We start from the raw sequence: 70985 nt of genomic DNA, 5'->3' as shown, positions 1-70985 counted from the left end.
GGAACAGACAGGATTCAAATACCCCTCCGCTTCCTCCGAAGCTCACCTGGGTGGGTTTCCCACTGAGAACAAGAAGAATCAAGACCAAACCTCAGATGTAGCTGCAGCCTCTGAGCTTAAAAGGGCTGCCGCTGGGGTGGGGAAGGTTCAACATGTCCCCGGTCTTGGCAGACCAGCGTGCATGGCAGCCCAGGAGATGCAGGCATGGAGCTGTGCACGGCACACACCGGGCCGCTCAGATGCTGGAACGAGGCTAGAACCAGCCGGCTCTCTGGATTTCAGGGGGCAGACGGCTGGATACTCAGGAAGTATCAGCAGGGTGGGGGCAGCGGTGTAAATGGACACTCTCAGGAGGCGGCAGACAACAAGCCTGGTGGCCCCACCCATAAGACCAACACGCTTGGGTCTGCGGGATCTTTCAGTGTCGGGGTGCGGGTCGGGGAATGGACACTCTCAGGGTCCTCCCTGCCTGACCTGGCTCCCCCAAGAAGAGTCCTGTTTCCGATTAGCCAGGCTCTGTGTTGGCCTCCATGCCTCAGGAGGGCACCATAGGCCAGCGTCCCCCACAGCTGGACACCGAGACCCAGGTCTGAGCTGCAGCAGCAGGAAAATGAGCAGACAGCCTCGTGGCCACTTTGTATGTCCTGGTGATGAATTCTTCAGGTCCTGTGTGTCTGCTAGTATTTTGCTTGAAATTGTGAGAATGTTTGGCTGGACAGGGTTCTAGGTGGCCGGTATTTCTCTTCAATATTTTAATGTTGCTCCATTGTCTCCTGGCCAGCATTGTTTCTGAGGACAAGTCAGTTGTCATTTTTATCTGTGTTCGTCTGCCTGCCTTTGAGATTTTCTCAGTAGCGTTCCTTTTATTTTATTATTTTTTTAAGATTTTATTTATTTAGGGACGCCTGGGTGGCTCAGTTGGTTAAGATTTTATTTATTTATTTGACAGAGACAGCGAGAGAGAGAACACAAGCAGGGGGAGTGGGACATGGAGAAGCAGGCTTCCCGCGGAGCAGGGAGCCCAACACGGGGCTCAATCCCAGGACCCTGGGATCATGACCTGAGCCGAAGGCAGACGCTTAACAACTGAGCCACCCAGGCGCCCCTCGGTAACGTTCCTTTTAGGCAATGCACCTTGATGTAATTTTCTTCATGTGCTTTGTGTTTATTGAGATTTCTAGATGCGTGGTTTTCTGGTTTTCATCAAATTGGGGGAATTTTTCACCATTATCTCTTCAAAAAATTGAAAATATCAAGTGCTGACAAGGAAGTGAAGCTGCTAGAAATTTCCTCCATTGCTAGTGGGAATGTAAAATGAAGCAGCCACTTTGGAAAACAGATTGGCAGCTTCTCATAAAGTTAAACACACACTTAACATGTCATCCACCAATCCCACTCCTGGGTGTTGACCCAAGAGAAATGAAAACACGTGCCCTCTACAATGATCTGAACATGCATATGGCAGGTACTGGAAACAACCTGAAACTAATGAATGGATAAAATAATTTTAGTATATCCATACAATAGAATACTACTCAGCAATAAAAGAGGATGAACTTCTGGTGCATACAGCAGGATGGATGATTTCCAAATGCACTGTGCTCAATGAAAGAAACTGGACTCAAAAGGCAACATGCTGTATGACTCCTTTTATACGATGTTCTGGAAAAAGCAAAACTGCAGAATGGGTATGAGATCAGTGATTGCCAGGACCTGAGGCTGGGTAAGGGATTAACTGAAAGAGGGTGAAGACATTTGCCAGTCTGTTGAGTTGTGCATTTAAAAGAGGTGGGTATTGCTATAAGTCACACCTCCATCCACCTGACTTCAGATCAGATGTGCACTCACTCAAACCCCCTCTGTTGGTCACTGATCTGTGCTGAGAGTCCTGGAAGATACAGACTCAGGAAGCTCACAGTTTACCAGGGAGAAAGCCCACTCTTCCCACTTACTGTTTCTTTGTTGTTTCCTTTTCACTGTAAACTTCCTGCAATAACCAACAAACCTGAGGCTCCATCCTCCAATGATATTTATGTGACCCTGTTTCCCATCCGTTACTCAAGCTCGTTGAATATGATTTAAATTCCTAGAACATGAACTCCTTGAAAGCTAAACCTGTTTGTCCTCTGCATCCCAGATCTCAATCCCTCACAGGCATTTGATGGATGTTTGAGAAACAAAGGAAGGAAGGAAAAAAGGAAAGGAAGATGGAAGGATGGAGGGAGGAGGAAGGGCTGAATAAATATTCCTATACTGGTATTTTGTGTGTGAGAATTATCTCCTATCTAGATTTCAAGCATTCTGAAATGCCCTGGCCCCCAGAAATCATCCTACAATGTCCAATCAAAGGATGTGTCTATGGATGGATTGAAGAAGGGAAGGAAGTAGTGGTGAAAGGGTGTATGAATACATGGAGGGGTGGATGGATGGATGATGGGTGAATGAATGATGGGTGATGGATGGATGGAGGATGGATGGATGGATTGATGGATGGATGGATGATGGGTGAATGAATGATGGGTGATGGATGGATGGATGGATGGATGGATGATGGGTGAATGGATAATGGGTGAATGATGGGTGATGGATGGATGGATGGATGGATGATGGATGGATGGATGGGTGGATGGATGGATGATGGGTGATTGGATGATGGATGGATGGATGATGGGTGATGGATGGATAGAAGGAAGGATGGATGTATGGTGGATGGAGGATGGATGGAAGGAAGGTTGGATGGATAGATGGTAGATGGATGGAAGGATGGATGGATAGATGGTGGATGGATGGGTGGAGGGATGGATAGATGGATGGATGGGTGGATGATGGATGATAGATGGATTGATGGATGGATGGTTGAAGTAATGAATGGGGAGAGGCAGAGTGGATAGATGTGTGGGCAGACAGATAGAGGGAGGGACAGATGAATGACACACTCATCAACACTAGGAACTGCCCAAGTTCTTTATGACCCTGTTGAGCACCAAGCTTCCTCTTATCTGGCAGGTGTGCCATAAACACTCCCAGGCAACTGCTCATTCACCTCTGATAACACATTCCTTGGGTTGATTACCAACTCCCTGAGATGTTTCCCCACCCACCCACCCATCATACACAGTTGTCCACACAGTGGAGGAAACAGCCACTAGGGACTGGCGGACTGTCACTGGCCTGGATTCTGCCCATACCTCAGCAGCATCCCTCCCAACCACCCACCTGACACCAGTCAATGAACATCTGAACTTTGCCCCTCACCCAGATTTGGCTCCTCTCTCCAAAAACCCCTTGAGTAATGCTCTGCCCTTACAGAACTGACCTCATTCCTCTTGTGTTGTTTCACCCCTCCTTCGGCACACATTTCCCACACATGGCCGCCTGCCAGACTCAGGGACAGTGAGCCTACCCTCAAAGAGCTCACAGCCCAGAGCAGCAACAGACACACAAATAACAAGTCACAATTACACCAGGAGCCATAGACACCACAGAGGAGGCCCCTCACTCAACAGTGAGAATGAGAGGAAATCCAGAAGCCTTCCTGGAGAAGATGCCTCTGCACTGAATCTTCAAACACGAGTGGGAAAGCATCTATTTTCTCACCATCAAGTACAACGCTCCCTGTGGGTTTTTTGTAGGTGCCCAAGTTGAGGAGGATCCCCTCTGTTCCTATATTGTGTAAAGCTGTTATCATGAGTGGGTGTTGGATTCTGTCAGATGCTTTTTCTGCATCTCTACATATGATCATATGATCTTTCTTCTCTAGTCTGTTGATGTGATGGAGTACATTAATCGATTGTCAAATGTTGATCCAGCCTTGCATGTCTGGGATAAATCCCACTTGTTCATGACCCCTGTATATTCTTTTCATACAGAGTTGGGTTTGATTTGCTAATATTTTGTTGAGGATTTTTGCAACTATGTTGATAGGAAATAGAGTTTTCTTTTCTTGTAATGCCTTTGTCATGGCAGTAGGAAAATGTGGCCTCACAGAATAAGTTATGAGGTGTTCTCTCTGCTTCTATTTTCCGGAACAGATTGTAGAGAATCGGTACCATTTCTTCCTTAAATGTTTGCTAGAATCCACCAGTGAAGTCATCTGGGCCTGATGCTCTCTGTTTTGGAAGGTTATAGATTTTTGATTTAATTTCTTTAATACTTACAGACCTATTCAGATTGTCTATTTCTCCTGTGTGCCTTTTGGTAAAATCTGTCTTTCAAGGAATTGGCCTATTTCATCTAAGTTATCAAATTTGTGGCATGGGGTTCTTCATAAAATTCCTTTATTATCCTTTTAATGTGTATAGGATCTGTAGTGATGAACCACCTTTCTGATATTAGTAACTTGTGTATTCTCTCTCTCTTTTTCTTAGTTGGCCTGGCTAAAGGCTTATCAATTCTATTAATCTTTTCCAAGAACCCACTTTTAGTTTCATTGGTTTTCTCTATTATTTTTCTATTTCCAGTTTCATTAACTTCTCTGTTTGTTTGTTTGTTTTTTCTGTAAAGATTTTATTTTTTAAGCAATCTCTACACCCAACATGGGGCTCAAACTCATGACCCCAAGATCAAGAGTTGCATACTCCAGCAACTGAGCCAGCCAGCAGGAACCCTTCTGCTCTGGCTTTTGTTTGTTTTCTTCTGCTTACTTTGGATTTAATTTGCTCTTCTTTTTCTAATTTCCCAAGGTGAGAGCTTAATTATTGATTTTAGATCTTCTTTCTTTTCTAGAATGTGCATTCTTCTATAAATTTCCCTCTAAATACTGCTTTTGCTATATCCTATCAATTCTGATCATTTGTATTTCCACTTTCATTTAGTTCAAAATATTTTTAAATTTCTCTTGAAACTTCTCTTTGACCTATGGTGTTATTTATTCCACAAATATCTGGGGACTTCCCAGTTATCTTTCTCTTACTGATTTCTAGTTTAATTCCTAGCATTAAGAAGTTACTAAGTGCATTATGTTGGATTGATTTCTAAGTTTAAATCTTGTGTTCTAAGAGCAAACTTTGTGTGATTCTAGGCTTTTGTTAAGGTGCTTTCCATGGCCCAGACTGTGGTCCATCTTGGTGAATGTTCCATGTAAGCTTGAGAAGAATGTGTGTTCTGTTATTGTGGGATGAAGTGGTCTACAGATGTCACTTATATCCAGTTGATTGGTGGTGGTGTTGAGCTCAATTATACATTTACAACTTTCTGCCTGCTGGTTCTGTCCACTTCTGGTGGAGGCTGTGGCTGTCTCCAACTATAACAGTGGACTGGTCTGTTTCTCCTTTCAGTGCTGTCAGGTTTTGCCTTATATATTTTCACCCTCTGTTGTTAGGCACATACATGTCTACGTTTGCTGGCACGTCAGGCAGCCAAGGAAGGGAAGGCATTCTAGGGAGAGGCAACAGGAAGAGCAAAGGTCCAAAAGTGTGGCAGGGCAGGCACAAGGGGTGGGCAGTAAGGGAAGTGAGGTTCAGACCAGTTGGGCAAACCCAGCAAGGGGTGTCTTGGCCTTTCCATCCCCAGGAGGCACATGGAGCTGTGCAGGGGGCTCAGACCACTGGGTGGTAAGACTCACCTGAAGGGGCTTGGCAGATGGGTACTAGACCCCACATCCTGGTGTCCACACCTTTGTGTGGCCTCCTCCCCTTGAGTGTGGGTGAGACCTGCGACATGCTTCTAACCCAGAAAATATGGTAAGAGTGATGGGTATACATGGCTTTGTGCACATGGTTGCATTATGTTGGGCTGTCTTCCCATCTTCCTAGGTTGCTCTCTCCTTGGCTGAGGGAAGCAGCCACATTGGGGAGCACCGCATGCTGGGACCAAGGGGCAGCCTCTGGCCAACAGCCAGCAAGAAGCTGGAGCCACAGTCCTACAACAGAAAGGAACAGAATGGTGCCAGCAACTTGAGTGAGCATGGAGCCAGTCCTCCCCAGCCCAGCTCCCGACAAGACCGTGGCCACGTGAGACCTGCGCAGAGGACCCAGCCAGTGTGCCTGGACCCCCACCCACAGAAACCCCGAGATAGTAAGTGTGCGTTGCCTGAGCTGCTGCCTTTGAGGCGGTTTGGTTTTACAGGAAAGGACCGCGAGCACACCCCTCATGCAGCTGGTGTCTACGCCCAGCGCTCTAACACCATGGCCTTCGAGACATTTCAGGGGAGTCGAGGACAAGGTGGCCAAGGCCAAGGGGCACATTGCCAGGGGCTTGACACACACAGCACCAAGAGCCATCACAGACTGCAGCCGGGCTGGCTTCTGAGACCTTGCGGGAAGGAAGTGGGCTGGGTAGAGGGTCAGGGCCATCCCTGTGAGCAGAATGACAGGCGTGGGGTCAGCAGGGATGATGGGGGTTCCCCAAGGCTGCGGTACAGGGCTCCCCAGCCCCAGCTCGCAGCTCCCAGAACCACTTCCTGGGACAGTCAGTATAAGCATGACAGCAAACGCCAACAACAACACGATTTAATTAAAAGATAATGACAGTGAAATCAAGAAGTGTATTGTGTGGGGGTGATGGTCTCTGGCGGCCAACGGCAGCAACATAGCTCAAAGTTTGCGATAGGAATGAATCGCGACGCACATTGTTTGGGGAGAATTGCCATGGTTTTCAAATGCCTTCAAACATATCCTCCTTCCTCATCTCCGAATTTGCTCTGGCCCCGCTGCTGATCAGTTCCAGTTAAATCTGCCTTTTCTCATCAAAAGAAAATATCATGTATTTTATTTTCAATTAACTTGTGGCAATCTACTGGGAGGACTTTACCCCAATTTCTCACACTGCCTGGAGCCGAGAAGAGTGGCCCCACCAGGCCTGGCCTTCACCTGCTGGGGCGCACACCTGACTCTGGGCTGGGGAAGCTGTGTGCATGGGCGGGGGCGGGGGGCATCATCACCTTGTATTGTATGGATGGAAGTTTCTGGGATTTGTCTCGCATAACCGACCACCCCGACCCGCACGAGTGCAGACTAAGGAATGTTGTGCGTGAGACTCGTGCTGCATGAGCGACCTCGGGAGCCTGGTTAGCGGACGTTACCTGGCCTCCAGGTCAGAACGGGCCCTTCTGGTCTGGATGCCAAGAGCCTTGCACCCCCTGCTGCTCCAGGCGGGGCTGGCCCCCCGGAACGGAGTGTGGGAGGGAGGCGAGCACGCCTAGCCCAGGCGCCTGGAAGAGGCAAAGACATGATAACACGGAAATGCAGCTCGCTCCAAAGCGCACGTAGGTGGACAAATGTTTAACTTCAGAGCGCATCATGTGCCCTATAAACACGGCCCTAATGGGGACCGTCAGTGGGAAGTCTCAGCTGAGGGGAGGACGCGCCGCCCCTGCCCGTCCACGGGGCCTCCCCAGCTGGTGAGGTTGGATGCTGCAAGCGCTCGAGTCCGCGTAACTTCGTCCCACCCCCCTTTACGCTTACTCTTGCCCTCACCTATGTGCAGATCCCCCTTTTCTTCTTTTGTTTCTGTTAGATTTTTGTAAGATCAATAAAGTGGTTTCCCCCTTCAAACTGAGGGTGCAGCTGCTGTGAATCCTCTCTTCTGAACACACCTGCAACCCCGACCCCGCTCCGCCCTCCAAGCCGTCCTGCAGCGCCCGCGAGGCACAGGGCGGCCCCCACAACCTGCGCGGCCTCCTGGAGCCCCGCCCTTGCCACACCTGCCCCCAACCTGCCCCACGGGCGCCCACCGCCTCCACCCCACGGGCAGCAGCCCCCCGGGGCGCCCGCCCCCCTGCCCCCTGGAGCCGGCTCCTCACAGCCACGCCGCCCAGAACTCGGGTGGTGTCGCCCTGCTCGGACCCCAGCGGTGAAGGCCCAGCCCCCCAGCATGAGCGGCACGCCCGGCGCTCCGAGACCCCCGCCTGGGGCCTCCGCGCCTGCCTGCCGCCGGCCCAGGACCAGCCACGGAACGCGCAGAGCCCGCGCCCGGCGAGCAGGACCCCGCCCGAAGTCGCAGAGGCTCGCGGCGCCGGCTCCTCGGCCCCGCCCCTCGCCGCCGGCCCCGCCCCCACGCCGCTCCCGCCTGCGGCGTCGGCGCCCCTGCGCGCCGGGGCCCGGCCCCGTGGCCCCGCCCCTCGCCGCCGGCCCCGCCCCCACGCCGCTCCCGCCTGCGGCGTCGGCGCCCCTGCGCGCCGGGGCCCGGCTCCTCGGCCCCGCCCCTCGCCGCCGGCCCCGCCCCCACGCCGCTCCCGCCTGCGGCGTCGGCGCCCCTGCGCGCCGGGGCCCGGCTCCTCGGCCCCGCCCCTCGCCGCCGGCCCCGCCCCCACGCCGCTCCCGCCTGCGGCGTCGGCGCCCCTGCGCGCCTCGGCCCCGCCCCTCGTGCCGCCTCGCAGCGACCGCCCCGCCCCCGCCAGCGCGGGGCCCCACGGCCCTGTCCCGGGCCCGCCGGCCTTCCCGGAGGGGCTCCCGCCGCCCAGCCCGCCTCCGTCCCCTTCCGGCCGTCCGCGCGGGAGCTTCCCGGTCCTGCGCGCGCTGTGGACACTTCCTCCGGGCAGCCTGCCCCGCACGCTTGCGACTCCGTCATTGCCGATGCGGGCAGGAAAGCAGTGTGTGCCCACCGGAGACCCAGGTTCTCTCTCTCCTCCGGCTCTGCCATTCATGACCCGAAACAACTGCCGCAGCTCCATCCACCACGTCCACATCCCAGCCAATAGAAAAGCAAACACAGCAGGAAAGAGCACTCCTCCTCCTTCAGAGGGCATTTCCCTGAAGTGACACTTCCCGTTACTCCCCATTGGTCCAGTCTCCGGGCCTCACCCAGCTACAAGGGGGCCTAGGGGGTCGCAGTCACAGTTCCAAGAGGCTTCCTGAAAGATAAAAAGAGAGTGGGGGGCGGGGAGGATCAGTGGGAGTCTCGGCCACAAGCACTACTGTGTGTCGTGGGGAGGAGTGCATGCTCCCGCCAAGGTGGAGACCCCGGAGCTCGTGAATCTGGGGGCGGGAGGCCCTGGAGAGGGCATGAGCCGGGAGGGGACACAGGGTCTCCCGTCTGCCATGGGGAGACGCTGAGCTCTGCCCACCGAGAACAGGATCGAGAAGGCCTGGCCAGGGCGGCGGCAGGGGCGCAGGGGCCCTGACCTGGGCCACGTGGTCAGCACCGCCTACCCTCTCCGACACCGGTTAGAGGAGCCGGGCTGTGGTTCTGCTCCTTCGCGCTCGGAGCAGAGCCTCAGCGCCTGGCGCCGAGACGCTGAGTGGGTCCAGGCCTGAGTCCCCAGGCCCCGGTGTCACCCCAGTGTCCACCGGGCAATCCAGAGACCACAGGATCCTGGCTCCAGACTATCTGCAGATGTAGCAGCAGAAGGCCAGCTGGGCTCACTGGGAGCACGCGGTCGGCGCCTGCAACTGCCCCAGGCTGCCCAGCTCCCGCCTTCCAAGGGTCCCAATGCCGGTGCTGGGCCCTTGCATGCCCACCCCCCAGCCGCCCTCTCCCCGGGACTCCCCTGCACTCCAAAGCTGCCCCTTCGGCCCGCTCACCCAGAGGTCCTCGGGGACCTGCCCAGGCGGGGCCTGTCTCCACCAGGCAAGAGTGCAGGGCAGGCCCAGGACCCCGGGAGCAGAGTGAGGGCCCAGCAGGGGCTGAGTGCCTGGACAGCCCCCTTAGACCTAGAGCCAAAGGAGCCCTGAACACGGTGTCCTTGCCTTCACCTCCCTGCATTCCAATCCATGAGACGCCCCAAATCACCCTGAAAAGCCACAGGCTTGTGGGTAAGAGAAGGTGCCGCCCCACTGGGGACGTCTGCAGAGGGCAGAGCAGCCTGACACCCCACACGGGGCACCCCTCTCACGTCACCTTAGTAACAAGGAAACGAACAGCTGATCCCAGGAGCAGGACAGGCCCGGGGCTGACTCTCTGACACATTTTTTTCTATGTCGTAGAACACCTCAAGAAAGAAAGAAGCCACAGCCCACATGTGCCCAGGACCCCTTGGTGCTCGACCGAAGCGGGCAGTGGGGTCTACGAGGTCCCACAGGGGGCCCCCCCGCCGTGCGCAGCTGGGTCACCACCCGCCCCGCCCAACCCCAGGTTTGGGCCAAAGCACAGCCACGTCCGGTGCGGGGCCAGCAGTGAGCTCGGCGCTGAATGCGCTTCCCAGGAGCGGCCCCCCGGAGATCAAGGGGGCCCGGTCCTCCGCCTGACCAACCACCCCGCCCACCTGGGATCAAGGAGGCTCCCCTCCCAGGAGGCTGAAATCCTAGGCAAACAGGGACGAGCTGGTCCCCCTTCTGGTGGATGCAGAGTGGGCTGCCCCCAGGTGACTCAGCAGAGCCCCAAGGGAACAGCATGTACCAGCCCCAGCGGGGGCCGGCAGGTGCCCCCCCGCCTGCATCTCCCTCTCACCTCCCTCAGACGCACCCCTGACCCCAGCCCTGAGCCCTGAGCCCTTGGGGGGCCAGGCTAGCTTCTAAAGAACCCCGAGACCAGCCCCTGGGGGGGTCCGGTGCGGGTGGGGATCTGGGGCAGGGCCGTGTGGGAACTCTGCACCCCTGCAACCTGTCCCAGGTGACCGGTAATGCGCTAGGAAGCTCACGCTCCGGTGGCCGCCGCTAACGGAAAGCTCACTCTGCTCGGCCTCCAGCAGCACCTCCTTCCAACCTTCCGTGTGACCGTGACCGGGTGGGAGGGGCCGCCAGCAGCCACCCGGCGCCAGGAGGAGGGCTGCCGGGTCGCTGCCCCAGCCGGAGGCCCACGGGCAAACCCAGCTCCTTGCCGGACCGAGCCTGCGCCCGGCCCACAGCGGCAGCCCCAGCAGCAGGCCCCCCGCAAGGGCGGGCGCTCCTGGCAGAAGCACGGCACATACAAAGCGTCCGTCAGACACAGGACAAGCTATCAAAGGAAGACGTTTTATTTTCAAGTTTCTATGGAGATGTTACAAACAATGGAGACTGAAGGGAGGAAAAAAACATTTAAAAAATTTTAAAACTACCAGTTTAAAATAAAAATATGATTAGGTAAAATAATAAATAATGCCATCCCATGACAACTTTAAGATGAAGGCATGTCGAGTGCCTCGATGAGCTGGCGGGGACAGGCTGCCGCGAGCCCGCCCAGCGCCCCAGTGAGGGAGGAATGAAGTGGCCACACCGTCCAAATCTTGACTTTATTTTTTAATATAAAAACCGCATTTTTGGAAACCCACCCTACCTTTTCCCCTAACATAATGCTTTACCTCTTAAAAATAAAAATAAAGTACTAATTCTATATACATCACATGTACCATACAAAAATGTATCCAAAGTTTCTATTGCTACCAAAGTGTTCTAAATTAAAACAAGTTACAGAAAGCCCCTCATTGTAAACAGAAGATTACAAGTTACAAAATCAAAGAACACACAGCCAGAGTCATTTACACAACAACCAACACATCCGGCTCCCAAAGCAAGTTGAATTTTTATGTGCCTGTATAAAAATGCATATCAATATACTTCTGCAAATTTATTTTTCATTATAAAGCAAATGAATACACTTTCTACAATAAATAATCCGCTGGGAGGCACACCCGTGGAAGGCTAGGGCAGGCGGGCGGAGGCTGGAGGCGGACGAGGACGGTGAGGACAGCGACACCCAGAGGAAGCGCCTGCCCCGGCCCTCACGGGGGGCGGCGGAGTGTTTTTGGTGATCTGCAAGTGATGTACACAGCATAAATTTATTCTCCACCTCTTTCCACAAAGTACCATCAAAATAATGTCATTTTCTTTCTTAAAATACACATTTGTCATCGTAAATTTACATCCCGTCTTATTAAATAGTGGTACTCCATGTAAAGAGTATGATTTACAAAATTATTAAACATTCAAAAGTCTTTAAAAAAAAGCTACAGATCAATGAAAGTGACGCGAGCAGCACCCTCCGGCCTGATCTGCGGCGGGCACAGACGAGTTCGGAAGAGCACCCACGCCGTTCACAGAGCGCCCAGACGTGGATGGTTTCACAGAGAACTTGGAAATAAAACCTGCCCTCCCCAGAGGAGGAAGAACGAAAGAACCAGGCCTAGAAATCAGAATAAGTTAAGTCTGGAACAATATACACGCATGTACAGCTTATCCACACTATGGACAAGGCCACGGGAAGGCGGGCAGGTCAGTCGATGTCACTGAGGTCGCTGGTGGGCTCCCCGTGCACGCGGCTCAGGTGGCTCATGGCACGGTCGAAGGCGACCCTCACGGCCTTCCTGATGCTGGAGTTCCGCCCCTCCATCATCTTCAGTTTGTCTATGGTCTCGTCCATGCCCAGGGGGACCATTTTGGACTTGGGGAGCCATTGCCTTTTTAAGAGAGAAAAGAGGGGAACAGTAAGAACTGGCCACACGGCCACCTGCAAGCACTTCGCACGACCACCTAGTGGCTCCCAGACCCCTGGCCGGCAGGGCCACGCGGCAGCCACCAGCGCTCAGCTCCAGGGCCGGCCCCATCAGCCAGCCCCGACCAGCCTCGGGGCTAAGGACCGGGGGCACGGCCCGACCGTCCCACCGACCCTGGGAGGACCCTGGGGGCTCAGGGAAGGTGTGAAAATCAAGTCGTCACCACGTCTCCTCCACAACACTTCCCAAGGGGCCACCGCATCCCGGAGGCTGGCGGGAGACAGGCACAACCCACCAGCCTTCCACACCTTTCCTGAGTGGCCAGGGGCACACATGCACATTCCCAGGCATACAGCCTCACACAGCGAGCGGGGGAGGACAGGGCCACGCCAGGAGGGGAGGGCAGGCGGACCCAGCTGTGGGGCGGCCGACCAGCTCTCGGACTGGACAAGGTGGGCACGAGCCTCCACCAGGTCTGCCCGGGACCAGGTCACGGCAAGGAGAGAGGATGAGGAGTGGTCAGGGCCGCCACACAGCACGGCACACGAACCCAGGCCAGCTGCATCCCCGCGGCCGGGCCCGCAGAGCCACTCTGTGCCAAGGAGCACCTCACTGGCACAGGGAGCTTTCGGTACGGACACTGCCAAAATGCACCTCGTGAGCGCTCAGGGAGAGAGCACGGGAACCGAGCAACGTCAGGGGGGTCTGGGAGCCCAGGGCCCAGAGCACCAGGTGGACCCACAGGGCCTGGTCGGCTGGCCACGCACCCCCAGCAGGACCCAGGAGCACAGTGCCAGCCCGACAGCAAGCCCAAGGCCAGTCCCTGCACAGCCTGGGCACCTGCACTCACCAGCTTCTCTTGTTGTCAAAGAAGAGAACGAGGAACAGCTTCTCATCAGCCTTGGTCTGCATGTGCTCGCCTATCTTCAGCACGTCCAGCGGCGGGGCCGGGATGGTGACCCCATTGTGGTGGCCAGGCACACGTGGCATCTTGGGGTCGATGATCTGTCAAGGGAGGACATGTGCAGGTCACGTCTGAGGGCCCATCCGCCACGCCCCCGGAACTCTCTCCTCGGGCTCCGACTTGAGGTGGCTTTCGAAGGAACTCTCCCAACACCCTGACACCCTGCACACACGTCCCTCGGCAGGCGCTCACAGAACACCCGTCCCTACAAAGGCAGCGGATGGCCCCCGGACTCGGGGCACAGGGCCACACTGCTCAGTACCCTGGCTCCCCAAGGGGCAGCCCCACGGACCCCACAATGCACAGACCAGGGTCATGGCCCCACAGCCCGCTACCCCGAGGCTCACCAGGGCCGGATAGGAGGGGTAGCCGCTGCACTTGGCCCACACGACTTTCAGAGGCTCGAGAACGGAGGCCGCAGCGTCCGTTGAAATCCACATGCTGTTCTGACCAACCTCTGGGCAGAGAAAGGAAGGACGCAGTGAGTCATCAGGAGGGCAGGGTGCCGAGCACGTCTGAGGAGACCCCTGCAGGAGTCCCGCGAGAGCTAGTCCCACCTGACCCCAAGCCCGGCCCGGCCAGCACCGGCCCGGCGGGCTCCTCACGCGCCGCTAGATGCTGAAATGTGGGGACCTGGCAGGCCTGCAGTCCCACATTTGGCTGCAAATGACAGACGAGCGGGCAGCCTCCAGAGTCTCATGAACAGCAAACATTTGGAACCGAGTATTCCACACAAAAATGATAAAGCGCAGGACAAAGCCAGCCCTGTTGTCCCCACAGCCCCCCTTGCCGTCGAGTGGCAGCCGTCCGGTCTGCGGGGAGCTCCCACAGACACCCTGGGATGGAGGCCAGCTCGGCCCCGCCCAGCAGAGCGGGCAGCCACATCACGGCCCGCGGAGGACGGGGCTCGACTCACCTGCGGCGATCCTGGCCGCCTTGGCATAGTTCCCGTTCTCGATGCAGGAGATCAGCTCGCTGCGGTCCTCCAGCGTGTGCCTGCGCACCAGGGCGGGCTTGCCCCGGCCACACTTGGGCGCGCTAAAACTTCAGGAGGAAAAGCAAAGCTGTGTCAGAAAGCGCTCCTTCCCCTCCGCTCCGTCTGCAGCCCGAGCCGGGCCCCGCAGAGGCCACACGAGGCAGACCGCACCTGACAAGCCAGGGCATGCAGGGCCCTGTTATAAAGGGGTCTCCGTAGGGCAGACGGGCAGGAGGCCTGCACTAGCCACCCTTCCCATCAGGGCATGACTTTGGGGGGAAAAGATGAACAGTTACGTTTCCCATTTCTGGTTAAGCTCTACGAGGCAGATAAAGAGAACCCAGGAAAGGGCCCCTGAAGAGCAGGACACACGCACCCCCGGTGGGCAGGGCGGCGGGGACAGGACAGGTGGGCGCAGGTCGGCAAGCAAGCAGGGCTGTGCCCACCTTGAGTCGCAGAGCGGGCTGCTGCTGGAAGAGATGCTGGACTCCGAGGCGCAGCGTCGTCGGGGTGCGGCTCTCCTCCCCGGGGCGCCACCCAGCTCCTGCTCGCTCCGTGCGCCCCCAAAGCCATTGGTGAGACCTACAACACAGGCACACAGGTGCCTCAGGCCCACGTGCCGGGGGCCCCGCTGCACAAGAGCACTCCCCGTCCGAGGCCGCATGGCGTCGGGTCCGTCCCATGCCCCCCGCCTCCACAGCGCAGACAACGCAGGACAGACAGGGCGCCTTCCGAGGCCAGAGCGCACTGGTCAGAACAAGGTGCTCTTCTCGGAAAAGCAAGAATGTCTGCGTGGGCTCCACAAAGGCAAAGCCAAGAGCATCCAGCTCCTCCCTCCCAGATCAAAGGACTCTCTCTGCACACGGGACGAGTCCCCGCCATGGGGGACGAACCATGTCGGAGGAGGCCCCTCGCCACCACCACGAACAGGTTCACGCACAGGAACCTCAATGGGAACGGCAAGTCGAAGGAAACACACGCACCTCGAAAACACTCGAGACGTGAAAGCAGAAAATGCGCTCTCCTGAACCCCGACCACCCCGCGCCCCACAGCACCAGACCCACCGGGGACGCCACCCCTCCCTGGTTCTCAAACAATCTATGTAACTGAACAAAACACAACTCATCCAGAATCATGGCAACTCTAAAAAGCCAAACCACTGCCCCCCCCACCCCACCCCGAGAGCCCGACACCAGAACAGGATGGGGGGCAGGGGAGGGTGACCAGGGGTGCAACAGCTGGAGGGTCGCGCACTTTTTTTCCCAAAAAGAATCACATTCCCACGCTTAAAAAAATGTTAAACCCAGTTCTTTAAAAGTTTTTTGGAGACGGCCAGATTACAGGGTTTTCTCATCTGCTTTACACACTTTGTACGTTCTCAGCGGCAAAGACACGCGTGAAGTGAGCGCAGTGAATTGACCGTGCTGGCGGCTACGAAATAAACGAACACGCAGCGGGTGAGCTTTGCTGCTTCTGGGACGGACCACAGCAACTCGTTTTCCTGAAGTAAATTCATTAGACATCCTGCTCCATTTCCGTGGGACTCCGCACCACAGGCTCTCAAGAGAAACGCGGTATTTTTCACTGTGGACCTAACCCACGTGCACCGGCAGTAAGCGCAGCTGGCTGGGGATGCTGTACTCGTTGACGGCATTTGGGCACTTGTGGCCCATGAAGTACAGCAGCCGAGCAGAGGCCACGGGGCCGGGAGCCAGCTCCAGCCACGCTCACCAGCGGGTCAGGGGAACCGGGAAGAGTAAAGCGACGCCCAGGGTCCCCCCAGGAACTGCAGAAGGCAACAGAGAGACCCCCACTCAGAGACAGCCCGCCCCACCCAGGCACATGGACAGAGGAGGGGGCTGCAGTCCCACAGGCGCACGTCCAGCACCCGACAGCAGCGAGGCCACGGAGCCACCCCGGCACCCTCGGAAGCAGCCCCAGCACATCACCCGACTGGCCCTGCGGCAACAGTCCAAGCAACAAGGACATGCAGCCACAAAGCCGCTCTGCACGGGGTCAACTTGGAGCTGGGGCCTGCTGACCCCGGATGGCCTCACTGGGCACCTGACCACCTGACCTCCAGGCGCTGTCATCACTTCTGCCCGTGCCCTTCCCTGCAGAGCTGGAGCGGGCCGACCCGGGCAGGCGCGCGAGGCTCCTGGGAAGAGCTCGGCCAGGGCCCCTCCCTGTCCGCAACACGCTGGGATCGCTCCGAGAAGCAAGAGAAGGCGCCCGTTCCAAGCGCCCCAGCCAAGGTCAGACTGAGGCCCGGCGTCTGTGCGGAGGCATCCGGGGAGGAAGGAGACCCGGCACCCATGTTCCCAAAACATGGCACAAGGCTTCACTTGCGACCAGGAAGGCGGCACCGAGGCCATCTGCACCTGGTGCTCGGCAAGAACCACCCGAAGACGTGCTCCCCCAGGAGACGCTGGGGGGAAAGGTGAGGCTCTGTCTGAGAAAGAGCGCGAGCACAGCTTCCTCCATCTCCCGGAGAACTGAGAGGACATGCGTGTCCACAATGACGGGTTACGCACACCGTTCATCTGTTACCCAAGAAGCGTCACCAAACAGCTACTAACTAGCAGGCACCCCAGATGAGCCCAGCAAGAGGAGGCTGCTGGGGCCAGAGCAGGGCCCCCCAGGCCACCCAGCCCTCCCCAAAGTCCTCAAGGTGGCCGGTGGCCAGGGCGCCAGCCTGCGCGTGCTCACCGCATCTCTGCCCCCTCCCCGGCCCACAGGCTCCCTGTGCAGACAGATGCTTCCTGCCAGCCAGCTGCAGCTCGGGGAGCCCACAGCCCCGCCCTGGACAGCCCTCAAGGAAACCCAGGTTCTGGGGGTCTGTGCAGAGATGGGCCCGCAAGCCATTCGCACAGGATATCCATACGGCACCTGAGCCCCTAGCCGAAACCATGTCCACACACCAACTTTTAGCAAACTACTTCAGGAAAAAATAATTTTTTCAACGCTGAACATTAAGTCAGTGAACTACAAGACACGAAAGACACGGTGGCCACATGGAAAAGGCCGGTGCCCTCCAGCACGAGAGCCGCGCTTTCCCCCAGAGCACGCGGGACTCTGTGCCGAGGCCCTGTCCCACCTCACGAGGACCTCCTTCTCTGCCCCCACAGGCACGACACCTCGAGCCAAGAGGCGCCTGGCCCAGCCACTCCCCACCCCATCGAGGCCTTCCTGGGGCACACCTGGGCCACGTGGGGAGGGGTGTCCCAAGGGGCCTCCTGAGACGGCCGGTCAACAGTGTCAGAGCAAAGCCCTCGAGAAAGCTTCCTGAAGCTGCGAGCTCCACGGGAACAGCTCACAGCTACCAGGCAGCGAGAAGACCCTGATTCCCCACCCCCACCCCCGGGGGGCAAGGCCCACACCTGCCACACCCTCGCTGCTCCTTAAGGAACCTCCTGACTGGTGCCCGACAAGAGGCAGAGAAGCAGGGTGGGCCGCGCTCACCGCCGTCCACCATGGGCCACATGGGGTGGACACCAGGGCTCGGCCTGCCACCACCCAGGCTGCTGCCCGGCTCCCCAAACATGACGATCCAGGGTGTGACGCGGGGCTAGCCTCAGAGGCCAGTGGGCACAGAGACTGCACTCAGCCTCTTGAAGTGCTGGGACCACCCGTTCCTTCGTTTATACGTTTTTATTTGTACTAGGCGATAGAACTGCATTTTTTGTGTGCGTTTTCCAACCTTTTCATAAAAACACAGCAAGTAAAATCCCAACCACCCTGCTTTTGCCTAGACCAGCTCCTCGAAGCAGTGGCAGCAGGCAGGGAAGGCCCCCACGGGGTGCATCCAGGCCCCACCGGCAGGACCCCGCGCATGCAGCAGGCATTCGGCACAGTGCGCAGAGACAGAGCCGCCCAGCTCGCTCAGGACTCCCCGGGGCCGGCCGGCAGGAAGGGACACACCAGGGGAGAAGCGAGACCAGGTAGAAACCCAGGAAAGAAAGATGCTGACAAGCGAGGGGACGTATCAGTGTTCACGTGTCTTCCGGCTGTGCCGCACCCCGCGCCCGACCCGGAACAGTTCTGCGCCTGCTAAAAGCAGTCCGCGTAAGTCATCGGTGGGGGCCGCAGGCTCTCTGCGCCACCTGGCTCTATAGCTGCCCTCGGCATCGTTCACACCTACCCACGGGGTCGGGACGGGCTGAGGAGGCGTCCTGCCAGCGGCAGCCAGCTCAAGGAGGGGCATCGGGCAGCTCTCCAGCACCTGCACCGTTCCTCCCATGGGCATCTGGCTCGGACTTACAGAAGGGGGTGGGCGGGGTGGGGCCCGTGTCCTCCACGTGCCGTTTGTGTTTTTGTTTGGAAGACGGCTGAACGGATGCTCCCAGCGTCCTCCACAACAATTACATGAAACACAAGGATGCTGTGATCCTTCTGCGCTCCAGAACCACCGCTTAGCAGAGCTCCCGTCCAAGTTGAGTAAGAGAAAACAATTAGGATCCAAAGAGTGCGCTACCCAGCATGTTAGTAGTTAAACTGAGAACCTGGAAAACAGCGAAAAAGCCATTTAGTCTGACTAGGGGCGCCGCCAGACCAGCCTCCGCCCTGAGCAGCCTGAGGACGAACACGACTCCCTCTCTGTGTCTCTGTCTCTGTGTCTGTGTCTCTGTGTCTGTCTCTGTGTCTGTCTCTCTGTTTCTGCGTGTGTCTCTGTCTCTCACACACACGCACGCGCGCGCACAGCAGGAGTCTCAAGAGCAGAGACCAGGAGCACAGAGGTTCCGGCCCAGCTGTTCGTTATGGCAAACAGACGAGCATCGCGGAAGGAGGAAGCGAGACAGAGCGCGGGCTCCAGGTGGCGTGGCACCGGGAAGAGCAGGGTCAGGGACTCTAACCCTGGCCCACTGGCACTTCCCACAGCTCACGAGCAGGGAGGGCCCCCAGGGGCCGAGCGTCTCCAAATAAACGATCTGTTTTCACTCTAACTTGGAAATCTTGCAGCGTGCGGTGGGACGCCAGAAAACCCCCTACAAGGCAGAGCACACGGATGAATCTTTGGAAAAAGTGGAAGGCTCAGAATAGTTCAAGTCGTCAGATGGCGAAGACCGCCCCTCGGAGCGAGCGATCCAGGGCGTGCAGAGAGCACCAGGAGGCTGAGGTGAGGTGGAGCCAGAAATGGGAGCCGGGACGGGCAGCAGGAGGCGCCGCGGCCCTCCGCCTGAGTGCTGAGCAGATCCTAGTGCTACTCAGACTCCCGGGCCGCTCAGGACAGCGTTAGGACTCATCATGCATCCACTGAATCTACTGCCACTCTGGAACAAGAAAGCAAACACCCCCATGTCAGTCAGGCTCCTCCAGACGCACACCGCGGCCCGCTCACGGAAGCTCCTGCAGGACTCCGTCAGCACCAGAAACCTGCAAGACCCTCCACTCGGCTGCACACAAGTGGGAGGAGGGGGACGTCGTTTCCTACAAGGGCAAGGGCGCCCGAGGCCCCTAAAAGCGTGGCCACCAGGCTGCTGGTGGAGCCTGCCCGACGGTGGGAGGCCCAGGGGCGGCATCGGCTACGGCAGGACCCACCTGGCAGGGTGAGGGCCACCGTCGGGCCCCAGGGACCCCTCCTCCGACACCAGCTCTGCAGTGCACCCGCACCTCGGTTGGAGGCTCTGGCCCGGGGCCTGGAGCCTTGAACAACGTCCACGCAGCTACGCCCACGGCACGACACGCTCTGCTCGCTCCTCGTGCGGTGACCGGGCCTCGGCGCGCACACGCGACACGCACAGTCCTTCCCCGAGCCTGGCTAAGACAGACCGCAGCGCGGTCTCGGGAGGCTCGCAAGCACTGAAGCGAGCTCCGTCTGCAGCCTATGAACCCCCCGCGCAGCTTCACGTTACTCGGAAACAAGAAAAAGGCTTTAACCCACCAAAACAGAAGCACGAGAACAGAGAATTTCTGTAAAATTAAGTGAACGTACAAAAAAGTTTTCCACACGTTAAAACAAAATCCAGAAGAGATTATCGGGGCAACAAAAGGAATCGCGCGTTAGCTGCCGTGCAGGGAGCGCACCCCCGCGAGAAGGCCGCCCCGGCGGAACGCGCTCCCGTGTGTCGCCGTGACAGGTGGACCCGCGGCGAGAACCCAGAGGACGCACACGTTCGGCCGCAACCGGGAACGACGAGCACTCGCGCTGCCTGGCGGCTCTCGCCCGGAGCTGAGGAACAGGCGGCCTCCCGCGAGCCCCGCTCGGCGCGCGTGTTCGGGAGCCTCGAGGACAGTATTGCTTCAGCGGCCCCCGGACAGGACGTCCCCTCAGCCCCGCAGCCGGGGCCACACAGGACAGCGAAGGGCCGTCACGCCCCCCTCCGAGCCCCGGGCCGCGCCACCGGGCGGGCTCCCAGAGCCGGACGCGGCCACTCACGCGCCACCCGCGGAGCGGGACGCAGCGCATGCGCGACATGAGCCCGCCAGGCCACCCCGGCCCCCGGCCCCCCGCGATGGCGCCCCCTCCAAAGGGACGCCGCAGCGGCCCCTGGCCCGTCCACTGCCAACCGCAGCGGGGCCCGCGCCCGGCGGCCGACGGCCCCGGAGGAGAGAGATCGCGGCGCTGCGTGGCATTTACCTGTGTCCAGGCGCTTTCCCGGGGACCCCTCCTCCACCTCAGAGTCGCCGCAGGTGCTCCGCGACCTTTTTCTTGGCTGCAGAAGAGTCTCCAACCTCGGAAGGACTACAGACAAAAAGGTTTTGGTCCCTAGCTGAGGAGAAGTTGGCTGGGTTTCAGTGTTCTTGGCAGACTTTGGGGGGCTTACACTTTTCGATTTGCAGAAGAGAACAGAGGTGCGTCTGTTTACATCGCTTGCTGGCTCCGCCACCGCGGAGGCCGCCGCCGCCGGCGCATCGCCAGTACTGGCGAGGGTGGGCTCTGGAGGGTGTCCGATTACCAGTGCGCTCTGAGTGCAAGTGCTATGTGATTCATTATCAAATGTGACTCTTTTGAATAGTTTACTCTGCTCTGGGTTGAGTTCTACTGGTTTGAGGGTTGGTGGTTCTGAATTAGTCTCCGAGTTTGAAGGAAGAGGTAATGCATCTGATGGTTCAAGTTTAGGGGGAGATTTATCTCCTGAAAAAATTATAAATAAAGTGATTTTTGAAAACTGATAATTATAAAATCTATTATAAAACTTACTATAACTGTGAAGTCCACCAAAATACTAATTCAGTTAAGGAAACAAAGCATCACACATACTGTCTGCAAGCAGTGAGGGGCCGCAGCAGCCCGGGCCCGGGGCCGTCGGGGACACTGCGCACTTCCCTAACACCAAAGACTGAGGTGGCCTGGCGCCCGGGCTCCAGGTGCGCAGGGGTATCGAGTTACTCTCCGACGACGACTGTCGAGGATTTCCTCCACATTCGCCAGTATTAACACATCATTCCAGTTCATGACAACGTCTGCAATCAACCATTCACTTACCTTGAGGAAGAAAAATATTTCACATAACTAGGGGGCTAACCGGGCATTCCCACACAGTCCTGACCTGGGCCACATGGTCAGCAAGCAGGACACGAGCATGTAAATCTGACTTCTGACCAGGGTGTTCTAGGTTGATGGTAAGGCCCATCTGATGAGTGGCGGGTGGCTGTGAATGTCTCACGGGAGCAGGAAAGCCTCCCACTCGGTTCTCCACCACCCTCTATGCCACGCTCTGAAATGTTATAACGTAGATTCTTTTTCTCGAATCTGACTTTAAAAATAAAAAGTCTTTGGAAGCAGACTATCTTTGCCTCATTTAAAAGGCTTCTTAAAACTATTAACGTAAAAACAAGACGTCTGAAGACCCGCGGAGCAGAGCTCTATCCCAGTGCCCAGAGAGGAGGTCCTCCAGGGACCAAGCGGGCTGGCTGTGCGAGGGTGCAGCCCTCGGGGACAAGCCACTGCTTTGGGCTCCAAAACATATGATGTAAAACCAAGAATAACAACTGAAATGACCCTAAGTGGTATATAGATCCCAAGTACAGTTCTTGTTTTACTAAATCTGCAAACTGCCCCAAAACTGCGTAAAAATACCTAAGAAGGTAGTATTTTAAATCCGGTCGTTTTGAAAGTGGAAAGCTGCACAGCTCCTGGGTCCCACCTACATCTCAGAGCAAATAAATGTCCTGAGAATCCTCCCTAAGGAACACGAGAAGGAGCCAAGCAAGGCTCAAGCCGCCGGACCGGCGGTGGCTCTGCTCGTCCCAGACACAGCCCTGTTTGGCAATGCCCCTCGGTGCTGGACACAACACGTCACAGGGGACCCAAACCCCGAGGGAGGGTTTCCTCAGCAGAAGGCCGCGTGAGAGTCTGCGGCAGATGGGACCCAAGTCCTCCCGCGCCCACGCCCCCCGCACGGCTGCACCGCTGCCTCAGTGGACCGTCCAGCATCCGTGACGCGGGAACACCGAACCGCGAGCCACACTGACTGACACGGGGCAGACTTCTTCCTGCCCGTCCCTTCAAGTCCCTAACGGGTTTAGGAAAATAACATTCACAAACCACCCAGGGAGACTGAGCACATGAAAACTGGAGAGCACGAGAGATGCTGCTGCTGGGAAGCTTTTCCAAGAACCCCGAGGCCGAGCAGGCACTCGCATCCGCAGCCCGCGTGTAAGGAACCACCGCTGCCCCTTCCCCGAGCACGGGCCTCAGTTCGCCCCCTGCCTCTTGCCCTCGCCTCTGGCCTCCCCCTCGGGCCCCCAAGCCGGGCTCCCATCCTGACCACTGCACCAGGAGTCCTGCCGCAATCCCTGCGGCCAGCGTGGGGTCGCGGCCATGGCCAGCAGTCCGCCTCCCTCTTAGCCAGGTGGGCCTCAGCAACAGCAGGCAGCGGCTGCTAGAGCCCGAGGGAGTCCCTCCCTCCGAGGCTCTCCCGAGCCCCCTCCTCACATGCCCCGTCCACGCTGCCACCTCAGACTCCTGCCCTGGCTCAGCCCCCCAAGCCTGCCCATCCCTGTCTGGGCAGCCGGCTGCCAAGGCGCCCACATCCCCGGCCAGGTACACAAGGCCCTGGACCACCAAGGCCCAGGCACACCTTCTCCTACGTTTCATGCTCAGCCCACAGAGCGCTTTCTCCTGCCCTCACGTCCTTCGCCAGGCACGAAGATGAAGACGTCATCAGAGGGGCCTCCCAACCCCTCCTTCTACCCAAAGGTGGCCTACGGCACAGCCACAACCACTCTGCCTGTCCAACGTCCCCACTCTGCGGTCGGCCTGGGCAGCTCACTGGAAGCATTTCTGAGGCATGAAGGGGCGGGAGGATGCGGGCTACTCAGGTGACCAGGTGCAAACCACGGCCACCACCAGCTGCCACACCACAGGGGCTGCTGGAGCCCTGGGCCTCGCTCTCCTCATCCATGAGAAGAGAAAAGAGCGGGGCGCCTGGGTGGCGCAGTCGTTAAGCGTCTGCCTTCCGCTCAGGTCATGGTCCTGGGATCGAGCCCCGCGTCGGGCTCCCTGCTCAGCAGGGAGCCTGCTTCTCCCTCTCCCACTCCCTCTGCTTGTGTTCCCTCTCTTGCTCTCTCTCTCTGTCAAATAAAATCTTTTAAAAAAAAGAGAGAGAGAGAAAAGAGCGCCTGTGCCTGGTGAACCCTGTGGCTGCGCCACTGGGCCCGTCAGCCGGCAGCCCCCTGCTGCCCGGCCCTTCAGGGCAGACGTGCCCGGTCAGGACCCTGAGCTGAGACCACACTAGAAGTTAATACGCAAATGTGAACGTTCTCGTGAGAAGTCACTGGCTGCTAAGAATCGTGTCATTTAAGTGCATATGAGAAATGCTCTATTACATCAAAGCCCAAAATTCCACTTCCTCACAAGAGCGACACGGTTCCCCATAAAGAATCTGAAACTAGCTCCTCTGGAAAATCCAAGAGGCAGTTCCATCTGCACATCAGCCGCTCGCCAACTACACCGACCGCATGCGTCCACAGCAAAGCCACAGAGAACCTGGGCAGGCTCCAGCATGCGGCACCGGCCTCCCGTGACCGACTGCGCGCTGTCTTACCACCCCCGCCTCAGCTTCCTCCTCGCAATCCTCGAAGGAGAAAACAACACCTACGCGCACTGCAGACTAGGCTACCTTCTGTAAACAAGAAGCATGACAGGTCCTCTCCCGCTCCAACGGGACCAGCCAAACCACAGCTCTCGGCTGCACCGGACTAGAGCAGGCCTAAGGGGGCCTGGGGGGGGCCTGAGGGAGCCTGGGGGGGTGCGGCGTGAGGTAGCCTGAGGGGGCCTGAGGGAGCCTGAGGGGGCGGGGGGGCGCCTGCGGGAGCCTGAGGGAGGCCCTGAGGGAAAGACAAAGGCATGGTCCTGAAACCTGAGAACAGAGCTCCAAGCACGACCTAAATCCCAGTGACTGGACGGGCAAGGCCTGGCCAGTGACTCGGTGACGGCGCTCTGCGCCCTGCCGGCCCACAGCTCACTCTTCTCCCAAAGCCACCTGTCTTCATGACTGCCCCCAGTCAGTCAACTGGGACCAAACTCTGAGTAGAAGCAGAGACTACGCTCTCTGAGCGCGCCAGCAGACAGGGACGGACGCACCAGGCACCTGCAGCCGTGACTGGGCCACCCAGCCCCGCACGTCAGCCCGGAGAACCACTGGAGCACTGCAGACAGAGCAAAGGCAGGAGCACCGGCCCCAACCACGGGGGTGCAAGGAAGGGCCACCGTCAGAGCAACACCCCGGGGTCTCCCTTCAGAGGAGGCGCCTAGCGGGCCCAACCCAAACGTAACCCCTGTTCGGTTACAAAAGAGACAGCGTGCTGAGGGGTAAGGATCACCCAGCGGTCAGGCGTCCTCAGCTTTCATCAGAAGATTCTTGGCCCTTGTCCCGCAAGAAGGATCACGAGTTCCCCTTTCTACACTAGCTCCTGGCTGTCTTCGCCAACCTTCATGAGACGACACCCCACCCCCCATCTGGAGGACCCGCTGCTGCCTCAGGGCCTCCCTGAAGGCTGCCTTCTCCCCTACACCGCTTCCACCAGCCGCCAGTGAAAGGCCCTCTCCATGTGGATTCCAGTCCATCTTTTGTCAGATCTCCCTGCTGTCTTCCTTCCAAATGACCCCAGCACCTCAGAACAGCAAATGTGGGCTGGAGTGGGGGGTGTCCGCCTGGCGGGGAACCTAAGCTGCAAGATGGCTGGGATGACTGGGGAAGACACTGCGTCCAGACAAGCGCCCCCGGCCCAGCCCCCATCGATGACGGTGAACGAATGGTTCACAAGCTTTCCCCAAACTCCCTCTTTTTGGAGCAAATAACATACGAAGAGTGGTTTCCCACAAAGAGAAAAGGATCAGCTCAGCCAGAGTGACAGCTCAGGCAGCGGGAGGGGACTGGACGGGACAAAGGTGTGCCTCCCACTCCAGGCCTAACAGCTGGGGCCACCCTGGACCCCAAGAACCGTGAGGGTGCAAAGAGGGGGAAGCCAGCATCAAAGCCTGGAAGAGCAGGTGCTCTTCAGAACAGAACTGTCCAGGGGCGCCCGGGTGGCTCAGTCAGTTGAGCGTCCAGCTCTTGATTTTGGCTCAGGTCATGACCTCAGGGTCGTGAAATCGAGCCCCATGTTGGGCTCTGTGTTGGGCATGGAGCCTGCTTGAGATTCTCTCCCTCCCTCACTCAGAAAAAAGAAAAAAAGAAAGAAACCACCAGAACTGTCCTTCCTTTCCCAATGAAGCCTCTCCTCTCTTCCTATCACCCAAAAGGAAGGTTGTTCTAGAGTCTGCATCTCACCCTAGGGAAGCCTAGTCAGAGACACCGTGAAATGAACGAGGGAAAGCTGCATGAACAATTCTGAGTTGTATGCACAAGAGGCCACTTCCCAGAAGAAAGAGGCTCGAGGGCTGTAGCTCTTGTCTCCGGCAGCAGGACCCACAGGAGCAGTGACACGGGAGGACTGGACCGGCTGCACCGCCGAGCACCCACGCGGGGAACACAGCGGGGCTGCCGCGCTGATACGGATGCCCACAATGAGGTTACCGCTCTTGCTGCTCTAATGTGGACGTGCCAAGAAAAAACGCAGACTACGAGGCAGACTGCCAGCGTTCTCTTCCGTGAAACTAAAACGTGTGGACTCTTCTCTACCAAAACCGAGAGCATCTTCTACCAGGTTCTCTGGGCTCCAACAACTGGGCTACAGTGCCCCCCCGACAGGCCGTGTCCCGAGCACAAGGCCCGCCACCCGCGGCCACCGGCAGTTTCCGTTAGCACTGGGCTTCCCCGGGGCTCCCTCGGGGCGGGTGGGTTTCCTCTCCTCATTGACTTCCTATGCACAGAAACGTGCTCGATGCCCAGCTCCTCTCCCAGACACGCGCCCCAGGAAAGGCCACCAGCTCTCGCCGCTGTGCATGTGACGTGCCGGGACGCCCAGGAGGCAGCTCCAGATCAGATCCCTGCTCCCTGGTGACAGCTGTGCGTCACCTGCCACCCTTCAGACATCAGAGAGGAGCATGCACCTGACGGGGGCATCCCAGCCCTTTCGAAAGCTGACATGACCAGCAAAAACCATCCCTCTTGTCCCGTAAGCCACGTCTACTAGACGGTGGACGAGGCCTAAACCACGCTTTTTAAATAGCGTTTCAAAAACAGCTTGAGAAATAGAGCCTTATTCTGTGTCTACAGCTTTGTGACTGTGTAAGTGCCACGATGCAGCAGGGACGGCACCCCACTGTGACAGGAAACCAAAGCCCGGCGGGGGCTCCAGGGGGTCAGTGAGGACCAACACTCAGCACGTGCTTACCTTCCTCCCCCGTCTCCTGCCCCAGCTGAGCACCTTCCTCTTCAAAGCTTCCAATACCTGATTCCGCAGGCGGGGGCTGGCTGTGCTGCTGGCTCAGTTTGTTTCGAAGGACAGCAATCTCCTTTCTCAGGAGCTTGGCCCGCTTGCTCCGAGACCCGCTGGACTTCATGGCGCACGTGAGGTCCAGCTTGTCCAGCAGCTCTCGCAGCTGCTCCTCCAGGACCATGTGGGCCCTGTTGGCCGGGTTCAGCAACCTGTCCACTGGAGTCAAAGGACACTTCGTCAGTCATCTACCACGCTGCCCCCGAGACCACCTCACTGGCATCGGCCCCGCCCGCGGGAGCCCCAAATGCCCTCCACGCTCCCTGCAAACCCACGACGGGCCGCTGCCACAGGGAGACACACTTTCACCCAGTGGGCGTCAGGACGCGCCTGCAGGCAAGTTTCTACGTCCACGGCGGGGCGGCCAGGCGCACGGGGACACAGTGCACTGAGGCAGGGCTAGCGCCTCTCCTCGTGTGCACCCGAACCAAGGCCCTAAGTGAGGACCAGCGGCCGGGCCAGAAGAAGGCACAACAGGATGACCCCCAAGGGAGGCACGCTCCACTGACCACATGCACGGGGCCACCCACACAGACAGGGCCTCAGGTCTGAGCCGGTCTACAGACGCAGGCCGCCGTGTGGCTTTACTACAACTGGGCCACACAACGCACAGACCATTCTCAACTCCAGGCATATTTACTACAAAAAACCCTAGCAACTTTAACTTAAGCAAAACAACAAAATCTATGAAACACAAGTTACCTGAAATTAGTGAAAGGTGGCTAAGAAAAAAACAGCTCTTTCAAACTAAGACAAAACCAGGAGTGAGAGAGATGGGAAGGAAGGTGGAAAGAGACCGAAACCACAGCACATCCACCAGGAGCGAGTGACACCTTCCTTCAGAAACAAGCGTTTACTAAAAGCATCTGCGCTTTTCACAAAGGAATGAGACATTAATATCGCAAAAGAAATAAGAATGCTTAAAACCTAACAGCCTGGCTTGCATCCATACGGTCTCTAACAAAATTTCACAAATAACGGCCTCAAAAACGTGCAAATAAACAAAATTGTGTCATTTGAAGACCCTCAGATCTTTACCCTTTAAGCAGATGAGGGACAGCTGTGTGTGCACCGCCCACCAAGAGGCAGCCCACGGGCCTCGGCACAGCGTGGACGGATGAAGGCGGCCAGGGCCCGTGCGGACTGCGTGGGGAGGGCGGGGGGAGCACCCGCTGCCCGGAACACGTGTTCCGCCAGCTCCACCATCTCCCCGCACAAATGCGGAAAAAATTAACACTTCTCATCCTTGAGTTTATCCCTAGTGAAAACGTGGGTGCTGGACTTTCCTGAGGAGGCCCCACGGTGACCCATTTGCCCATGTCCTCAAGCCCACAAGCCCCTTCCTGTTCCAGGGAGGCTGCACGGCGGCCGGAGCGTCGTGGCCAGGGCAAGGCACCGGGAAGGCAGCCCCCACCCATCTCCAAGGACAGGAACAAGCGAACGGACCGCCGTGCCCCATCTGAGAGGCACGCGGCGGCGCTCGGACGGCTGCAAGGCCAGAGTCCGGGGGGCTGGGCACACGCCCACTCCTGGGGCCTTCTCAGCCACAAGACGTCATTGGAATTGGATTAAAACCCACCCAGAGTGTAGCCGCCAACTAAACTGCTTCCTGGTCTGTATCATTCAGACCCAGGCAGTCCCCTACGGGGCCACTGCCCACGTGTGTCTCTCTAATGGGTCCCTAAAACACACCTGGTCTGAACAGAAACGTGCTAGGGGTATAAAATACACGCTGCGTGGCAAAGAAAAATTAAAAAACAATGGAAAACGTAATCAGTAATTTTTACGGTGGACTATGTGTTAAAAGCACAATATGTTAGGAGCGCTAAGTTAAAGATAACATCTTTAAAGTAAATTCCTTCTCTTTCTTCATGAGACTACCGGAAAACGTACGGTCACATATGCGGCTCGTGTTCTAGTCCCACTGGGCCGTGCGGACGAGGTCTGCGGGCAAGAGCGTGCTCCCACCTGGGCCTGTGCTCGGGGCTGGTGCTTACCGTCGTCCCAGGAGAAAGGCCGCCGGGGGGCCGCAGCAGGCCGCTCAGGCAGGTGCATCCCCGAGGCCTCCTCGAAGCCGATGCTGTCCGCCTGGCGCCTGGCCTGCCTCAGAACGACACCGCCCTGATCGCGCAGCCTCACGGCGGCTCTATAAAACACCGTGTCCTTGGCGTTGTACTTCATGCAGTTATCTACAATGAGATTAAAATCCTCCTCAAACTCAGTGAGGTGTCTATACCCTTGAGCTTCTAACCGTTTCCTCATTGTGGCAAAGTCCATGGGATGTTTAATGTGATCCAAATAATCTGGTACCTAATTTCAGGGAGGAAAAATAAGCATTTACAAACAGAGAAGGACTCTTATTCGTTCTATATAACCCCATACACCCACTACTTAAGGTATGAGACGCACCACACGCACACCCCACATCCTGCCGGGGACCCCTCTGACTCAAGCTCCTCAAACCGAACACACAGCAACTGGTGCAGTCGTCTGGGCAGAGCCGCCGTCCACGGACAGCTTCTCTCTAAGGGGGAACTCTGGCCTCTCATTTCCCCTACTTTACAGTGAAACCTACCACTTTTACAACTTAAAAGGAAACGTGTTAAATAAAAATGAAACACTAGGAGACAAGTAATCGCACCCCTGTACCTAGTGAACGGTTACTACTTAAGTAGCAGAGTGCGCCCCGTCCCGAGCGAGCCGAGCGTGTGAACACTCACCTCCTTCAGGCTCACCGGCTGGGCAAATATCCGAGCCGGGTCCTTCTCCTGCAGCTGGTCGAGGACGGAGCGCAGCAGCACCGTGAGCGGGGTCAGCCGCAGCTCCAGGGCCATCTGCTCCACCTTCACCTGCAGGACACGGCACCTGGCTGTAATGCTCACCAGCGACCGTCTTGGAAAGGCTGCACTCCTGCCCACCCCCCCACCCCCCCACAGCCCCTCCAAGGGCCCACGTCAAATGCTCTGGCACACTCCGTCTCAGCGGCCACCCCACCACTGCCCAGCACCTCTCTCCACGCACCACACACCTGGCACCCCCCCAAACACCCACCACGTGCCGGCCACGCTCCCCCGCATGGCACCCCCAGCCTCCTTCAAGACAGAGGTCAACGTCCCCCCTCGTCCTGCTGCCCGCGACCCTGGCCCTGGGGAGGAGGATGGGTGGAAAGGCGGGGGCAAGGTCTGCAGGTGCAGCCGGCTGCAGGCGCCCACGGGGGAAGCCCACGCGGGGTACCACCCCGCCCTGGGGAAGCCCCAAGGGGCGCGGAACCTCACCTGCTCTCGCTTGAGCTTTTCCCGCTTGCGCAGGAGCTCGATCAGCAGGCGCGCGCGCTCCAGGTCGTGCCGTAGTCGCTGCCAGTACTTCAGCTTCTCTTTGGCAGCTTGAATCTCCTCGTCGTTTTCTCTCTGAGAAGAGGAATCCAGAGTCAGACGAAGAGCCACTCGAACCCGGAGCCGCCCACGGAAGCCCAGCCAGGGCGCCAACCAGCAGGGCCGAGGAGGCCCAGAGCAGACGTCCCCGTGCACGGACTCGCCCCGCGGGCTCCCTATGAGGCCGGCATGCTCCGGACCCAAAGTGCGGGACGGCCGTGCGCCACGCACAAGTTCAGGGACTGGCGTCTTGACCCCGGCACAGGAGGAGCTCAGGTGAGCAGGGCACTGTCGCCTCCCCTCCTGGACACCGGGAATGGACGGAGCGGCCCGGGGAGCAAACACCAGGGACACGCCCACACCCAGGGGGAATGAAACTGGCACGCTTGGGGTCACCACTTGAGCGCCGTCTCCTTCCTTGGCAAAACACACGTGCCGCTGACCTCAACACAGCCCTTGACTGACCCACTTCCATTCTAGCGCTTTCAAAAATAAACATGCCATATGCAGAGAGCAAGCAGATGGCAGCCCCCTCCCGATGCACCTCGGACCGCGACGCAGGAAGAGCTGTTCTGTCCATGACGGGGACGTCCCCACACGACGGCCAGAGAGACCCTCCCAGCACGGGGCAACACGCAAACTCCAGGAAATCACAACCCAAGGTCCCCCATGCTGGCACAGCATCTGGACAGCCCCACAAAGGCCAGAGCCGGGAGCTGAGCACCCCCTGGGTCTGCGCAGCGGCTGAAGGCCCCTTCTGCCCAACCACAGCTCCTGGGGCAGGCCCAGCGCAGACGGTGGAGGATGCAGCAGTCGGGGCGCTCTTCCCCCTGCCCCTGAACCCCAGCTCCGCTGAGATGCTCCCATCTGTCCCCGTGCAGTCTTCCAACACGTGCCCGGGCCTCCTGATCACAGCAGCCCAGGATGCCTCCTGCAAGTGCACGCGCACGTGACCCCAGGCGGAGAGAACGTCCCCACCCCCGGTGGCTTTACCTCACCGTTCTGCAGACACACACTACAGCCTCGGGCAAGGCGCTCACCGTCCAATTCCGGGACATACACCACACGCGTCAGATCCCCCCCTCTCTCTGGACGGCCCTGCCCCTAAGGTTCCCAGCCCACCACATCCAGACAGAGCTGAAAAAGCACACCCACCAGGCAGGGCCCCACCCCCGGCACCCCTCACTCCCCGTCTCAATGCTGAGCACCCGGCAGGTGACAACTGCCGAGATTTGACCCTGTGGCCGCACACACATGGGGCTGTGACACGGTGCCCTCACTTCAAGGTCTGTGGGCAGAGTCACTGGTGAGGCTACCAGGATCCCCCCCACCCGCTACCAAAGGGATGGGAAGGCTGGGCCAGGCCCCCGCTCCAGGTTCTCCCGCCCCACCAGTGCCAATCAAAGAGCTTGTGTTAATGGTATTTAAAAGTCTCAGGCACTGGGGCGCCCAGCTGGCTCAGTCGGTGCAGCGCCCGACTCCTGATCTGAGGGTCGTGAGTTCGAGCCCCACAGTGGGCGTGGAGCCTACTTAAAAAAAAAAAAAGAAAATCGTCAAAGTCTCAGACGGTAAGTAGGCATTAACAGTGACATCAGCTGCGTAAACAGGGCCAATAAATACATTAAGTAGATTTAGAAAACCAAATTACCCCAAAGCATCTGAAAATCCCCTTGTCCATTGGTTTGAATAAACACTCCGAAAACATCAACCAAAAGGACACTGAGCCTGGCAATCCCACGAAGCAGAACGTGGTAGGTGCCCCCCACCCGCTGCGCTGCCCATGGCGCTCACGGTCCTGTCTGGAAGACAGCGTGCACAGCCATGGAGGGTCCTGCAGGACAGGACCCGACTCTGACGTGCACGGCTTCAGCAAATTCATCAACGCAAAAGGGCCTGAGTTTCCTGACTCTGCTGTTTAGAGAGCTTTACTTCCTCCATAAAAACCTACCCGGGAAGACTCCATGAAGTGGAAGAAAAGCAAAGTGGTTTCTGGTACCGAAAAGCTATCAGGAAAGAGAATTTTAGAAGACCATGTTTACAGCTTCCACCTGGCAAACGGGAAGATGCTGGATGGAGGGGATAGGGCAGGCCAGCCCGAGGAGGTGAGGACCCCAGCACATCCACCCGAGTCCCAGGGCACTACCAAGGACTTAAGCCCCAAGAGGCAGTGCTCCCTGCCCCTAAAAAGCAGGACGCATGGAGGCGCCCAGCCCTGGGGCTGAACCTTGCGCCCACAGCAGCAGGGTGGATGCAACAAGCTCAGCCCCAGCACAGCAGGGTGATCGTGTTGTCCTAAAGCCACCAGAGAGGACACGGAGATGCCATCAGAGGGAAGCATCGCAGCACTCGCCCACCGACCCTCACCCCAACCAGGGTCTGAGGATGGTGGAGGACGGGCTCTGGAGACGGTGCCATGAAGGCCCCAGGAAGGTGCCCACAGGGACCCCGCGCTCGAGGCCAGACCAGAAGAGCTGAGCCAACTCCTCCAAGACCACCATGCACAGCGGCGTCCTGCAGCACCAACCTGAGGGCCCGGCCCCCGAGGCGCCTTGTCTGCCTGGATGTGGGGGACCTCACTCTCAGACCAGCTGGTCCCGCCTGTTTGTGTGTCTGTCTCCCCACCAGAAGGTCAGCCATGGGAGGGAAGGGCTGCACCTGACCTCCTCCACAGCCCGGCCCAGAGTGGGCACCCAGAAATACAGAGAAACGAGTCAAGTTAAACCCGAACATCAAATATATGTCCCAATTTTCAAAAACACAGGAACATCACACCAAGCCCACATGTTCCATGTGGAAGATTACTGTTTGGGACCCTGCAAAGTCATCAGCACCTACGGGGTGAAGCAGGGAAGGGCAGTCTGGGTGCAGACCTTCCATAGAGCAACTCCGGGGCGCCTATGCAGGCCAAACAGGGGGCTTCCAACAACCACGTCACTGACTCGCCCTGCAGGAATCCACCCCGCAGGTCGCCCCAGGTGCACACCAGGACACCCACATTCAAGCTGTACAGACAAACTCAAGTCCAGGCAGTCCCTTCTGCCGAGGACACGGACATTTCCACAGCTCATGTTCCCGTCCCTACACAGGTATTTCGCATGTGGCAGCCCCAGGCTGGTTGCTCCCACTGGCCCACGTGTCCCATGGGCACAAAGCCTGGACGGGACACCAACACCATTCCCAAAGGGGAGGAGGGACGAACAGGCAGCTCATCACTGAAGCAGACATCGCTAACAAAGACCTACAGTGGCATGTGGTTTCGCATGGATTCTGAGGCCCCAGACCCAAGCGTGTGCAGGAGGCACACGGCCCCCACAGTGGGCAGTATGCACACCACACAAGGGATACATCCACACGAGTCCGCAGCCCCAACGCACCTTGGGACAGTCAAGCAGCCTGGCCTCACATGTGTACGCGTCCAGCGTCACCGAGATCTCAGACTAAGTGAGCCCCCTTCACTATACTGGAATACCCCACCCAGCAGCCCCTGGCCCAGCAACCTCGGACACCCATGGGATGTGAGTCAGATAGTGCTGAGGGCACCAGGCACTTGGCGTGGACCACCGGGGGGAGGGTCGGCCCAATCACTGACCCCTCAGAGGGGCATCGGCTCCAAGAAGCATGCCCTTCCTTTCCCAGACATGGAAAAGGGTCAAAGGCAACCCCACAGAGGGCCAGAATCTTCAGCTTCTCCATGGCTTTCAGAAAGTATAAAAAAGATGTTAAAACCCACGAAAAACTTTTTTAACTGAGTATTTAAATGTGTTAGTATTTTGCCTCTTTTTGTCACCAGAGAATCAAGTAAGTTAAGATGAAGGGTTCCCCAGGAATGGCACCATCATCCAGGGCGGGGGCAATGAGAGAGGGTCACACTCGACCTGGGTTTCGAGCTGTGACCAAGGCGGAGGGACAGCAGACGGGAGCTACCTCTGCTGGTGAAGGGGGTGAACGGGGTGTCAATTCACTCCACAACCACACACTCCCCTAGGCCGTCACTCTGCCGGCGCTGGGCGGGTGGCAACGCGAGGGAGGGTACGCGCCTGGCACAGCCAGGCCGCCTCCAGGGAGCTGCAGCCCAAGCCCAGAACAGCGCAGACGGGGTGACTCCACCCTGAGAGAACCCCACCAACCAGGAACCCGGTGGATCCAGGGAGCACAGCGTCCACCGCATCTGACAGTGTGCCCTCCGACACACTCAGCCCCCTGGCGACTCAGGATCGAGAGCGAGCGAGAGAGCGAGCGAGAGCAGACCCTTTAAGAGGACAGCAGCATGGCAGCCAGGCGGCGATCCGACATGGACTCACAGGAAGGACAGTTTCTGCTGCGCCCAGCGTGTCAGACAAAGAGCAATGAGGGGACTCCACTCTCTGCCATGTCCTCCGGGCTTCCTAGCCTGAGCAGGTGGCCTAGCCCAACAAGTCACGGACACAGCTCCCCTACAAAGCTGCCCACTCCCCACAACACTAAAGTGTACTAATCAAGAATTTGGGGCAATGTGCCGAAGAACCATTTTTGTCTTCCATTTATGTCTGTGACATCTCACGGAGCCAATTTCTTACTTTCTAAATCCATTCTTCCAGAACCGCATCACACGCTCAGATGGTTCTACAAAACCAGATGTACTAGAACACAAGAGCTGGTTTGGTTTTGTTCTTTTAAAAAGCAAATCCCGGGACGCCTGGGTGGGGCTCAGTCGGTTAAGCGCCTGCCTTCGGCTCAGGTCATGATCCCGGGGTCCTGGGATCGAGTCCCGCATTGGGCTCCCTGCTCCGCGGGGAACCTGCTTCTCCCTCTGCCTCTGCCTCTCTTTCTCTCTCTATCTCTCATGAATAAATAAATAAAATCTTTAAAAAATAAATAAATAAAATAAATAAAAAGCAAATCCCGTCTCTTCTCACACATCTGGGCTCCTGTCTCCCTCCCTCCCCACCGTGGTCAACGTGCAGCGGGCCTTCAGAGCAAGGCCCTAGAAAAAAACCACTCCTTGCACGTTTGAAAACCCAAACTCCCAGCCCAGCCCACAGACCCAGTCCTAGGGGCCCAAGTCTCACCTCCTGCCGCTCCCTCCCCCGGCATGCCCACCCCGCATGACCAGTTTGGTAACGACTTCCCTGGGCATCCCCAACACGTGCAGAAACATCACGTGGCACGGACAGATGGGAGTGGCCCACACAACCCGCAGCTTACACAGCCCGGGACAGACACGGGTCTTGCACACCTCGCACCGGACGGAATGGGGGCTCGCAGACCAGAGCCTGGGGCCTGACGGGCTGGCAGCACATGCAGCCTACGGTGGCAGGCGCTGCTCCTGGGAGTCGCCGGGCCGGCCCAGTGTGTCAGGGGGGCAGGAGACATCACGTACCTGCTGCGAGCTCCTCTGGGACTGCAGGCTGGACTGGAGTCGCCGCAGCAGGGGGGCGCCGTTCCTCGACAGCCTTTTGAGCAGCCAGTAGCTGTGGGCTCTCTCAACAAACTGCTTCTTCCGCTGGATGGCCACCTGATTCGCAATCCTATTTAATCTAAAACACGGAAAAACTCAAGAGGTTAGCTCTAAAGGAGCACACGAACATGTTTTCATCGTGGCAACTAGAAATGACAGGGTCACTTTTCACAAACCAACGTCCATACTTTATCGTCCGCACTCAGCCATGCACACGAACTGCTGCCTCCCGCCGTCCCTGGTGCTGGACCAGCCCGACCGCCAGCCACCCACGGGTTCCACCCAGGGTAAGTCACGCCAGCGTCTACCAGAGACATTAGACACAGAGAAGGAAAATACACTGAGTGATGCTCTCACTTCCTTCCCCGTTATGCCGACCACATCCAGTGACCGTGAAAAGCTGCCGCACCAGGTAGGGGAAGGAGGGTACTGGCCCCCCTCGGTCACCTCAAGAGGGAAAGAGATGGGACAGCTAGGGGTCAGGACTGCAGACAGAGCAGCTGCTCCTCACTAGAATGACCACGGGCAGCTGCAAGTCGTGGGAGACAGCTTCCCTCCAGGGACTACAAAATGCACGAGGTTTGTGAAAACACTTGCACAGGGGGAATAATCGTTTAAAAGAGCCAGACACTTCCCCGTCCCTGCTGAAACAAAGCAATGATTCATCACTTTGCCAGACAAAGAGACTGAAAGAGAATATAAACTCAATCCTAAACTAAGAACTTAATGAAAATACAAATGAAACAAGATGCTCCTCACTATATAGCCAACATCAAAATGTCAGGATGAAACCAAGGAATTTTAAGACCAAATTTTGAAGTATGTAAATCGTTTAAGTTTTACAAAATGATCAGTGATCAAAACAGCCAGAACACCCCCAGCTCTGACACGTCCAGCTCCAGCTCATTTCAAGAATGTTCCAAATCCTGCTGCTGGTCGGCCTGCTGACTGTGAAGGACTCGCCTCCCACATGGCTGCTCTCGTCCTGGGGTCCTCGAGACCACACTCCATGCACAGAACCAACACGGCCTCTCGTGGCAAGACACAGCTCGAGTGTCTGTCCTGCAAAGGGACCCAACACTGAGGAACTGACGTAGGGGGCAGCCCCATGCCAGACACAGGTGGGGGGGCTTTGCCAGAAAAGCCCCTTCAGACCCTAAAGGAAGACGCCAAGGGCTTGTGTGGGTCAGTGCAGAACCCATGCTCAAGTCTGTCCGCAGCCTGCCCCTGAGCACAGGGCCGTGGGTCTGCGCATTCGAGGACCCTGGGTCACACGGCCTCAGCAGCAGGCAGGGGAGGACACCTGTCGCAGCGCCCAGGAGCTTCTCCCACAGAAGGTGCTGGGGAGCGCCTGGACTCTGCTCACAGCCACACGCACGACGCTCCTCGGCTGCAGGGGGGCTGTGCTGGTTCTGCTGGGGGTGGTCTGTCCGACCACTGTCAAACGAGGCACGATTCAGGTGCAGTAAGGAGCACGAACCTGAACGCACAGAGTTCAGTGGATCTCTCCACCTGTAGACAAGTGTTTTAACACAAGTACACAGTTATTTCAACAGTGAAATGAGGCAAATAGAAGTATTTTTTAGCAATCTGAAGGCTTCAAGGAAACGCATGCTTACAAAGATTCTGAACCTCATGACACAAGCCACCATCTCCTCAGAGTCTGGATCTCTGAGCATGAACAGCTCACAGACATGAGCAACGAGGCTCTGATGAAAACGTATTTCAAGGTGTCCTAGAGTATTTATTGAAAAGCTGCAGTCAACTGAGCTGATTCTACTTCATAAGCTGCACGAGTCCTGAAGGAGCAGGGTGGGTGCAGAGCGCCCAGGCACCCAGCACCTCCTGGAAGCAGCAGTGCCCACGCTGAGCACGCCCACATCAACCCTGCACCCACCCAGCCCAACAACCAACGCGGAGCGGGTGGAGGGCAGAGGAACACGCTAAACCACAGAAACGCCAGCCACACAAGCCTGGCCAAGGGGCAGGGGCCCAGGGGACTCGCAGCAGGATGGGGATCCGGCTCCCTCAACAGTTCAACTCCAAAGAGATAGAGACAAAAAGGGACCTTTACAAGAGAAGAGACAGACAGGACTCGTGCAATTTTAAAGGCATGGCACACCTTGGTGTTCAGAAAGAAGGTAAAAAGGTGAGTCCCACACAGGTGAAGACAGTGGGAGTCCCAGGGACAGGAAGGGCTGGGGGAGGGGGCGGCCAGGTTCTGTCTTCTCGAGTACATAGCAGTAACAAGGGTGTGTACCCCAGAGTCATGCATTTGTGATTCTTTCTCCTTTTGTGTTTTACTTTAAATACTTTTTTTAAAGATTTCTTTCTTTGAGAGAGAGAACACACACACAAGCAGGGGGAGGGGCAGAGAGAGAATCTTAAGACTCCCCACTGAGCAGACAGCCCGACTCAGGGCTCTATCTCACGACCCTGAGATCACGACCTGAGCCAAAATCAAGAGTTTAAACGCTTAACCGACTGCGCCACCTAGGTGCCCCTTTACTTTTTTTAAAATACGGTATTTGGCAAAGGTAATAAAATGATTAAAACTTTGATTTTCTCAAGTCTTTCTGAATACATCTCATATACAAGGTGCCTTAAAATGAAAAATAACTAGGCTTCTGGAGAAACTGAGGGAGGGTCCAACAGAAGGTCAGTTGATAAAACATCAATCTGGGACTATGGCATATAATTTGGAACAAAATGTTTTAAATTGAGTACCTGCTACGATAAAATTGCTTTTACACAATCTATTCACATACACGATCAAGCTGTAGATTCACGTCCACAGTAACAAAAACCAGGAAGAGGATTAAGGGAGAGAGCATCTCATCAGAGCAAGAAGTAAGCACATCCATCCACGGAACACAGCCATCTTTGCAGAGCCCCGTTTCCTGAAGACACGTGCCCAGCACACGCCTCTCATGGGGAAGGCACTTCAAGCCAAGGGGCATCCGTCTGCTCGAGTGCGTGCTGGCAAGGGCAGCCCCACTGGATGAGGAAGAAACCTCAACACTCGAGGCCCAGCGACGGTGGCGGAACAGTGATTGGCCCGGGGGGGCGGGGCCGAGACACAGAGTCACACAGCCTCACTACCCAGATTCCACTCAATTCACTTTCGGGAACGATGAGGCTCCTAACTTGCCTATTTTGAATATTCCAGAAATTACACCTTTTAGCTATCTGATCTTTGGGTGAAAAATGCTGGATTTCAACTCAAAAATGTGGGAGGCACTACGCTGTTTTTCAAAATTAGAATCTAATAGAATTAGATTCTATTAAATAGAATCTAAGACATTCTATCCAAAATGTCTTAGAAAGGAGAAAGGCTGACTCCGTAACGTGCTAAGCACCGCACTGAGGACAGTCGGGAAGCGCACCGCTCCCACTACCCCCGCCTCGGCTCCGGGCCACGGAGGGCAAGTCGTCGGCCCAACACCCACAACGCCCATGAGTTTCGCATCACCACGCTGTCACCTGAAACTGACAACGATGTCTGTCCAGGGCACCTGGATGACGCTGGGGGAAAGAGACAAACAAGCAACACCTAGTGAAATGGAAACAGGGAGACATGAGGAGCCACCCCTCCTGCTCCCAGAGACGGGTGAGCAAGCTCTGGCGAGCCCTGCCCAAGAAAGCAAGAGGACAGACACAGCGTAAGTGTGGAGAGGACAAACGAACCAGAAATCAGTTAAAAATGAGAATCACGAAAGCGGAGATGGGAAACCAACCCAGAAAAAACACAACTTCCCAAAACTGACTTCTGAAGCACAAAGAAAAACTCAATACATTCATAGTAGTGATTTTAGGAACAGAATCAATAGTCTAAAATTTTCCTCCTACCTCCGAAAGGAAAGGAAAAAAGACAGTTTTTCAGAAGAGGTCGGCCCCTGGAAGACCAGGCATCCAACCTCCTGCCCACAGCTGGGGAGACAGCAGGTGCGTCCCATGCTGAGGAGGCAGACGCTCCAACACACGGGCAGCAGGTACACAAGAGAAAGGCCAAACTCACTTGTGAAAATACACACAAAACTGAAACAAGTCCATTTGGGTATAAAATGACACTACCCACCATGAGCAAGGGGGTCTGTCCCAGGAAGGCAAAGGGTGGTCTTGAGATGACAAGTTCTATCACAGGCCAACGGATAAGAGGGCGGACTGTGATTATCCCAAAGGATGTGGAAAAGCAACAGGTCAACCACGACCCACAACTCACATCAAGGGGCGAGGGTCCTGCCAGAAGGGTTGGGAGAGGCTCCACCCTGAGACCTAGAGCAACATGCACACAGGGAGATGCTTCTCAAGATTGGAACCAACATAAAGATGCCCACCCTCCCTGCTCCTATGAGAACTATACAAGATATATATATTTCTTTTTTAAGATTTTATTTATTTATTTGACAGAGACAGCAAGAGAGGGAACACAAGCGGGGGGGTGGGAGAGGGAGAAGCAGGCTTCCTGCAGAGCAGGGAGCCCAATGTGGGGCTCGATCCCAGGACCCTGGGATCATGATCTGAGCCGAAGGCAGACGCTTAACAGTTGAGCCACCCAGGTGCCCCCAGGATATCTTTTTTTTATTTTTTTAAAGATTTCATTTACTTATTTGCCAGAGAGAGTGAGCGAGCAAGTGTGCAAGCGTGCCCAAGCAGGGGGAGGGGCAGAGGCAGAGGGAGAAGCAGACTCCCCGCTGAGCAGGGGGCCCCAGGCAGGACTCGATCCTGGCACCCCAGAATCACAAGCTGAGCCGAAGGCAGACACTTCACCTACTGAGCCACAGGTGCCCCTACAGAGAATATTCCTGCCAATGGAAACAAGAGGAAAATTTAAGGACTGGATGCGCACAGCCTTCATGGGGGGAGAAAAGTAGAAAACATTACTGAGTGACATCAAAGAAGATTTAAATAAACAGAAACACTCAACACTAAGCAAGGTTAGCAAGAAAAAGACGAGATGTAGTAAGTGTACAAATCATCTCCAAATTGGTCTGTAGATTCCATGGAATTTCCAAATTCCCAAAAAGGTCTGTCAAGAAACCTGACAAGATGACTCCAGAACTTACACGAAGGAACCATAGCTGAGCAAGAACCACATGCATGTGAAGAACCTGCTAAGGCTGCAGGAGGCCAAGGAAACACAGCCAGCCAGCCACCCAAGGAAGCTGGCCCGTGGCTGCAATATCTCTAGGGAGAGCAAAAACGGTCATCCACACTGAAAAATTAAACCGTACTCCTACCTCGTAAGACACTCATACCCAAGTGACTGAAGACATGGACACGAGGGACACTGATTCAACAAGTGACCGAGGCCTCCATGCACATGCTGGGACACTTCGGGGAACAGTGGCCCGCCCTGGGGGCTGACCCTCTGCAGGGAAGCCAACCACACCCAAGACACAGACGGCAAATTCAGAGAGACGGGTCGGCATGAGGCCGGAGGAGATGGCGGGACACGGACAGGGAAGGCCATTTGAAAGCTTTTAGAACATCCTGAGGCCTTCAGGGAAATGAAGGATTATTTAAGTGAGATATGACAAGAACCAACCATAAAATAAAGCAAATACACACCCATGGGCAATGAAAGGCAAACTCTTGTAAAGTGCCAGGACCATGGCAAAGATGTCTGCTCCCACCCCACCAAATCGACTCTGAGCTGGTGGTCGTGGCCTGCACCGAGCCTGGATAAAAGACAGGAAAAAAGAAGGGATGGAGAAGCCCGCCCACACGATCATTTCCTCACATACTGTCCACAAAAATAATCTAATAAACTACAATGCATTGTTATCAATCTAAGAGAAAAAAAAAAACTAACTTGAAAAAACACACTACTTACAATACTCCATTTTTTATGAGAACACCATGCACTCTCACAAGACATGAAAACAGCCCCGTGCGCAGCGAGGCGGGCCTGCTCGTGTTTATGTGACACCCGGGCCACGGAGTCCAGGCTTCCTGCGGAGACACTGCCATCTCGAGAAGTAGGCCTGGGCCTCGCACGTGGGGAGGGTGACCCAACAACAAGGGGTCGGCCCTACGCAGATCAGGGGCTCCGTAGGAACACCGCATGCTTGTCAGGCAGGGTGGCCAGAGGTGCAGGGATGGGGCGTGAGCGCTGGAAGCCATGGGGTCAGAACTGGCCCACTGACTGCCTGTGGGGGGAAGACACAAACCAGACGGGGGGGGCTACGGACTGCCAGAGGAAATACAGGGGAGCAGCAGGACCTCGGGAGAGTGGGGAGGGAGGCAGCCTCAGACCAGACCTAGGACACACAGACCACACACGAAAAGACAGTAGGATGAGCAAAGTTCCGTTCATCAAGACATGAGACATTATGGTTGTGTTCTTAAGAATTCTTACCGGGGGGGGGGGGGGGGGGGGGGGGCGGAGCAAGATGGCGGAGGAGTAGGAGACCTGGATTTCGTCTCCTCTCAGGAATTCAGCTGGATAGGGATCAAACCATTCTGAACACCTACAAACTCAACAGGAGATCGAAGAAAAGAAGAGCAACAACTCTCTGAACAGAAAAGCGACCACTTTCTGGAAGGTAGGACGTGCGGAGAAGTGAATCCCAGGCAAGGGAGGGGCCTCCGTCGGCCGCTTCTGGCAAGTGATAGAACCACAGAGCACAAAATCAGAACTTTTAAAAGTCTGCTCTGCTGAGGGACGTCACTCCGGTGGCTAAGCAGGGGGTGGAACCCTTGAGGGACAGTGTGGTCTCAGGACCCTCGGGGTCACAGAAAGACCGGGGGTGCCTGAGTGAGGCAGAGCTCCCAGATAACGGAGCAGGGAAGCCGGCTGCAGAGGCGGAGCCCAGGCGCGGGCTCTCAGCTCCGGGTTGCCATAAACCATGATCCACGGCACAGTCGGGCCACTGCTCCTCCAGCAGGGACCCAACAAGCGGCAGATCCAGGGAGACTACCCTTCCTCCCCTGGGAGAAGCAGCGCGGGAGCGCACCGCAGGGATCTGCTGGGTTTGGAGACTCCACCCGGGGTCGGGTGCCAGAGATAGAAACGCGCGGTCACAGGCCGGGTGAGCACGGAGTGCGGCCGGAGACAGTGGAGACGGGAGTGACTGGCGGCTTTTCTCTGGGGGCTCACTGAGGAGCGGGGCCCCAAGTTCTCGGCTCCTCCAGGGCGGAGATTGGGAGGCCGCCATTCTCACTCTCCGCCTCCAAAGCTGTAAGGAAAGCTCGCAGGGAGCAAAAAGCCCTGGAGAGCAAACCCGAGAAGATTACTTAGCTGGGAGGGGGCAAGGGCGGGGCAATTCCACCTCGGGCAAAGACTTTTGGAAACCACTGGAGCAGGCCCCTCCCCAGAAGATCAGCGAGAACAGCCAGCCGAGACCAAGTTTACCGATCAATGAGAACAGCAGAACTGCAGTGCTAGGAGAATACTGCACATAGAATTCATGGCTTTTTTACCGTGATTCTTTAGTCTTTCAAAGTTAATTTTTTAACTGTTTTTTTTTTTTAATTTTTCTTTTTCCCTTTTTCAACCAACGTCTTATCAATCCCTTTTTTAAAAAAAACATTTTTATTTTTCATTTTTATTTTTCATTTTTAGAGTCATACTCTATCCCTTCATAGTAGTTACCCATATTTTTGGCATATATGTATAAGTTGTTCTCTCTTTAAAATTTTGAGATAGTTTCTTCTAACAGATCAAAATATACCCTAAATCTCTAGTGTATGGTTTTTTTCTACTCCCCTGCCTGATCACATTCTCTCCCTTTTTTTTTTAAAATCCTCTTCTTTCTTTTTTCAAACAACTTCTTATCAATTCCTTTTATAAAATTTTTATAGTTTCCATCTTTACAGTCCTATTCCATCCCTTCATCATATCAACCCTTATTTTTGTACATATATAAGTTTTTCTTTCTTTAAAATTTTGGGAGGCACTTTTTTCTAACAGACCAAATACACCCAAAATCTAGTGTGTGGCACTGATCTATATACCAGCCTGATCATATTTGATCACATTCTGGTTTTTTTGTTTTGTTTTGTTATGTTTTTGTTTGTTTTTATCTTTATCTTTTTCTTTTCCTTTTTTTTTTTCTTTTTCTTTTTTCTCTCTTTCCCTTTCTTTTCCCACTGCTTCAGGTCTTTTCTGATTTGTTTAGATTTTCTGGAAACGTTGTTACCCTGTTAGCATTTTGTTCTCTCATTAATCTATTCTCCTCTGCACAAAATGACAAGACGGAAAAAATCACCTCAACAAAAAGAACAAGAGGTAGTACCAACTGCCAGGAACCTACTCAATACGGACATTAGTACGATGTCAGATCTAGAGTTCAGAATCATCACTTTAAAGATACTAGCTGGGCTTGAAAAAAGCATGGAAGTTATTAGAGAAACCCTTTCTAGAGAAGTAAAAGAACTAAAATCTAACCAAGTAGAAATCAAAAAGGCTATTAATGAGGTGCAACCAAATATGGGGGCACTAACTGCTAGGATAAATGAGGCAGAAGAGAGAATCAGTGATGCAGAAGACCAAATGATGGAAAATAAAGAAGATGAGAAAAAGAGAGATAAACAACTACTGGATCACGAGGGCAGAATCTGAGAGATAAGCAATACCGTAAGATGAAACAACATTAGAATAATTGGGATCCCAGAAGAAGAAGAGAGAGAGGGGCAGAAGGTACAATGGAGCAAATTATAGCAGAGAACTTCCCTAATTTGGGGAAGGAAACCGGCATCAAAATCCAGGAAGCACAGAGAACTCCTCTCAAAATCAATAAAAATAGATCAACACCCCGACATCTAATAGTAAAACTTACAAGTCTCAGAGACAAGGAGAAAATCCTGAAAGCAGCTAGGGAGAAGAGATATGTAACCTACAATGGTAGAAATATTAGACTGGCAACAGACCTATCCACAGAGACCTGGCAGGCCAGAAAGGACTGGCAGGATATATTCAGAGCACTAAACGAGAAAAATATGCAGCCAAGAATACTATATCCAGCTAGGCTGTCATTGAAAACTGAAGGAGAGATAAAAAGCTTCCAGGACAAACAAAAACTAAAGGAATTTGCAAACACGAAACCAGCCCTACAAGAAATCTTGAAAGGGGTCCTCTAAGCAAAGAGAGAGCCTAAAAGCAACATAGACCAGAAAGGAATACAGACAATATACAGTAACAGTCACCTTACAGACAATACAATGGCACTAAATTCATATCTTTCCATAGTTACCCTGAATGTAAATGGGCTAAATGCCCCAATCAAAAGACATAGGCTAACAGACTGGATTAAAAAACAAGACCCATGAATATGCTGTCTGCAAGAGACTCATTTTAGAACCAAAGACACCCCCAGATTGAAAGTGAGGGGGTGGAAAACCATTTACCACGCTAATGGACACCAAAAGAAAGCTGGGGTGGCAATCTTTATATCAGACAAATTAGATTTTAAACCAAAGACTGTAATAAGAGATGAGGAAGGACACTATATCCTACTTAAAGGGTCTATCCAACAAGAAGATCTAACAATTGTAAATATCTATGCCCCTAACATGGCAGCAGCCAATTATATAAGGCAATTAATAACAAAAGCAAAGAAACACATTGACAATAATACAATGATAGAGGGGGACTTTAACACCCCCCTCACTGAAATGGACAGATCATCTAAGCAAAAGATCAACAAGGAAATAAAGGCTTTAAATGACACACTGGACCAAGTGGACTTCACAGACATATTCAGAACATTCCATCCCAAAGCAACAGAATACATTCTTCTCTAGTAGCCCATGGAACATTCTCCAGAATAGATCACACCCTAGGTCATAAATCAGGTCTCAACCAGTACCAAAAGACTGGGATCATTCCCTGCCTATTTTCAGACCATAATGCTTTGAAACTAGAACTCAATCACGAGAGGGAAGTCGGAAAGAACTCAAATACATGGAGGCTAAAGAGCATCCTACTGAGAATGAATGGGTCAACCAGGAAATTAAAGAAGAATTAAGGGCGCCTGGGTGGCTCAGTCGTTAAGCGTCTGCCTTCGGCTCAGGTCATGATCCCAGGGTCCTGGGATCGAGTCCCACATTGGGCTCCCTGCTCAGCGGGAAGCCTGCTTCTCCCCCTCCCACTCCCCCTGCTTGTGTTCCTGCTCTCGCTCTCTCTCTGTCAAATAAATAAATAAAATCTTTAAAAAAAAGAAGAATTTAAAAAATTCATGGAAACCAATGAAAATGAAAACACAACTATTCAAAATCTTTGGGATGCAGCAAAGGCAGTCCTAAGAGGAAAGTATATAGCAATACAAGCCTTTATCAAGAAACAAGAAAGGTCTCAAGTACACAACCTAACCCTACACCTAAAGGAGCTGGAGAAAGAACAGCAAATAAAGCCTAAACCCAGCAGGAGAAGAGAAATCATAAAGATCAGAGCAGAAATCAATGAAATAGAAACTAAAAGAACAGTAGAACAGATCAACGGAACTAGGAGCTGGTTCTTTGAAAGAGTTAACAAGATGGATAAACCCCTGGCCAGACTTATCAAAAAGAAAAGAGAAATGACCCAAATCAACAAAATCATGAATGAAAGAGGAGAGATCACAACCAACACCAAAGAAATACAAACAATTATAAGAACATATTATGAGCAACTCTATGCCAGCAAATTAGATAACCTGGAAGAAATGGATGCATTCCTAGAGATGTACCAACTACCAAAACTGAACCAGGAAGAAATAGAAAACCTGAACAGACCTATAACCATTAAGGAAATTGAAGCAGTCATCAAAAATCTCCCAAAAAACAAAAGCCCAGGGCCAGATGGCTTCCCAGGGGAATTCTACCAAACATTTCAAGAATTAATACCTATTCTTCTGAAACTGTTCCAAAAAATAGAAATGGAAGGAAAACTTCCAAAGTCATTTTATGAGGCCACCATTACCTTGATCCCAAAACCAAAGATCCCATCAAAAAGGAGAACTACAGACCAATATCCCTGATGAACATGGATGCAAAAATTCTCACCAAAATACTAGCCAATAGGATCCAACAGTACATTAAAAGGATTATTCACCACGACCAAGTGGGATTTATCCCTGGGCTGCAAGGTTGGTTCAACATCCGCAAATCAATCAACGTGATACAATACACTAACAAAAGAAGGAACAAGAATCATAGGATCCTCTCAATAGATGCAGAAAAAGCATTTGACAAAGTACAGCATCCTTTCTTGATTAAAAGTCTTCAGAGTCGGGCGCCTGGGTGGTTCAGTTGGTTAAGCGACTGCCTTCGGCTCAGGTCATGATCCTGGAGTCCCAGGATCGAGTCCCGCATCGGGCTCCCTGCTCAGCAGGGAGTCTGCTTCTCCCTCTCCCACTCCCCCCTCTTGTGCTCTTTCTCTCTCACTCTCTCTCAAATAAATAAATAAAATCTTTAAAAAAAAAAAAAAAAAACTCTTCAGAGTCTAGGGACAGAGGGTACATACCTCAATATCATAAAAGCCATCTATGAAAAACCCACAGCAAATATCATTCTCAATGGAGAAAAACTGAGAGCTTCCCCCCTAAGGTCAGGAACACGGCAGGGATGTCCCCTATCACCACTGATATTCAACATAGTACTAGAAGCCCTAGTCACAGCAATCAGACAACAAAAAGAAATAAAAGGCATCCAAATCGGCAAAGAAGTCGTCAAACTCTCACTCTTTGCAGATGATATGATACTTTATGTGGAAAACCCCAAAGACTCCACCCCAAAACTGCCAGAACTCATACAGGAATTCAGTAAAGTGGCAGGATATAAAATCAATGCACAGAAGTCAGTGGCATTCCTATACACCAACAACAAGACAGAAGAAAGAGAAATTAAGGAGTCGATCCCATTTACAATTGCACCCAAAACCATAAGATACCTAGGAATAAATCTAACCAAAGAGGCAAAGGATCTGTACTCAGAAAACTATAAAATACTCATGAAAGAAATGGAGGAAGACACAAAGAAATGGAAAAACGTTCCATGCTCATGGATTGAAGAACAAATATTGTGAAGATGTCAATGCTACCTAGAGCAATCTACACATTCAATGCAATCCCCATCAAAATACCATCCACTTTTTTCAAAGAAATGGAACAAATAATCCTAAAATTTGTATAGAACCAGAAAAGACCCCGCATAGCCAGAGGAATGTTGAAAAAGAAAAGCAAAGCTGGCGGCATCACAATTCCGGACTTCCAGCTCTATTACAAAGCGGTCATCATCAAGACAGTATGGTACTGGCACAAAAACAGGCACAGAGATCAATGGAACAGGACAGAGAGCCCAGAAATGGACCCTCAACTCTATGGTCAACTCATCTTTGACAAAGCAGGAAAGAATTGTCCAATGGAAAAAAGACAGTCTCTTCAACAAACGGTGCTGGGAAAATTGGATAGCCACATGCAGAAGAATGAAACTGGAGCATTTCCTTACACCACACACAAAAATAGACTCCAAATGGTTGAAAGACCTCAATGTGAGACAGGAGTCCATCAAAATCCTAAAGGAGAACACAGGCAGCAACCTCTTCGACCTCAGCCACAGCAACTTCTTCCTAGAAACATCGCCAAAGGCAAGGGAAGCAAGGGCAAAAATGAACTATTGGGACTTCATCAAGATGAAAACTTCTGCACAGCAAAGGAAACAGTCAACAAAACCAAAAGACAACCGACAGAATGGGAGAAGGTATTTGCAAATGACATATCAGATAAAGGGCTAGTATCCAAAATCTATAAAGAACTTATCAAACTCAACACCCAAAGAACAAAGAATCCAATCAAGAAATGGGCAGAAGACATGAACAGACATTTTTCCAAAGAAGACATCCAAATGGCCAACAGACACATGAAAAAGAGCTCAACATCGCTTGACATCAGGGAAATCCAAATCAAAACCTCAATGAGATACCACCTCACACCAGTCAGAATGGCTAAAATTAACAAGTCAGGAAACGACAGATGTTGGCCGGGATGCGGAGAAAGGGGAACCCTCCTACACTGTTGGTGGGAATGCAAGCTGGTGCAGCCACTCTGGAAAACAGTATGGAGGTTCCTCAAAAAGTTGAAAATAGAGCTACCATATGATCCAGCAATTGCACTACTGGGTATTTACCCCAAAGATACAAAAGTAGGGATCCAAAGGGGTACGTGCACCCCGATGTTTATAGCAGCAATGTCCACAGTAGCCAAACTGTGGAAAGAGCCAAGATGTCCATCGACAGATGAATGGATAAAGAAGACGTGGTATATATACACAATGGAATATTATGCAGCCATCAAAAGGAATGAGATCTTGCCATTTGCAACGACGTGAATGGAACTGGAGGGTATTATGCTGAGCGAAATAAGTCAAACAGAGAAAGACGTGTATCATATGACCTCACTGATATGAGGAATTCTTAATCGCAGGAAACAAACAGGGTTGCTGGAGTGGTGGGGGGTGGGAGGGATGGGGTGACTGGGTGATAGACACTGGGGAGGGTATGTGCTCTGGTAAGCGCTGTGAATTGTGCAAGACTGTTGAATCTCAGATCTGTACTTCTGAAACAAATAATGCAGTATATGTTAAGAAAAAAAAAAGAAGAAGAAAATAGCAGGAGGGGAAGAATGAAGGGGGGGAAATCGGAGGGGTAGACGAACCATGAGAGACGATGGACTCTGAAAAACAAACTGAGGGTTCTAGAGGGGAGGGGGGTGGGAGGATGGGTTAGCCTGGTGATGGGTATTGAGGAGGGCACATTCTGCATGGAGCACTGGGTGTTATGCACAAACAATGAATCATGGAACACTACATCTAAAACTAATGATGTAATGTATGGGAATTAACACAACAATTTAAAAAAGTAATAAAAATTGAAAAAAAAAAAAAGAATTCTTACCTGTTCTCAGGGGTGCCTGGGCGGCTCAGTCGGTTAAGTGTCTCTCTTTGGCTCAGGTCAGGATCCCAGGGTCCTGGGATCGAGCCCCGCATCGGGCTCCCTGCTCCACGGGGAGCCTGCTTCTCCCTCTCCCACTCCCCCCTGCTTGTGTTCTCTCTCTCTCAAATAACTAAAATCATAAAAAAAATATATTCTTACCTGTTCTCTACACAGACATGTTACTGGATGAAATGAGAACGACAAAAAGGAAGGGACGGGCAAGGGAGACCTCCAAGTGCAATAACTGTTGGAGGGAGCTCCAGATTTCCAAAGTTGAAGACTTTTTACAGACATAATTACAAACGAGACAAGAAGCCGAGGGGCAGAGACATGCATGCAATGAGCACAGCATAAGCACCTCACTGCGCGCACCCGAGGCAGAGGCCTCCTCAGCCACGGGGACGGGCACACCGCCGCCCCCACCAGGCTGCAGCTGAGACAGACACACACCCGCTCGTGCTGAGGGCAACGCGCCAGTACCCAAAAACGCCCAACTCTTAGCAAGCCAGGAAAACTCCCACACCAGCAGCATGGTCGCCTGCGATGCCACCCATCCCCGCCCCTCCAGACCCAAGGCAACACTAGAAGACGCTAGACGCGCGTGACGGCACAGTCTCCAAGGTCAGTGCATTCCCAGCAGCAGACCGTGTGTGCCCACGTGCAGAAAAACCAAAACATGGACTGGAGGAACCCACCCCAATTCACGATGAGTGGCTGCGTGAGGGGTGGGCTAATAGTCCCTAGTTTTCCATTTTAAAACTTTTTTTTTTTAAGATTTTATTTATTTATTTGGCAGAGAGAGACACAGCGAGAGAGGGAACACAAGCAGGGGGAGTGGGAGAGGGAGAAGCAGGCTTCCCGCGGAGCAGGGAGCCCGACGCGGGACTTGATCCCAGGACCCCGGGATCATGACCTGAGCCGAAGGCAGACGCCTAACGACTGAGCCACCCAGGCGCCCCCCCATTTTAAAACTTTCTATATAAAAACCATGGGAAACAGAAAAAAATGCCATTAACAAAATTATTCTCCCTACACATGTGCATAGCCACTGAAACGTGCCCATGATGACCTAGCATCACCCCAAAGAGTGAGATTTTAGATCCCACCCTCCCTTCATAACACCTCCTCAAGTGTCCCGAGTCTTTATGACGGGTACAACTCACTTTTGGAACAGCTCAGAGGTCAGACGGAGGTCAGGATGGCAAGAGTGAAATCCAACCCCTCCGACCTGAAAAGACCAGAATTTGCCTTGGGAGGGATGTGGTTCTGCACCACGCGGCTCCCAGGAGAACCTCCTGCCCGGTTTGGTGCGGGTCAAGCCCCCTCCACACCCTTCTCAGACCTTCTCAGGACTCCAATCACAGAACCCAGGGGTGGCTAGGGAGTGTGTGTCACCCAAGGCCAGGTGGCTGCCTGCAGCGAACTAACCAAGAGCGGAGCTCCCCAAGGTCAAGTGGACAATGACGGCCAGGTGGGCCACCAGATGCTCACCTCCCACCTGTCCAGGTCCTGCTACAAAGCACAAGGACAGGAGAAGGGAAGGATCCCGCTGAGGAGAAACCAGAGGGAGGGCTGAGGTGGACACCCCTTTCCAGCCTTCTCGGGGACGAGAACCCACAGGCGGGACACCTAGGCCGCTGTGAAGAGGTGCCAGGTGGCTGCACGGCCTCCTTCTCCCAGACCACAGGCTGGATGCCAGAAGAACACAAACACAGAAATTGTCCCATGGAGGCACCAGCAACACCGTGGTCCCCAGGGAGCAGGGGATGTCACTCCCTCCGGGCGAGGGACACATGGTACCTCTGTGGACACCGGACAAACCCAGAACAAGGCTCACTTTGCTAAGGTGGAAGGGCTGTCTTCTCCAAAACTGGCCCACTTGGGAGGAGCTTTGGAAGCATCCAGATCCCAGCAGGCTCGCCCAACGGGACAGGTCCTGAATGGAGGCTCACCCAGAAGCCAGTCCCATCCTAGGAGACGTGCGGGGACACGTGGGCCTACTCTGTGTGCCAGGCAAATGGGATGGCACATTAGTAAGAGATGACTCTGGGTAAAGAGGATTTGGGTGTTTCTCTCCTTATTTTTGCGACATTTTATAAATTTAGAGTTATTTCCAAATAAAAAATTGAAATAATTTGGTCTCCACCTGGGCCTACGGAGGGCATTCCCTCGTGAAGCCCCCATCGGCACTCCAAACACCGTCCGTCCACCCACTGTAGCTGCAGGTATGGACTCCAAGTGCAGAGCACACAGGTTTTGCCCCTCGTCAGCCCGGGGAACACCTAGGCTGGAGCAGCGGTGAGACGGGTGCGGTGATTACCCACTGTCCGCACTACAGAAAACCTCTAGTAAGTTTCAGTCCTATTTCTGCCAAAAATAAGTGAGTACAATGAATACGAACAGAAATAACAAAATTCGCTACTCTGGCAGGTTCTTCCCATGGACTGAGCGCCTGGGATGCTGGGGGGAGAGACCCAGACCCAGTGGGACAGCGAGGACGCAGGCGTGCGGAGCACAGCAGCTCCCTGCAAAGACCACCACCAAGCAGAGCACGCGGGGGGATGGGCCCCAGGGCACAGGCCGACGTGTCCTGATGCTTGCGTGACCGCGGACCGTGGCCCACAGCAGCACACTCACAAGCACTGCCTGTCACGCACCGAGCACCAGACCCTGGGAGGAGCCTGCGGACACGCGCGCCAACACACGCCGTGAGGCACCAGGTCCTTCCCCAGCACTCTGTCTCTTCACTTCAGCTCTCTGGTCAAAACACATCTGCTCACCAGACGCAATGCTGTCTGCGCCTCCCCCTGCCTCCAGGGAAGAGAGTCCTCGCGGGCTGCAAGGCCTGGGGCTGGGGGAGAAGCTGCAGCCTGGGGAGGACACGCTCACGGGATCAGACACCCAGCCCCCCAGTCTGAATTCAAGCCAAGGAAAGCACAGAGGTCAGGGTAGGTGGGAATGAGAACAGTCCAAGAGCACTTGGGAAGCCCACACTCCAGTGCTTTCTAAGTGGCTGGACGCAAACACCAGCACCTTGCTTTTCCACAGAACACACAACGCACAACCTGGAGGTTTTAATGCTTCTCTCCAGAGTAGCCGCCGCCTTGGACCCTCTGGAGGCCCTTCCCTGGGGACCCCAACGCCGGCAGGGGCACCACGCCTGCCTGTGGCACTGCATCCAGAGGGCAGCTGTGGGGTGGCCAGAGCTCCCACCTGCCCGGAAGGGGCAAGCCAGTGCTTCTCTCCTTTCCCCAAACCACGGCCCTACAGAACTTCTCTCAATTATGGTCAAATTAACTGCCAGAAACATGGCAAAAAAGACATCCAAAGCTCAAGTCCACACTTCTTACAGTTATATTCAACAAGCGTAAGATTTCTCTGTCAAATGCTACTAAGTACTCAGTCTCCCACGTCTGTCCTCATCTGGCGTCCGGACAGCGGGAGGGCACCTACCAGGGATGCCCCTGCGTTAACTGAGCTGTGGACCCGATCCTCCACGTCATCATTAACTAACAACTTATTAGGTGTGCACGTGCCCTGGGCCATGCACACATAAATGACCCAAATGGCCAAGAGGACCAGGCTGGTATCAAGACCAACAAAGCACATCAGCCTCTGTTCATTAGAGACCATTCTCCTCCCTAAATAAAGAGCAGCACCCACCAAAGCGCAACAAAAGAGCACGCTCTGGGAAAACTTAATTCCTCCAAGGGAACTAGAAGGCTACAACTTGCCGAGTCCCTCCTTCTGGCCTGTCCCCCTCTCCAGAGCCCACCTCGTCTGGTTAACCCCCCCAAAAAAAGCAGCATGGAACAATGAGGAACCAGAGAAGGATTTCATCAGAAGAGCAGCTACTCGAGGAAAAGGCACCACTCAGAACAGAAAAAGGCCTATAACAGCACAGTCGAAGCGCTGATTTTTCTTGGAAGGCAAGGCAAAAAGGGAGCAGATGGGATTTCCTCTCCAGACTTGACTTTTCCTAACTTCTGCAGTTTCGTATTGTTTCTATGTTAGAAAAATATTCTGATGAAAGTGATGGAAACAAGACAGACAAAGACAGGCACAACTCAGACCTTGGAAGAACACTCAAATAACTCTGTGGCTGCCAGCCACACCGACGGTGGGACCCTCATAGGCAGAAGCGCTAAGAAGCACAATGACCCAGCCCGACTCCACCCACCCCACCCAAGGCAGAGCACAGCACCCCTCCGATCCACCCTCCACCAATCCACCCTCCACCTCCCGCACGCTCCCTAGGAACAGGGCCGCCAGACCAGCCACACCTCAGGCCACGGCTTCAGGACAGTAAGACTAGTGGCTGGCAAGCCCAGACCACACCAGCACCTGCCAGGACAATCCACAGGGTGATCCGACCACGGATTACCCACTGGCTAAGGGTGGCTGGGAGATCTTCCAAGCGTGGGACTGTGGCCCAAAACATCAAGGTCTCCCAAAGTCTGGGCAACCCAGCCGCATGGCCACAAACCCTTACCCAGGTACATCTTTGATCTCTGCTCCAAAGTGAAGCAACAGTTTATTCCTAAATTAGAAAAAGAAAAAAACCAAACACGGGCCAGACTACACCTTTGGTACGTGGTTTAGCCACATCACCTGCTTTGAAATACTTAGGTCCAAAGCATGGGTTTTCTCCTCAGTCAGGCCTGGTCACCTGAGACCCGCGAGCACCCATGTTCTCCAGCTAGAAGTGCTTTCTCCTGCAAATGGCCTAGCAGCCCCCAGCCCAGCCCTTCGTCGGCACCCTGTCAGGAGCAGGTCACCACATGGCGCTGGGCACAGAGAAGCGAGCACATTGCACTTCTGGCTCCTCCGTTTGTTAGGTCACATGTTTTTCCTTTCATTTACTTCGATTACAGTAAAGCTAAAATTCAGGGCTCTTCAACAGAAGCTCCTGATGCAAATCTCACACTTTCTGCCCCACAGGTAGAAATGCAAGTAAAACTATCTTTTAAAAAGTCTAGCTGAATGACTTGCAAAGACACACCTTGGTTCTGACAGTGTTTTTTTTCTGGATACGAGGGACGAGCACTTTTATTCACTCTGTCCGAATTTACTGATTCTACGATGAGTATGTACTGCTCTATAAAATTTCATTTTGGGGAAAAAGTCATACTTCTAATTCTTTTTTCTTAAAAAGACTTATTTTAGAGAGACAGACTGCGTGCGCGGTGGGAGGGGAAGAGAAGCAGACTCCCTGCTGAGCGTGGGGTCCGACGTGGGGCTCGATCCCAGGACCCTGGGATCATGACCTGAGCTGACATCAAGAGTCGGACACTCAACTGACGGAGCCACCCAGGCGTCCCTACTTCTAATTCTTAAGAGATACTAAGTGCTTACTGTCTCTGGAGAAGACAGTATTCCGACTGACACACCCCACTACCTCTTACAACCTAACGAGCGAGGTTGACGCAACTCGTGACACGTTAAAACCAAACTACACTGTTTAATCACAACACGCTGGTAGGCATGAATTCCTTCACATCACAGATACACAGGAAAACAACACAAAAAGCTAATATTCAATACATTTAAGATAACTTTTACTTCTTAGTAATTAAAATATCCCGCAAGTCTGTCACTCAGTCTGTAAGACGAACAGGTTCTCTTTCCGGGGGACTCACTTGCGTCCAGGTCACAGCAGTTAAGTCACCAGCTGCTCTCAGGAGCACGGCGATCTGCACCTTCACCTCCCCGTCTCAATGCCATGTCCTTCACCAAACTGAAAGCCCCGCGCCCGGGGACAAAGTGTGCTCCATCCTCAGAGCTCAACCAGTGTCTGAGGGAGCTATCTGCTCTCCCACACCCAGGCTCTGCTACAAAAATCATCCAATCACTCACCTCACACTCTGAGCAAAATACAAAGAGCAAGTCAGTAACGGGACGAACAGACAAAGAGGAGGAAGCAAGTTCAGGGACAAGAGCAGACACAGCTGTATGGGGACTGGCCCCTGGGACACTTGTAAGAGCAGGTCAGGGCCTGACCCCACCACTGCAGACTCCTCCCACACTGCAGACCCCCCACCACCACTGTGGACCCTCCGGATCACTGAGGACCCTACCACCACCACTGCAGACCCCCACCACTACCACCACCACCGCTGTGGACTGCTCTAAGCCCCTACACTGACCAGCCAATATTCACACCACGAAGGCAAGGGTCAGGAAACCCAGAAAGGCTGTCACACAACAGGAAGGAGACCAGCGCCTCCCTCTACGAAGCTCCTGGCAGCCCCACTCCGATCTCCACTCGTCGCTCACCCTCCCTTTCACTTTACAAGAAATTATTTTTAAAATGCCCCCCGGTTCCCAAAGTTGGTGGGGGAGCAGAGCGAGGAACAGCTTTTATCGTGGCAAAGGTGGTGGCGCCAGGGACCCAGACCCTAATTCCTGCAGTCGGGAAACTACGGGCTCCGGGGTCCTCACAGCTCAGGGGAGAAGGACAGTTAGAGAGCCAGGTCAGCAGAGAGTGCCAGGATCCCCAGCTGGCAGCCCCCGTCCCAGGCTCCCCCTCCATCCCATGCCCCACACTTACGCGCACTCACCTCTGAGGGGGGATGTAAGGCGCACACACAGGCGGCAGGGCCGCACACGGCTCACTCAGCGTCTTCTTAGTCTTCTTTGCTTTCTTCCTGACCTTGGACGTGGACCTGACCGCTTTGACAGAGCTCTCTTTTCGACAGACACCGTTTTTCATTTCGACATCCCCGTAAATGTTCAAAGGCCTCCGCGTACAGCCCGGGGGCGTGTGGACGTCACAGTAGGCGGTCTTTCTGACGGAGAAGGTGGTGGCCCCGCCAGTGAGCTCCTTCACGGGCTCCATCTTCATGTAGAGGCCGGCCTTCTGGGCACACGTCACGTGGAAGGCGGTGTAGCAGTTTGCCTTGTGGCACTGGATACAGGCACCCACGCCCTTCTGCTTACAGAGGTAGCACGTCAGTTTCCACCGGGCCGGAGGGATGTTCCTCACGCCATCGATGGGCTCGATGAACACCGTGTTGGCAAAGCCAACCTCCGGGATCCACAGGGCACACACCACGTGGCCCCAGCGGTCGTCGTCTGTCTTTTTGAAGGCACCTCCCTTGTTCGGGCAGAGCACGCAGTCGGCGGGCCGGGCCCGGGACTGCAGGCAGTGTCGACAGAGCCACTGGCCCTCGGGGATGTAGGGCACCCCGTAGCACTCCTGGTGCACCGCCAGGTTACACATGTCACAGAAGAGAATCACGTTGCTGTTCTGGCACTCGCCGTCCATGCAGATGCAGCACACGGCGTCCTCGTCAATCAGGGACTGCTGCTCCCCCTGCTTCTGGTTCTCACAGTAGGACTCCTTCTCGAAGCGGTCCATCAAGAACTCAAACACGCTCTGGGACACGGCCGAGACGCAGTCGCCCTTCCGCTTCTCGTTGACGATCTCCAGCCAGGCGTAGTCCTCCTCGTCCATGTCGTACTCCACCTCGTTGTCCAGCTCCTCGGCCGACTTCTCGATGAACTTGTAGTACACCGGGGGCCGCCTCGGGGCAGAGGGCGGGCTGTACTCCACGATCCGCACCTTGGGCTCAGGAAGCGCGCTGGCCGACGCCAGTGGGCCGTGGGCACTGGGGACGGCTTCATGTTTCTTTTTGACTCTGTTGTTTTTGTGGCGCTTAGTTCGTAAGCACACGGGCGGCCTCTCACTGTTCTCCTTATTGCTGTTGCACTCGCTCAGTTCTTGAGCGGTGAGGTCATCTTCTAATATGATCTCCAGGGGATCAAAAATGCTGATTCTGTGCAGGCGCCCCTCAATCTCGATCTCCACCATCCTCTGGGCTTGCGCGTAGGTCAGGGTCTCTCGTGTGGGGGAGTGCTTAGTACTGCACGGGGAGGAAGGGTGTCTCGTTGCAGCGCCGCGATGACATCGTCCTTTCCTCCTCATTTGGTACTGACTCCCTACAACAGAGGCAGAGATCAAGTTAACTCCCTGCAGAAGACACAAGACGAGAAAAACCACCAAATACGCTGGGGGCAGAGCTCACCAACCAGCTCAAACTAAATCAAAACCAAACTCCCAGCTAACATGGCTCCGAGGTTTCCTAAACCACTCATCCCAGGACTCATGATCCTATTTCATGGACCACGTGGACCAAAAAGACACAACGAGCAGCAAGGAGTGGCCTTTGAGAGGCACAAGTCCCTCTAGGCCACTCTGTGGTCCCCATGGCTCGCCAGTCACCTTCCTGGACCACGCTAACAGGTCACCAAGATGACTGCAGCATTCCTCCTGAGGAGGGGTCCCAGCCCTGAGCCCAGGAAAGCCCACACACAGGGCTGGGCTCCAGCAGGCACGGAGGTCAGGACAGCAAGGCGAGCACGCTCAGTGGCTGCCCACTCCTGGCCAACACTCCCCTTAACCAGCTCTCCCCCTGCCCTGCTGCTGCCCAGGAGTGCCCCGACAGCCCCAGGGCAACACCCCTGCCCACTGCTGGAAGCCTTGCCAGTCTGACCACAGCGGTCCATCCTCCCCACCAACACAGCCTCCACACCGTGTTGAGGCACAGGGCCACTAAGCCATGCCAGGACTAAAGAGAGGAGCCCCGTACTGGTCTGGGGTCAGTCTCCACTCCCAGGAAGCCCAAGCCGGCTTCTAGAGGACCTCCGCAGCGACGGCCACAGAAACCCCCACAGCCCAGCCGACCTGCCCTTCCCCGGGGGGCACTTCTCAGCTGCTGGCGTTGACTGTGGGGCTGGCCGTGCCCTCCTCCTCGTCACATACACGCAGACAACATTTGCAATGGGCCACAGAGGGCATCTCTGCTCGCCCCCCCAGTGAGTACCACCCCTGACAACCACACGCTGCCACCAGAGCCCCTGCCCTGGAGCTGCCGGTAGGGCTCAGAAGACTGATGGCCTGGCCACAGACATTTATGAGAATTTGCTCTTTTCAGACCTCCACTGTCTAACTCAGTAACGGAGTCAATCTTCAGTCTCCCTCACGTGAAGACTCCTGACTCTGGACCACCAGCTAGCTGCCAAGCAAGGTGTCACCTTAGGAGCTGATACTGAGGACCTCTGACTCCTCCCTCCAAACAACCACATTTTCCTGATAGGAAGCAAGATGACTTTTAAGAGACTGGCTTAAAAATGAACATTCCAACCTGGGGCCCCAGGTCCACTGCTGCATGTGGGCACCCACAGGAGCCTGGATCACGGCCTCACAGCAACCTAGCTGGTCTTGGGGAAAAGCCATCAAAGAGCACTTGGCAAGTCCTGAGAGGCAATCCCAGCAAACCCTAAATGTACTTTTTAAGACAGAGTCTTCAGATTTTCCTTTTCTTTTTGTCAAATAGAAACCCATGTTTTATGCTGCAACTTAACAGGAATCCCCTGTGAAAACATGCATGGAAAACGCTGTGGCCAGCGGGAACCCAACTCAGCTGAACGTCAGGGGTGTCCAGGTGCCCACTCAGCCCCGGACCGCCAGGGAATGGGCAGCAAAGCCACCACCCAGCCAGCCAGGACCAGCAATGCCTTCTGAAGGGAGCTGGGTGCAGCCCCAAGGGTGTCAGCACCACAGCCTACAAGGAGGGGACCCTCACGCACCCGGGGACAGCTCGCATCTCCCTCCTGGGACGGGGCAGGAGCCACAACGGGTTACTCACCAGACTCAGAGCTGGCGTGTAATTTTCTCCTCTAGCCACAGCACCGACAAGCTCTAACTATAACCAGCCTTCAAACGCACACGCTCCCCATGGGCTCTTTACCCACTTTCGACAAGAAGCTCCCCAACACTTACCGGCCCGTAACTGTGACGGGAGAGAGGGCGTTCAGCACCACCGAGTGACCGGCCGCCCCCACCCCGACTACGACTGGCCCCAGGCTCCGTGCGCGCCGGGCGCTTCCCCGAGCGCCAAGCGTTCCCACCGGGGCGGCCGGCAAGGACAGCACGCCAGCCCTTCCAGCAGTAACTCACGCACGAACGCGCAGAGGAGCCGTGCGAGCCCCCGGGAAGCCCGCACAGCAGCGACCAGCGCACGCTGTGCAGCCAGCTGCCTCCTGCCCGGCTCGGGACAAGCCCCGTCCACTCCCCGCCGCGGCTCCTCCGAAGCGGGCGCAAGAAGGCCGCGCAGCCCACGGCTGCGTGGGGACGGCCCGGCGCCCGCAGAGCGGGACGCAAGGCCACCGCACTCCGCCAGCCGCGCTCGCGGCTCGGCCGGCACCGGCGCAACGCTCTGGATGGGCGTGGCGGCTTCCCGGGCGCACCGTGGCCTCACACGGGGCGCTTCTCCGCACTGCCTCGGTAAGGCTGCTGCTTCCCAAGGCGCAGGAACGCGGGAGTGGAGCCCGTCCGCCACCGACCCCGCGCGCCGCGCCGCCCGTCCCCGCCAGGCGCCCGCCCGCTGCGCGAGGCTTGCCCGGCGCTCTCGGTTAGGAAACGTCTCAAGTCCGGCCCTGTTACGGGGAGTTTCCTGTCTTGGCAAAACAAACCGAGCCTATCTGTTACATAACGCGACCCGCTCGGGCACAATAAACGCCCCGGTCCGCGTTACCTCGCCGCCTCTGGGGCAGAGACCCGCGGCCCGGACGCGCGGCCGCTCCCCCAGCCCTTCCTGCCGCCGGCGACCGCGGCGGCCGGCACCGAGAGGCCGGGCGGGGACGAGCGCGGCCTCCCGCACACCCGGACCCCGACAGCGCGGCTCCCCGGCCTGCCCTGCCTCCGCGCCCGGCTTCCCCGACGCCCCGGCCCCCTCGACACCGCGGCTCCCCGGCCTCCCTCCCCGGCCTCCCCGACACCCCGGCCTGATCTCCCCGCCCGGCCCCCTCGACACCCCGGCTCCCCGGTCTCCCTCCCGGGCCTGCCCTGCCTCCCCGGCCTCCCCGATCCCCAGTCTCCCTCCCCGGCCTCCCCGACACCCCGGCCTGATCTCCCCGCCCGGCCCCCTCGACACCCCGGCTCCCCGATCTCCCTCCCGGGCCTGCCCTGCCTCCCCGGCCTCCCCGATCCCCGATCTCCCTCCCCGGCCTCCTCGACACCCCGGCTCCTCCGTCTCCCTCCCCGGCCTCCTCCACAGCCCGGCTCCCCGGCCTCCCCGCCCGGCCTCCCCGACAGCCCGGCCTCCACAGCCTGGTCTCCTCGCCACCTCCGCCTCCCCCCCGCCCGGCCCGGCCGCCCAGCCACCCCGGCCGCCCTCAGGCCGCCCACCAGCCCGCCCGCGGACAATGCACCGCCCGCCACGGCCGCCAAACATGGCGTCGGCACAGGCACCCGAGAGGCCGGCGGGCGAGGCGGCGGCGGCGGCGGCGGCCCGGGCCCGGCCCCCGCCCACTCACCTTCGGGGCCGCGGCCGCGGGAGCCCGGCGGCGGGCGCGGCGGCCGGCGCGGCCGAGGCGGCGCTAATGGCGCCCGCGGCTCCTCCGCCAACGGCCGCGCAGGCCCGGCCCGCCGCCGCTCTGGGCGCGGGCTCCTGTCGGCGGCGCCCGGCCCGGCTCGGCGGCCGCGGGCTCGCGGGCTCTCGGGCTCTCGCGGGCGGCGGCGGGCGGCGCGGCCCCGGCGGGGAGGCCCGGCGCGGGGCCCGGCCGGCGGCGGCGGCGGCGGGCGCGGGGCGCGGGCGCGGGCGCGGGCGCGGGGAGGATCGGACGCCCGGGCCGGCTCGCTCGCTCGCTCGCTCCCCAGCGAAGCAAACAATGCGGCGAGCGCTCCGCCCGGCGCGCTGCGTGCGAGACGCGCCCCGCCCGCCGCCGCCGTGACGCGCGCCGCCGGGGGAGGGGCCCCCGACTGGGCGGGGGCGGCGGGGGGCGCCGGGACGCTGGGCCGGGGGCCCGAGTGGAGGGCTGGGGCCGCAGGGGCGCCTGAATGGGGGGCCTGGGTCGGGGGCCGCAGGGGGGGGCCGGGACCGTGGGCCGGGGCGCGCCGGGGGCTTCCGGGGAGGGCTGGGCCCTGGGCGCGGGGCCCAGGGTCTGAAGGGGAGGGCCGGGGACCCTGGGCTGGCGGCCTGAGGGGGAGGGCCGGGACCGTGGGCCAGGGGGCCTGGGGGGGTGCGCGGGGACCCTGGGCAGGGGGCCTCGGGGGGAGGGCGGGGACCCTGGGGGTGGGCTGGGGCCTGGGGGGGTGCGCGGGCACCCTGGGCAGGGGGCCTCGGGGGGAGGGCGGGGACCCTGGGGGTGGGCTGGGGCCTGGGGGGGTGCGCGGGCACCCTGGGCAGGGGGCCTCGGGGGGAGGGCGGGGACCCTGGGGGTGGGCTGGGGCCTGGGGGGGTGCGCGGGCACCCTGGGCAGGGGGCCTCGGGGGGAGGGCGGGGACCCTGGGGGTGGGCTGGGGCCTGGGGGGGTGCGCGGGCACCCTGGGCAGGGGGCCTCGGGGGGAGGGCGGGGACCCTGGGGGTGGGCTGGGGCCTGGGGGGGTGCGCGGGGACCCTGGGCAGGGGGCCTCGGGGGGAGGGCGGGGACCCTGGGGGTGGGCTGGGGCCTGGGGGGGTGCGCGGGCACCCTGGGCAGGGGGCCTCGGGGGGAGGGCGGGGACCCTGGGGGTGGGCTGGGGCCTGGGGGGGTGCGCGGGCACCCTGGGCAGGGGGCCTCGGGGGGAGGGCGGGGACCCTGGGGGTGGGCTGGGGCCTGGGGGGGTGCGCGGGCACCCTGGGCAGGGGGCCTCGGGGGGAGGGCGGGGACCCTGGGGGTGGGCTGGGGCCTGGGGGGGTGCGCGGGCACCCTGGGCAGGGGGCCTCGGGGGGAGGGCGGGGACCCTGGGGGTGCGCGGGGACCCCGGGCCGGGGAGGGAGGGGGTGTCCGGACTGAGGGCACAACAGGACACCGGGCTGGGGCCCAGAGAGGGCGACTGGACTAAGGGTCGCCTGCCGGGGGAGGGGGCTAACCTGAGTGGGGGACGGCACGTCGGGCAGGGGAGGGAGGCTGGATTCCCAAGGTAGAGGCCACCAGACTAGGGGAGCTGGCTCTGGAGAGGTGAATCCGAGGTGTCCAGGGAGAAGCCTAGATGGTTCCTTGGTTTCCTGGAGGATTCCTGGTTAGCACAGTGACCACGAAGGAGGGCTGGGGCCCTGGGGGAAAGGAGCTGGCAGGTGGCCCCTAGCTGCGGCAGCAGGAGAGGCCTCTCAGGAAGAGAAGGGACACACCTCCCCCCAGGGCAGAGGCTGGGTCCTTCTGAGCTGGTAAGATCTTCTCCTTATATGGGCAGGCAGGGCAGAATCCACTGCCTGGGACCCTCCAGCAAAGGCCCTACTTGGCGTGGGCCGACCCTGACAACCCAAGTGTCCCAGTGGGAGCTGGAGCCCACCAGCCTTTTGCTGACCAGGGCTTGTGCTTAACTGCCCCCAGTCTATGGGCTGAGAAGTGAAGGCTTGGAGGGTGGGCTAGGATTGCAGCCAAGGTCCCCCTTCGAAGCTGGTGGCCCTGCCAGACACATCCTTGGGCGAAGGTGGGGCCGGCCCAGCATTGGGGCCCCAACCACATCTGCACCAGACCCAGGAGCTGCAGGTGCCTCTCTGCTCTACAGATGGCTACTGACCTGAATCCAAACTTGCCAAGGCATCCAGTAGTAGAGGACAAGCAAGCTGGGCCTGCATCCCTCTCTCCTCAACCTTGGGTGGGCCCGATGCAAAGCAACAAGCTGGAGTGTCTTACGGCAGGGAGCCAAAGTAAGAGGCTAGTGAAAAAGAAGATGAGAACCAGGAAACCCTTCTTCATGGTACAGGAGAGGGAGAAGGGTTTCTCAAATGACAGAAGTAATGCCTAGGAGGGGTGAAGAAAAAAACACACACAGTCATGTCAGAGTGACATTCTGGAATTCCAGCGATAAAGAGACGAGCTCAACAACCTTCAGAGAAGAAGGGTCTTCTTTAATCAGACTGAATCTGATTGTCACTTCACAAAGAAGCGGTTTTTAAATTCTAAGAATTCAACCAAGAATTCCATTTATAGTGAAACTCATTCATGAGACAGCAAAATAAAGGTGTCTTCACAGTCTATAAACATCCAAGTTTACCACACACAAAGTCTCCAGAAAAATGCTGAAAGATAGACTCTAGCAAAATGAAAAGTGTATCCAAGAGTAAGACATGGATGCCAGCAAAGAAAAATCAAATAACAACTTGAGAGAAAATCCCAGATGAGCCCAACACGGCATATGGCAAGGGGAGATGAGAGCAAGAAGGAAAAAGCACACTAAAGTTCTTGTACTTTTAGAGGATTTTAGAATTGGTAGAAGTTGGGGGGAAACTGAAACGAAGAAAGATTGACAGTACCAACAAAAAGCAGAAAAAGATAAATGCATGATAAATAAGGACTATAATATGAAATGACAGAAATTCAAGCATTTGTGTAATCACAAACACGACTAAATTAAATTCATCTATTAAAAGAGACTGTCAAAATGGCATATATCATTACTATTTACAAAAAAAAATCTGAAAATGTCACAGAGAAATTGAAAATAAAAGGATGGAAAGTATGTATCCTACAACTTTTGTTCCTCAAAAGACTGTAAAGAGGATGGAAAAAAAAAACTAAACTCGAAGATATTTGCAACATCTATACCTTGCAAATGATTAGTGTCCAGAATCCTTTCAAATCCATCAGAAAAAAAGACAAGCCAATAGAAGAACGGACAAAATCCATAACCAGGCACCTTGCAGAGAAGAACATGGAAGGACCAGTAACCTCACTAGTAACTTTAGAAATGCAAACTAAAATCACACCAAATGAGCACAAATGTTAAAGTGAAACCCAGGGATGACAGGAAGGTGGATCAACGGAAATATGCATACCCTGCTGGCGGGAATGTCCTGTGGTTCAATTCCCTTGGTAAATAATAAGGCATTACCCAGGAAAGTTGGACATGTGTATCTGTTATATATTGCTGCATAACAAACCACCTGCAAAACTTTGTAGCTCAAAACAACAATAATCTTCCCTTTTGCAGACGGATCTCCTATTTGGATTCAGGATTCAGCAGGCGCTGCTTGTCTAGGGTATCCCTACTGGGCCCTGGAGGGCCCACGTCCAAGATGGTGCACTCATGTGTCCAGTAGGCTGGTTCCAGCTGTGGACTGAGCGGGATGGTGTCCAAGTTCCAAGAGCAAGAGTTCCAAGAGAACCAGGTAGGAACTGTATCACTTCTCATATCGTAGCCCCAGAAGTCCCAAAGCATTACTTGTTCCCAAGCCCATCCAGATTGGAGAGATGAGACACCGACCTCTGCCCTCTGTGGAGACGAGTGTCAAAGTCACATTTTAAGAGGAAGGGACATGTGGTATGGGAGAAGTTGTGGGCACTTAGAGAAAATGCAAGCTGCCACATGTGCGCACCGATTCCCAGCTCTAGGGTTAAGCTGATCTGTGTTCCTAGATCCAGTCCATGCCTGAACATGCACCAAAGAAACCTGCGCTTGTTCATGGGGGACGTGAATCAGTGTTCAAGACAGCATTGTTTTTAATGGCAAAAATACTACCTTCAATGTCTTTGGACAATAAAGTGAATAAGGTGCGATGTATCCATACAGCGGAATAGCACACAACCGCTTGAATGAACTGCCCCACTTGGAGCCATGTGGCCGAATCTCAGACTCAACGCCGTACGCAGTAACTCAAGACTATTAACGGAAAGTGTGATTCCGTTTACACTCAACAGAGTGAGCCAGGAAATACACATGCAAGTATGTGCACACACCCCGTATCTTCTTTCTGATATCGATTAATGAAGCTAAAGTTCGTGCTGACAGCTCCAGTTCCAATCCAACAGATTTCATTCTGTCCTCTCTTTCTGTAGAACTCTTTTTCAACCGTGGAAAGCCTCTGTGCATCCACCTGGTAGCTCACTCAATCTCCACTCTGTGTTGAGGCTGTACCAGCCAGGAAGTTGACCCAAGACTCAACCCCCACCCCATACCCCGCCTCCATTAAGATGTACCTCTAAAAGATGTGCAGCTGAGAACTTGAGCCTGACAAAGGCAAGCAGAGGGCACCGGTGTTCTCTTCTCATGTTCTATTTTCTAGCAAAAGTCAGATGAAATCCTTTTTCTTTGTGCTTGATCTACCTCTAACCTTTGACATAGTAGATTGTGCTTCCGTAAACAAACACAACATCCTTTAAACGGTATTCTCACTTCAGAATTCACGGAAAAAATCATTTTCGGTGACTCTTTCAATAGAAATTTAGTTATTTTCATAGTTTCAATAAAAAATCAGTCCTCTTTTTTACCAAAATATAATTAGAGAAATTGTGCAACCAAGACCTTCTGTGGATGTCACATTTGAGACTGCATTCAGTGTGACCCACCCACCTTAGGAACGAGGGTGGCAGCATCTGTGTTGAATCAATGCCCACAGAGCCCTCAGACCCACCCTACTCAGGTTCCTGTCCTATGGTATACCAGATCTTAGTCCTACAAGTAGTAAGGAAAGCAAGAACTGTGCCAGACACCATGTCCTTGAGAAGATAGGAACTTACCCACCTGGCTAGGTACTGCAGGCAAATCAGAGGGAGATTAGTTTGGTTCAGTTTCCTAACCTAGGAACAGAAGAGCAAATGAGAGAAATCTCAGGCATAATAGAGGCTCAACCCCACATTCCTTATGATGACATCTCCAAACAGAGGTTGATTTTCTGGACTTGATCATTGGGTAGCACGATATGACTTAGATGGGCCAGCCCAACAAGGAGGCTCACACAGGTTAATTACCACTTCTACAGCACCTGTGTAGATGAAATCAGTTCCAAACACAGGAAGACCCAGCTTTCTGCGGTCAAGAATAACCTTTGCAGATAATTTATCATCATAAGGAGGGCTCAATAAAAATTTTCCAAAACTTAAGAATAGGTTAAAGGGGGTGCCTGGGTGGCTCAGTCGGTTAAGCTCCTGACCCTTGATTTCAGCTGAGGTCATGATCTCAGGGTCGTGAGATCGAGCCCCGTGTTGGGCTCCGTGCTCACCCCAGGAGTCTGCTGCTCCCTCTCTCTCTTTGTCCTCCCCCATGCTCTCTGTCTCTCTCCTTCTCAAATAAATAAAATCTTAAAAAAAAAAAAAACAGAATGGGTAAAGGGATGGTGGTGGGTCATTTGGTGGGAGGCTAAACGTTGTCTAGCAGACCTGCCAAGGGAATTTTTTATATTCTCAAGACTGTGCACCTATTTCACTGCTATTTACTATTGATTATGATTTATACAACTCATTAAGGGTAGACTTTAACTTGTAGAAAACAGCTAGATAAAATGATCCCTGTCTGATAGCAATGCAAGTGAATTTTGTCCAGTAGTAAATGATAGAAATTATTTTTGTCTGGTAAAAAAAATATTACAATTAGAAAAGGTTGCCATTTTATGGCTCTGTAGATCATTAACCAATTTTTAATCTAAATTAGCAAGCTTGCTCAAGCAAGCTTGTCTTCAGCTACTACCAACACTTCCTTCTGTCTTCAGACTTTTTTTAAGATTTTATTTATTTGAGAGAGAGAAAGTGAGAGAGAGAGCACAAACAGGGAAGAGGGAGAAGCAGGCTCCCCCCGCTGAGCAGGGAGCCTGACATGGGGCTTGATCCCAGGACCCTGGGATTATGACCTGAGCCGAAGGCAGATGCTTAACCAAATGAGCCACCCAGGCCCCCCATCTTCAGTCTTTTGAACCAACCTTACCATCATGCTGGTTTCCTCATTAATTATTTAGTCTTAGACACATCCTCACTTTAGAGCTGTAGAGTCATATTTTTATCTTTTTGAAAATAATGTCTTGTAGTCCCTACATCTAGCTGCCTCTCAGCATCCCTCTACAATGTCTAATGGGCATCTCAAACTTAACATGCCTGATACTCAACTCCTGGCCTTCATCCCCAAACTTCCCTCTGTTGCCTTCCCCATCTGTTATGTGTTGAATTGTGTCCCCCAAAAGATATGTTGACATCCTCATCCCCAGTAGCCGTGAACTGGATCTCACATGGAAATAGGATCTTTGCAGATGGTCAAGGTAAGATGAGGTCATTGGGGTGGGTCCTTATCCAACGACTGGTGTCCAAGGAAATTTGCACACGGACACACAGACCATGAGAAGGCCATGTGGACAGAAGCAGAGATTGGAAGGATGCAGCTGTAAGCCCAAGGAAGGCCGAGCCTGACCGCCGCAGGAGCTGGCACACACAGGGGATGATCCTGCCCCACAGGTTTCAGAGGGAGTGCTGGCCTCTAAGCTACGAGACAATATGTTTCTGTTATTTTAAGTCACCCCGTTTGTGGCCACTTTGTTATGGCAGCCATAGGATACTAATCCACCTTCTCAGTAAATGGTAACTTCATGTTTACTGGGTAAGCCCATCTGATCCATCTGCAAATCTTGTTGGCCCCCATCCAAAACGTGTCTAGAACCAGCCTCGTGTCACCACTTCCTCTGCTACTACCCCAGGGCCAGTCACTATTGCCTCACAACTGGATTATCTCGACTAGTCTCTGTTTCACCTGTGAACCTCTATACTTCTTTCTCGACACAGCAGCCCAAATGATAGTGCCACTCTGAATGCCAGTGCCTGTGATTCAGAGTGCCAGTGCCACTCTGATAGTGCTTAGAACCTTCCAGGGGCTCTCCCTCTCTCTCAGAATAAAAGTCAGAGTCCTCAACCTAACAACCAAAAAACAAACAACCAGATTAAAAATGGGTAAAGGACTTGAGTAGACATTTCCCCAAAAAGACATACAAATGACCAATAAGCAAATGAGAGGATGTATAACATCATTAGTCATTTGGGACATGCAAATCAAAACCACAAAGAGATACCACTTCATACCCACTAGGGTGGCTGGAATCAAAAAGTCAGATAATAAGTGTTGGGGAGGATGTTGCTGGAGGGAATGTAAAAAGGTATAGCTGCTTTGGAAGATGGACAGTTTCCCAAAATGTTAAACATGGAGTTACCATATGACCCAGAAATTCCACTCCTGGTCGTATACCCAGGGGAAATGAAAACACATGTCCATACAGAAACTTGTTCATGAAGATTCATAGCAGTATTATTCACGATAGTCAATAAGTGAAGGTAAACCAATGTCCATCGACTCAGGAATATCGAATGTGATATATCCATGAATGGAACACAAAGGGACGAGGTGCTGAAATGTACTATGTGGAGGAATCTTGAAAACATTATGCAAAGGGGAAGCTGTCAATAGGCCACACTGAATGATCCCATTTATATGAAATGTCCACAATAGGCAAATCTACAGACACAGAAACACAGAAAGCATACTAGTGGTTGCCAGGGCCTCAGGGAAGGGAGAAATGGAGACCGACGTGTGATGGGTCTGGGGTTTCTTTGGAGACGACGATGTTCTAAAACTGACTGTGGTGAGGGTTTCACAACCCTGTGCCTATACTAAAACCCACTAAATTGTACATTTTAAATGAGTGGAATGGTATGGTATGTGAATTATATCTTAAGAAAGCTGTTGTAAAAATATATTGAAGAAATAATTGCATAAGTAAAAATAAAAAGTAACACCAGAAACTTCTGGTTTAAGAGTAGATGACGTGGACTCATCTCTCCCGGCTCATCCAAGTGAATACAACTTTTAAAACCAGGATAATACAGCAATTATAGGAAAAGGGAGGGAGTCTGGCTGGGGACCTGGGATTGAGGAATAACACAGAAGCCTGGAGTCTCCCATGCCTGACCCAGCAGAAGGCAGCCCAGGCCCACTGTCTCCCCATCCTCCCCCCAGCAGCTGAGGGGAGCCCAACTATCCTCCCCTGGGGGAACTGGCAGAGATTCGGAAGTACTCTCCTTCCCACAGATCCATCCTTTCGCACAGCCACCTACCAGCTCTGGGCAGCCTAGGGAATCACCTCTGTCCCCACAGACAGCATCAGCAGAATTAAGTGGGAGCTTCAGTGGCACCAGATGAACAAATTAGACCAGAGTAGGAATTCAGGGGCTCTAAAAACTAAACTATCGCTGGAACCACAACCCACAAAAGTAGGCCAGGGTGTTGCACCGAAACAGGATGACTGCCTATTAAAATAGAAGGTTTAAATCAGATTCAGAGTCTCCTAACATAATATCCAAGCTGTTTAGATTACAATTTTAAAAATCACTTGTCATACCAATAACCAGGAAATTCATACTTGACGTAAGAAAAAATAATCCACAGATGCGAATGCTGAGGTGAATGGAATGTTGGAATTACCTGATGGGAACTGCAAAGCAGCCACCACAAAAAATGCTTCAACAAGTAATCATAAACTACCTCAAAACAAATGAGAAACTAGAAACTCTCAGAAACAAAGAAAAAACAAATGGAAGTTACGGAACTGAAAAATACACTAAAATAAGAAACTCACTCTACAGAGGCTCAACAGCATAATGAATATGACAGAAGAAAGAATCCATGAACCATAAGATAGAACAACAGAAATTACCCAGTCTGAGCAATAGAGAGAAAAGAGATTGGAGAAAAAATAATGAAGCCTCAGGAACCCATGGGACTATGTAAAAAAAAAAAAAAAAGATCTAAATTTGTATCATTGGACCCCAGAAAGAGAAGAAAGGGTGTGAAGCTGAAAAAATATTTGAAGAGCTAATGGCAGAAACTTCCCAAATTTGGCAGAAGACCTACACATTCCAGAAGCTGGGCAAATGCCAAATAAGATTAACTCGAAGAAATCTGTACCACACACAATAATTGAATTTCTGAAAACTAATGACAATGAAAAAAATCTTGAAAGCAGAGAGAAACAGCACATTGCCTGTAAGAGTAGAACAATGGGAATAACAGTGGGTTTTTCTCAAAAACCACAGAGGCCGGAGGAAGTGGCATATTTCTCAGATGCGGAGAGGAAAGAGCTGTGGATCATGATTCTGCGTCAGGTGAAAACATGCTTCGGGAATGAAAGAGAAATAAAAACATTCCCAGACAAAAACAAAAAAAACAAAACAAACAAAAGAATTTGACCCTCGCAGGACTACCCTTAAAGAGCACCCAAAGGAAAATCTCCAAAGAGAAAAGAAGTGATAACAGATGGCTTAGAACTTCAGGAAGGAAAGAAAAACAAAGGAGTGGGCAAAATAGAGGTGAGTGTAGTGGACCATCCTTATCATGAGTTTCTTAAATTATATTGCATGGCTGAAGCAAAACTTGTGACTATCTGATGTGGCACTAAATCTATATAGGAAATAATTTAAACAATTATATATATACTTTTTTTAAGTGGGGATGGTAAAGGGAGCTAAGTGGAAGTG

General features: G+C 54.6%; 1 protein-coding gene across 15 annotated transcripts; it reads right to left on the bottom strand.

Moving 5' to 3' along the window:
• Positions 1-10815: 10815 nt before the first annotated feature.
• Positions 10816-61223, bottom strand: BRD1 (bromodomain containing 1). 15 transcript variants are annotated; one of them, XM_064590461.1, is made up of 13 exons: positions 61092-61223; positions 56333-57713; positions 35783-35939; positions 30328-30459; positions 29773-29901; positions 29050-29362; positions 26951-27211; positions 20805-21302; positions 14673-14808; positions 14167-14294; positions 13598-13707; positions 13137-13291; positions 10816-12250 (listed from the first exon to the last, which is right to left on the bottom strand). In XM_064590461.1, the coding sequence occupies exons 2-13, from the start codon at positions 57697-57699 to the stop codon at positions 12067-12069; spliced, it is 3570 nt and encodes a 1189-aa protein (XP_064446531.1). In that variant the 5' UTR covers positions 57700-57713; positions 61092-61223; the 3' UTR covers positions 10816-12066. The 15 variants fall into 15 exon arrangements, 11 of the variants coding, with proteins under 11 accessions (XP_064446531.1, XP_064446537.1, XP_064446535.1 ...); XM_064590467.1 differs by having other exon boundaries at positions 20805-20909; XM_064590465.1 differs by having other exon boundaries at positions 27008-27211.
• Positions 61224-70985: the final 9762 nt, after the last annotated feature.

Source organism: Mirounga angustirostris, unplaced genomic scaffold, assembly GCF_029215605.1.
Source record: "Mirounga angustirostris isolate CCGP_5_RB_7025 unplaced genomic scaffold, mMirAng1.0.hap1 SCAF_5, whole genome shotgun sequence".
NCBI lineage: Eukaryota > Metazoa > Chordata > Mammalia > Carnivora > Phocidae > Mirounga > Mirounga angustirostris.
Note: the sequence above shows the minus strand (reverse complement) of the source record. Positions and strands in the feature narration are given on the sequence as shown.

Excerpts from the sequence above, each read along its gene's own strand:
- BRD1 (XM_064590461.1), bottom strand. The coding sequence starts at position 57,699 with ATGAGGAGGAAAGGACGATGTCATCGCGGCGCTGCAACGAGACACCCT. Across the intron at positions 13,708-14,166 it reads GGCGGCCAGGATCGCCGCAG|AGGTTGGTCAGAACAGCATG; the intron begins GTGAGTCGAGCC and ends TTCTCTGCCCAG. Across the intron at positions 12,251-13,136 it reads TTTGACAACAAGAGAAGCTG|GCAATGGCTCCCCAAGTCCA; the intron begins GTGAGTGCAGGT and ends TCTCTTAAAAAG.